Source organism: Erythranthe guttata, chromosome 4 (genome assembly GCF_056151865.1).
Source record: "Erythranthe guttata isolate IM_541 chromosome 4, IM_541, whole genome shotgun sequence".
NCBI lineage: Eukaryota > Viridiplantae > Streptophyta > Magnoliopsida > Lamiales > Phrymaceae > Erythranthe > Erythranthe guttata.
In genome coordinates, this window is record NC_142536.1 from 12685641 (window position 1) to 12757729 (window position 72089).

Sequence of the window (72089 nt, forward strand, 5' to 3'; positions counted from 1 at the left end):
GAGTGCGGAGGAGGAATTGCTTTGATTATCAACAAGTTCGAGTTGTGTGCAAGAACGGCGTATCACATAAAGAGGGAGTCTTTAGTGTTTTATTAAGTCCTATTAATGTACACATAAATCTGAACTAGTTTTGCAAGTCCTCGTGGATGTAGGGTACGTTTGTATCCGAACCACATTAAATTGTTGTGTTCTTTATTCTGCTTTTCGTAGATTTATTACTGTGACAACACAACAATTCTGTTACGTCACCTAATGTCGTAACATGTAGTCTGTCTCAACAGATGAGTGGACTTTGATAGGCATTCAAATTCAACAAAAACTTCTGCCGAACACAACGAGAGATAGAAAACGGTGAAGAGAGAGAGAGAGGGGGAAAACCAAAGTAAGATTGGGCTGACTTAATTAATTTTGAGCTCAAGTTGTGTGGGCTGCTCGTAAGTGGGTTGCAAGATGGATTGATGAATGGGTCATTCACAAAGAATATATTTTGACCACACTCTACAGAACTCTCTTAAAAAATGGTAAGATATGAACTGGGAGATCTTCTCCTATTTATAGAGTTCAGGAGCTTCATGTCCTGCACGAAATAAGCATACTAGGTAAGATAGGGAGTTAGTGGATTAAGGGAATAATTAAACATGGGGTAAAAACATTACCATTAAGTTCAAAATAACCGTCCACTAACTGAAAATAATAAATCCAAATTAATATTATAAATCCTATAATAATAATAATTTCGAAACTAATAAAAGTTGAATTAAGAAAGTCATAAACAAATAAATTATATTTGACTCAAAAGTCATTCAACAAACTTCCTCTTTTTTGACTTTATGATCAAAACAAATTTGTTCATCAACTCATCCTGTATAAAATAATTTGAGCTCCCCCAACATTAATCACTTCGAATCTTCACACTCCCCCTGAATATCAGATCATATATAATATTCAATTTAGTAGCATATAATGAATACATGGAAGTTCCAAAATACCAAAAGAGAGTTCAAAAATAAATACAGCAGTTCAAAAAATTACATCCCATAAAAATACACAAGGTTAAAAAATAACAAGTAATAAGACATATTGCAAAAATAAATGGGGTGATTTAAAACTCAGCACTTCAACCACTGCTGGACCCTGCTCCATCTTTATCTTCTTCCTCTTCCTCATCATCCTCACTTACAAACTTAGAGATGTCAATATCTTCATCATCTTCTCTGGGATCACTGGGATTAGAAGTCCCAGCCTCAAACTCAGCAACCATCTCCCCCAGACTCATCCGCACCATCTCCACCAGACTCATCAGCACCATCATCTTACTTCATTCTCAGAAATTTCTCCGCCTTTTTCTTTATCAAAAAATACTAACTCCAGCATCTCAATCATATGTTGATGATATGCCACTTGTGCTTTTGCATGCATCAATTCATTTCTGGAGTGTTTAAGTTGCGAGAGAATCACTTCTTTTGGAATGAGGATGTTGGCAGCGAAATTGGCAGGAGTATTGGGAACACCTACAGCAACACTTTCAAAACCAGGTCTATTTTGGGCAGTTGGAGCCGAAGTGCCATCAGACCAAGGGAGATCACTGAAATGAGAGTCATTTAGAAACTTAGTAGAAATTGAATGAGACTGGAAGGAGTGATGAGATAAGAAGTGGGGTCTTGAATCATCCCTTGACCCAAAAGAATATTATAGATGAGGGATGGATATGGTAAAGGAGAATTGAAAGTGTTTTGGGCATATTTGGCAATGTAAGAACAAAAGAGACGCCCAAAATCAATTTTCATCCCCACTCACAGCTTATACAGAAGAACTCCTTGTTCCTTAGTGATCTGGTGAAGGGGAGCGATTTGAAACTGTGATCCGGTAAATAACATAATTGAAAGAGGAAAGGGACCCTAATTTGAGTTTTTTAGGATGACGAGGCCAAAAAAGGTTGTGAGGGTTTTGCAAACATCAGATTATTCATTGAAAATAGCCTCATCAGGATGTCAGTGGTTCTAAAACATTTGTTTATTTATGAGGGAGAGAAGTCAAAAATCTTGTTCCTCACAAAAACCTTCCCAAAGTTACAAGAGTTTTTCTTACAAAATGTAGACTAGACATCGCAATAAAACTGTTTTATGATAGAAGGATCACTGGAAGAAGTGGGCACCACCAACCTAAAAATATTTCTCTATTTGAAGAAGGATGTAATATTGTGCCAATCAAAATCATCTAATAATATACACTTTTCCTCAAGGAACCCACGATTGACAAAAACAATGCTCATAGCTGAGTCTGCCTCAAAATAGTAAACTAGATTGAAAGCATTACTTACCTCAGATGGATCTGTGAGATTTTTCCCATCAGGGGCCTCCTCATTATCACCCTCTTCTTCTTCTTTAGGATCTTATTCATCTTCTTCACCCTCATCATCTGGATTGAATGTTGGATCAGGTGATGGAGGAGGCATTTCATCACTGGGCTCACTACTTTCCTTTAATTCAGTTGAAAATTTATTTTCATTCTCATCCCTTTCAATCACACAATTCATCCTTGCAGCAAATTTTGAAAGAGACATATTTATCAGCGTCAGAATCCTCTGTTTTGTCTCCTTTGGAGAGTCAGGGTTGTCTCCTCCACTCAAGGCTGCTTCCGCTAATGTTTCAAATGCATATGGAACAGTTCCTGCATCAACCTCATCTTCTTCATCCACATCCATGGACTCTGGGATGGAGGCACATTCAATTTCCGGAAACCCTAGCTCCCCTGCCTTTTTGATTGGCAGGGCGTTTGGAAAAGCGGCCTCGTTGTGGGGCAGATCCTTCAGCATCGTCATCACGAATTGTATTGAGACACTTAGACCAACGGGAGGAAAATCGACCGGCGATGGGAGAAGGCCCGGAATTGAAGGGAAAATCCTCTGGATCAATGGGGTTTTCTTCTTCCCCAATTAGAATAAAAAAAATTGGTTCAACATCTTCAATAATGTCGGACTCAACGAAAGACAAATTATGGTTTGCCTCTTCAGGTGATGCAACACCTATCTTGACATCGAAAGGGATTTGTGTAGAGCTGGAAGAAGGAGACACTTCCAGAAATTTTGTGCTAAACTTTAAGAAATAAAATGTACTGAAGCTGTTTGTAGAAAGATATCAATGAAACTGTGAAGAATAATGCATGAAGATCTGAAATATGTAGAACAAAGATTCGATAATGGAGATTGTGGAAAAAGTTGAAAAATAGAGTAGTGTGAGAGGGAGAGGTTTAACACGTTTGAATGAGAAAGAGAGAAACCTTTTATTGATATAATCGACACGTGTAAGATAAGAAGAGAGAGGGAATTTAGAGAGCAAAATAAAAATTTCCTAAATTATAATACACTTTAATCAATAACTACGATAGTTAAAGTGCTAAAATAAATATTAAGAAAAATTTAAAATCGTGATATATGTAATATCACTACTTGCAAAAAATATTAGTATATATATATAAAAAAGAAAGAAAAGAAAATAAAGAAAAAAAATGTAGACAAGTTATCACAAATATTGGCAACACTGAGCAATGGCAATTTACGACTTTACTAATTTTTGTACTCTTATTTAGGATCCTTTATTTTTTATTGTGCAACAAGTTTATTTCTCTCTAAATTACTACTCTTATTTACAGTTTAGAATTTTCACATGGAACATGATCTAGGGTCCGCTTGAAAGATTCCTCAGTTACTCTTTTCAACTATCAAAACATAGGACTTTGGCTCATACTTTCGGATTCTTGTGAAAAGATAGAGGAGCCATAGTGAATTTATTTTATTTAAAAAAAAATAAGCTGTTGCACAAGGATCCTCACATGTACAAGAAATATAAGCCCAATATCCAAACTTCTGAGAAACCAATACCGATGATGACTCAAAATGATCATGTTACAGCTTAAAATCTTCTTAAAAGTGTTGTAACATGCAATAGGACACTCTACATAGTGCTCATGCCAAGAGATCTTCTAAGAATAGAAAATCTTTCATAGTCAAGTTCTTTAGTAAAAATATCTGCTAATTGATTTTCTTAGACACATATTTCAGGCAAACAATGTTGTTTTCAACTATATCACGAATAAAATGATGTTTAATATCAATATACTTTGTACGTGTGTGTTGAACAGGGATTTTCCGAAATATCAATCGCACTAGAGTTATCACAATACATGATCAAGGTATCACTAGATAGGCTATAAGCATTTAACATTTACTTCATCCAAATCAATTGACCACAACAACTACCAGCTGCCACATATTCAGATTCAACTGCTGAAAGAGAGACACAATTTTGTTTTATGTTGAACCAAGATACAAGATTGTTACCCAGATAGAAGCATGCCCCAGAGGTACTCTTTCTATCAGTTATATCACCAGCCAATCACAATCACTGATCCTATAAGATTGGTATTTGTCTATTTGAAGTATGTGATTCCTATGTCTAGAGTGCCAGCAACAACCCGATGATTCTCTTAACAGCTTTCATATGGGTTAACTTTGGATTTCCCTGATATCTAGCACATACGCACACAGTATACATGATATCTGGCCTGCTTGCTATGAGATACAGTAGGCTTCGGCTTGCAATCATGCTTCTGTACAGAGTGTTGTCAACACCTTCAACAACATCATCCTTTAAGAGTTTTTGACTTGAACCCATCGGGGTTTTCATATGCTTTGCATCTAAATCAAATATTTTTACAATATTGGTTGCATACTTCTTATGGGAAATAAAAATTCCATCATTTGATTGTTTGACTTGTAAACCAAGGAAATAGTTTAATTCCCCTACCATGCTCATTTCAAAAGTAGTGGCCATAAATTTAACAAAGGCATCTAATAATTTAGAACATGTAGAACCAAAAACAATATTATCCACATAAATTTGAACTATGGTTAATCACTTTTAGCTCATTTTATAAATAAGGTTCTATCAGCTTCTTTTCTCTTGAATTGAATTTCAAGAAGGAAATCAGTAAGAGTCAACTTCGAAAACAACACTTAAGGAAGGTGACGTGGTACAAGCTGTTGATGGACTCGCACTTGTTGTACTTCGAACTCTCCACGTCCAAGCTGAAGAAGATGGTGACGTAATACATCGAGAGAACATCTTCTATAAATGCTGCCACGTTCAAAATCGAGTATGTAGATTGATAGTTGATAAGGAAGTTGCGTGAATGTGGCGAGCAAGCCAATGGTAGACAAGCTAGGGTTGCAAGTCACCAAACATCTGAGACCTTACAAACTTCAGTGGCTGAAAGAAAGTGGCGATTTGAGAGTGACGAAACAAGTCTTGGTTTCCTTTAATATTGGACAGTACAAAGATGAGGTGAGGTGCGATGTTGTGCCCATGCAAGCAAATCATATCTTACCTGGGCGACCTTGGCAATTTGATAGACGAACAGCCCACAATGGTTACAAAAATCGGTACACTTTTACTAAAGATGGTAGGCGAATAACACTTGCACCTTTACCACCTTGTCAGGTGTGTGAGGAGCAAAATCAGATCAAGAAGTCAATTGCTGCAAGTTCAAAACAAAATGAGAATGAACGTGTTAGTAGTAGTGGAGAGGTAAAAACAAGAGAGTTTAGCCGAAGTGAGAAAAGAAAAAGAAGAGAGTTCAAACTTAATAAAGAGAGATGAGAGAAAAGTGAGCTTTTATGCAAAAGAAAGAGAGATTAAGAGTGCATGTAAGGGTGAGAGAACAATGATGTTGTTAGTGTTTAGGGAGTCCTATTTTTCTAATGTTAACCTTAATTCTTCTTTGCCTAGTATTGTTATTTCTCTTTTGCAGGAGTTCGATGATGTCTTTCCGGACGAGATGCCAATGGGGTTGCCACCAATTCGAGGGATCGAGCACCAAATTGATTCTATTCCAGGGTCCCAAATTCCGAATAGACCAGCTTACCGAAGGAGTCCCGATGAGACAAAGGAGTTACAATGGCAAGTGGATGACGTGTTAGCTAATGGACATGTTCGAGAAAGCATGAGTCCTTGTGCAGTGACTGTTTTACTAATACCGAAGAAGAATGTGTGTTGATTGTCGAGCCATCAACAAAATTACGGTAAAATACCGACACCATATTCCTCGATTACATGATATGCTTGATGAACTACATGGTTCCATTATCTTCTCTAAAATCTATTTGAAAAGTGATTATCACCAAATTCGCATGAAAGAGGGAGATGAGTGGAAAACTGCATTTAAAACTAAACATGGATTGTATGAATGGTTAGTAATGCCTTTTGGTTTGACTAATGCACCTAGTACGTTTATGAGTCTTGTGTATCATGTTCTGCGAGCTTATAGAGGAAAATTTGTTGATGTTTGCTTTGATGATAAACTATATAGCAAAAATCTGCATGGCAATATTGAGCATTTGAGGTGTGTATTGGAGTCATTAAGGGGAGAACAATTGTATGCCAATTTGAAGAAGTGTGATTTCTGTCTAGATAGGATTGTTTTCCTTGGTTTTGTTTTGAGTTCTAGGGGCATTGAAGTGGATGAGGAAAAGGTTAAAGCTGTTCGAGAATGTCCAACACCCAAGAACGCATCCGAGGTGCGAAACTTCCATGGCCTAGTTGAATTCTATAGAAGATTTGTGCCAAACTTCAGCACAATTGCAGCACCTTTAACCTAGATTTCAAGCCTAGATGGAAAGCGTAAGGGTGAGTTAGTGAAGAAAATCCACGAAGAAGCACGCGAGCACATTGTGAAGAGGAATGAGCAAATTGCGAACCGAGCTAACAAGGGGCAAAAGAACCTTACATTTGAGCAGGGAGATTGGATTTGTGAACACTTCCGCAAGGAAATAGTCCTAATCAGTGGAGTTCGAAACTTAAGCTGCGAGGAGATGGACCGTTCCAAGTGCTGGAAAAGATCAATGACGATGGCTATAAGATCGACCTTCCAAGTGAGTATCAAGTCAATTCGATCTTTAATGTTTCTGACCTATCTCCGTTTGATATAACGTAGGTTCAGACTCGAGGACGAATCTTTTTCAAGAGGGGGAGAATGATACGAACCAGCCAAGTACGCAAGCTAGTGCCGAGCTGGATGAAGGAGTTGATGACTTATACGAGTTGCATATGCCAAGAGGACCGATTACGCGAACTCGGGCCAAGCGCTTTGAAGCAGCCATGCTTAACTTAGTAGAACACGAGCTCCAAAAGAAAGAATTTACGAAGTCTAGTTCGATCTCAGCTGAGCTGAATTGGAGCGAATTATCAGGCCAGGTTGTGAAGCAAGCCGAGCTCAAGGACTTGAGCCCGTCTAGTCATCTAGCTGAGAAGACGTGACTTGGAAAAGATGATTATTATTTATTTTCGTATTTTATTATTGAACAATTTATTCTTGCTATTTAGAGTCTGATTTGGACTAAATTTAGTTTATTTGGTTTTTTCTTTATAATAGATAAGTTAAGATTTATTTTCCTTGTTAGATTAGGTCTCTTTCATACTTATAAATATGTTGTTTTAGGGTCATTATTATTTGGACATTTTTAAGTATTATTTTGAGAGATTAAAATTCTTATTCGTTGTTCTTCAATAACTCTTCGAGATTTTTGTGAGTGGATTCTCGTGAATTATTCTTAGCAATATAGTATTGGTTTCTGATTCATTATAATCACGGGATCAATACTCCCACCATGATAATATTTGTTTCTAGCTCTCTATAGCTACGGGGTCAATATTCCGAATTCCGCCAATCAAATCCTTTATTTTTTGACGTTCCGTTCTTGCTTCTGCATAAGATTATTGGGTCCCGTAACAAGTTCTACGGGGTTTCGTATCATGAACTGTGCGGGTCGCGGGCGGGTCGGGTTGGGTCGGGGGCAGGTCGGGTTTTGCGGGTATTTGTTCACCCCTAATGGGGGCAAGTCTTTTTCGGATAGCTCATGTGAAAAATCCATGATGGAAAGAAGCAACACCCTTTACAATACGACAAGTCCAAATCAATGAAAATACTCCTTGACACGAGTCTAAAAGGTCTACAAACTCAAATCAAATGAAGTAATCCTTGACATGAGTTTAAAAGATCTATATGTCCAACTTCAAATCTAAATCAAGGTTCATCTGTACGAGCATAAACTATCTACATATCTAAATGAAGTCAGAGCTCCTTGAGACAAGCATAAACTATCTATATGTCCAAATCCAAATTCAAATTAAAGATCCTTGATGTGATCATAAACTATCTATATATAAAAATCAAATCAAAACTCCTCGATACGAGCATAACATACCTACATGTTAAAATCTAAATCCAAATCAAATCAAGGCTCTTTGATATGAGCATAAACTATCTATATATCTAAATCAAGTTAAGGGTCCTTGATACGAGCATAAATTATTAATATATCCAAATTCAGATAAAAAAAAACCCTTGATATAAGTGTTAACTTTCTACAAATTCAAGTCAATTTCAAGTCAAATGCTCAACCCCTCGATGCCATCGTTAAAACTCTGCCACGCAGCCACACACATAATCACACACATACATACACACTTATTATGCAACCACATAGACGCACACAGATACCATTTTGGTTACACTCGTTTCCCTCCGCTGTAACCTAATAATTAGGAAAACCAAAAAGGAAAAATATGAAGAATTGTTTGGTGATGGTTATGGTAATGTTGGTGGTTATATAAGCATTTAAGTTTTTTCCTTCAATTTATTTGAAGTAAGTTGTTGTTCATCAATGTAACTAAATTGTGTAATTAAACAATGCAAATAAGCTTTTTAAATTGTCTAATTAACCAAAAAATCATAGTAAAATAACATGGAAGACATGTTTTTTTTTTTTTTTTGCTAAACTCTTGCTCGTTATTGTAACTATGCTCTGTAAATAAGCAATGCAAATAAGCTTTTTAAGTTGTCTAATTAATCAAAACTTCATAGTAAAATAACATGAAAGACATGTTTTTTTTTTTTGCTAAACGTTTACTCATTATTATAGATTTTTTAAATAATTTTTTTAAGTTGTCTGTGTAAATTGTATGTTGTGGGCCTCTATTCTTATTTTAGATTTTTCTTAAGTTTATTTTAACTAAGTTGTTCTTTATTAATATAATTAAGTTGCGCAATTCTCCATCACCGTTACTGTTAGTTTTTCTAAGCAATTCCGTTAATGAGACTCCAGATCTAACATCAGATCCAGAGCGAGAGAAAGCATAAGATTTTTAACAAAAAGACAAAATCCGCATTTCCTTAAAGCTATAGAACATATTTGTGAGGGGCTTCGAGCTGATTTCCCAAATTTTAATTCTCATTTTGTGGATGAGGTGTTTTGCATCTGTGGCCAAACGAGTAGATTCCCAATGGTATTTAGTGAGATTGGACTTTGAGGGAGCTAATTAGGGGTGGATTCGGTACGGTTGTGATACGCGTAAAACCTACGTATAAATAACCGCAAGTGTACAGTATCGCGTTTTGCAGAATAGTGAATTCCGGATATCGATCCACAGGGAATTAAGTTCCTAAATCTACCAAGTACCGTAATTATACTGTCCTAAACTTTATTTAGACGGACGAAGGGATGGGGGATGACATGAAACTAAAAAGAAACAGTAAATAAAAAACAACGGTTCGCCAGTATAAGCGAGGAATTCTGACGTGTGATGGCTTCTAGGGTAAAATCCACCAGTGTACTATCGATAAAGATCTACAAATCCGAATCTTATGTCAATTCTATGTTCGCTAACCCAGACACTAAAATACCCTAACCCCCGTCTCCAGTGTAGTTAGAGTCTACCCACAGGTCCGACGTCTCCGTTCAGAACCTGATATTAAGAGAGCATTTAGGTCAAGTCCTTAAGGGCTACCCGAGGTGCATCACGTCTCCGTTTCCACAACCCGAGCTATGTTTTCCTAAAATCAAACGAGAAATCCTCTCTCGAGTTCATCCCCATTTACAATCAATTCAACTGTTGGCCAAACAATCGAAAGCATTTAATACAGGAAAACATAAACAGAATCAAAGAACGACAAATAGATCACAGATCTGGAAATCAAAATCAATATATACAAGGTTTCATTTCCCTAAAAGAAAATGCTCAGGTCATTACAAACATAGCATCAAAATGAAGAACACGAGAAATCATAAACTAAACGTAAAGAAAAGCTTATGAAAAACCCGAGTCGAAACCCTCGTCGAAGCTTCCCGCGAAGAACTGGCGAGAACCGAAGAAAAACCGAAGAAGAAGTCGAGAAGATAATCGAGATCTCGAAAAATGAAAAAGAGACCTTCTATTTATAGTGAAAAATCAAAGAAAAATATCTAGACTCGATTTCTGTGCCCAGATCGCGATCTGGGCTTCTTGGATCGCGATCTGACAACCTCGAAAACTGCCCACCGCCTTCCCAGATCGCGATCCAGGAAGTCCGGATCGCGATCTGCCCCAATTTTTCGCTGCTACTGGAATTTGCCACCAGATCGCGATCCGGTGATTCTGGATCGCGATCTGGCCTCTGCATTAACTTCAAACACTTTTTTCACCCTTTTTCAGCCCGAATTCGACAATTGTGCATTTCACAAAAGTTGTAGCCCTTGAAGTTAGCTTTCTAAATCCACTTGAATCAGCCCAATCGGAGGTCGTATGCAAAAGTTATGCTTGAAATACCAAACACTGCCACAATCCGCGAGAATGCACTTTTGCACGTGTTTGGTTTGATTCTCGGCTTCGCTTCCAAAATCGTCTCGAATCGGCAAAAATAGCTTATCTTTACCTAAAAATATAAATAAAACAAAAACAACATAATATATACAAATAAAGCCGAAAACTCGGACGAATGAAGACCAAAACACGAAGATTAGATAAGTAAAAGTTGTGCAAAACGAACACTTATCACACCCTCAAACTTAGATCTTTACTCGTCCCGAGTAAATCAAAACAAAACAACAACAACCCAAAAACAAAAACGACGAAAGCAAAAAAACTAAACCTAGGCCACTAACGTAGGGAAACACGATTGCTTTTAGCGTATGCAACAAGCCTTTGAACCCCTGGGTACCCCCAAAGGACGAGTTGTGTCTCGTGAGGGTTTTCAGACAACACACCCACAAAGTTGCCGGATTGGTCAAAGCATTGCAATTAATTCCAAAGATGAAACGAGCTAGATAACCTAATATCTTAGAATGGCATACGTCTTAAAGTATTCGACTTTCCTACCGACGCAATTAGTTGTTTCTACACCAAAATGAAAGATAGACTCAAGAATCCGTAATTAAACAATAAACACAATCATCGAGGGTTTTGAGTAGAAATGTGGGTGAAAAGTAAGTTTTGATTCTGAAATTCAAAAACTCGAGTTGGGCATAAGTAGGTCTATTTATTCAATATAAGAAATGACAACAACAATATTTTTTTGGTGATTTTCATCACAACTTTTTTTTTTTCCATTTTTTTTTGAAATGGGAATAATCATGACTCGTGCAAGGCTCGATACCACTGTGTTATCTCTCTGACCCATGTATCGAACTTTAGTCCAAGAAACCCCCAAGCTTGACAACTCGAGAGACTTAGGCGACGAGGTGCACCCAACGGGTTAAGCTCGAGTCAAAAAGGCGGGGAAATCAGAGCGTGAATCACAACAATACCACAAATTATTATTTTTCTCTTTTTTTTTTTTTTAATCAACACGATAAATAAAATAAAAACGTAAAGACCATTGGTAGAACTTTTAGCCAACAACTCAAATTGTGAACACATAATTCAATTCTAACTCGCCCCCCAAACCTCAGACTATTATACCCCTCAGAAAAGTGAGCTCATGCTTAATCGGAAAGGATTCGAAAGGCTATCTACACAAGTTGCAAAAACGCAGTCGGAAGGTTCATCTATTCATTGCCGGTTATGCACAATTTTAATTTTAAAATCAACTAGCCAGTCTACTAATTCATTAATTGCTTTGCTTCAATAGAATCCGGAAATGCAACTTACACTCGATCCTAAATGAAATGCATGCGACAAACATAACACAATACGAAAATCGAAATACATAAATGAAACTAAATTATATGATATGCATGCAAAAGACCAAAAAGAAAATAAGCTAAACTCACCCCCAAACTTAAATGATGCATTGCCCTCAATGCGAAAAATAAAAGAGATGAGAAAGAAATACGACCTGAACAGTCGTGCCGCAGATTGATCAGTATTCTGCGGTTGTGAAAGTGTTCTTTGGTTGCACGGGGTGCCATGGATTTTGGCACCGAGGGCGAATTGCCGGAATTGCCTAGACTTCCCGACTTCTTACTCTTCTTTCCTTGGGGACGAGATACCGGCAAAAATCAAGAAAAATGGGTGAAATCTAGCTTTAAACCAAAAAATGCAAAAATAAAAGAAAACTAACAAAATAAATGATGAAAAATAAATAATGGGTTGCCTCCCATCCAGCGCCTGTTTTACTGTCGACGGCTCGACACAATTTGGACGGATTATGTCCAATCCAAAGCTTTGTAGATTGCGCATCCATCCGTCAGTCTTGATACATACTTTGCAATCATATCATGGACTAGATTGCAATCTTGTAATAACCATCCCAACCCATGGTACTTTTTGTTTGCTTGGGAAATCAGTCGGTAGGAGACTAGGATGGGTTGCTTGCCTACCGATCTCTCAAACTCGTATACAAGATATTCGAGCTTTGGAGAAAGCTCTACCTCAAATTTGAAACTCGTCTCCTCGCTCACACTCAAATCCGGAATAGCAATGTGGATAGGATTTTGTTCGTCAAGTTCATCTACCATCATCTTCATCCCACTCTCATCACACGCAAAAGTATCTACAGAACTGGGATGAATAATTCCCTCAAGGTGCTCAACCTCATCGTTCATACGAAAATCTGTAAATACCTCCTTGTCTTCATAAAGGATGGTCGGATGTGGTTTGTGAATGTGACATCTCTGAAAATTTTCGAAAATATTTGCCAGAAAGTGGAGTTCGTCTTGTAAATAGCACAAGTGCTCATTTGTCTGTGCAATTCCATTTTCTGGGTTCACCCTTCGATGTCTTTCAATATCCTCCAACTCTTGTTGAATGTAATCAGCTCTGGATTGAATCTCGCCAAGAGAGAGATCAAAAATCGAGGCCATCAATGTATAGAAATCTGTTCAAAATAATAAAAAAAATCAAAAGAAAAAAAAAAAGTCTAAAGTAAAGTAAGGATAGTTGGTAACGATATTAGTAAATTCAAGATTAACTAATTCCCCGGCAACGGCGCCAAAAACTTGATACGCGTAAAACCTACGTATAAATAACCGCAAGTGTACAGTATCGCGTTTTGCAGAATAGTGAATTCCGGATATCGATCCACAGGGAATTAAGTTCCTAAATCTACCAAGTACCGTAATTATACTGTCCTAAACTTTATTTAGACGGACGAAGGGATGGGGGATGACATGAAACTAAAAAGAAACAGTAAATAAAAAACAACGGTTCGCCAGTATAAGCGAGGAATTCTGACGTGTGATGGCTTCTAGGGTAAAATCCACCAGTGTACTATCGATAAAGATCTACAAATCCGAATCTTATGTCAATTCTATGTTCGCTAACCCAGACACTAAAATACCCTAACCCCCGTCTCCAGTGTAGTTAGAGTCTACCCACAGGTCCGACGTCTCCGTTCAGAACCTGATATTAAGAGAGCATTTAGGTCAAGTCCTTAAGGGCTACCCGAGGTGCATCACGTCTCCGTTTCCACAACCCGAGCTATGTTTTCCTAAAATCAAACGAGAAATCCTCTCTCGAGTTCATCCCCATTTAGAATCAATTCAACTGTTGGCCAAACAATCGAAAGCATTTAATACAGGAAAACATAAACAGAATCAAAGAACGACAAATAGATCACAGATCTGGAAATCAAAATCAATATATACAAGGTTTCATTTCCCTAAAAGAAAATGCTCAGTTCATTACAAACATAGCATCAAAATGAAGAACACGAGAAATCATAAACAAAACGTAAAGAAAAGCTTATGAAAAACCCGAGTCGAAACCCTCGTCGAAGCTTCCCGCGAAGAACTGGCGAGAACCGAAGAGAAAACCGAAGAAGAAGTCGAGAGATAATCGAGATCTCGAAAAATGAAAAAGAGACCTTCTATTTATAGTGAAAAATCAAAGAAAAATATCTAGACTCGATTTCTGTGCCCAGATCGCGATCTGGGCTTCTTGGATCGCGATCTGACAACCTCGAAAACTGCCCACCGCCTTCCCAGATCGCGATCCAGGAAGTCCGGATCGCGATCTGCCCCAATTTTTCGCTGCTACTGGAATTTGCCACCAGATCGCGATCCGGTGATTCTGGATCGCGATCTGGCCTCTGCATTAACTTCAAACACTTTTTTCACCCTTTTTCAGCCCGAATTCGACAATTGTGCATTTCACAAAAGTTGTAGCCCTTGAAGTTAGCTTTCTAAATCCACTTGAATCAGCCCAATCGGAGGTCGTATGCAAAAGTTATGCTTGAAATACCAAACACTGCCACAATCCGCGAGAATGCACTTTTGCACGTGTTTGGTTTGATTCTCGGCTTCGCTTCCAAAATCGTCTCGAATCGGCAAAAATAGCTTATCTTTACCTAAAAATATAAATAAAACAAAAACAACATAATATATACAAATAAAGCCGAAAACTCGGACGAATGAAGACCAAAACACGAAGATTAGATAAGTAAAAGTTGTGCAAAACGAACACTTATCAGGTTGCCAAACATTTAGCTCAATACCGTGTACCTACCGTACATTGCGGTATTGAAAAATTCATACCGTTACCGTACCAAAAAGTTCGGTATACCGTTATTTTCGGTACAGTACAATCGGTACGTGGTACTCTACCGTACTTGGTGATGCATCAAAGATTAAAGAACAAATGAGTTATATATATATATATATATATATATATATATATATATATATATATATATATATATATATATATATATATATATATATCCCAATTGAAAATAGTTCTAGTTACTCTTGATGAGTTATATCTTATTTTCTAAGAAAGTTCGTTGTATAATCAGAATAATTAACATAATTTTCTTCATGGAAACAAGAACATATTTAGGGATGGCAATGGGTACGGGTTTGGCGGGTCTTGGACCCGGAACCGACCAGTTTGGGGCGGGTCTGGGTCAGCTAAATGGTTCTGGGTCGGGTAATGGGTTTAAGTTTCTAGAACCGGATGGTTCAGGGTCGGGTTATGGGTCTTATTGGAACCAACCCGGAACCGACCCGTATATATATATATATATATATATATATATATATATATATATATATATATATATATATATATATATATATATATATATATATATATATATATATATATATATATATATATATATATATATATATATATATATATATATATATATATATATATATATATATATATATATATAATTTCGAGTTTGATTTATTAAATTATCAATTTCCATCTTGTCTATTCTCATTTACCTATTTTCACTATTTTATTTTTCGAATTTTATTTCTCGTGAGTAATATTTATCACTTGTCGACCACCGCTAATTTCTTGCATTTTGAATTTTACTTATTATCGAAGTTAAATATAATTAATTGTAATTTTACTATTCATGTTATGTCACTTGTAGAGATTTTTTAAAATATTTTATTTTAGTATTGAAATTATTTCGTAAAAATATCCAAGCAAAATGTTATAAAAATTAAAAAATATTAAACTTTTTGTATGTTAATGGGTCTAGCGGGTCTGGCGGGTCGGAACCGTTTAGTTAGGGTTTGGGTTGGGGCGGGTCTGGGTCTAAGCTAAAGCGGGTTGGGGCGGGTCTTGGGTTTATTTATTTTTCGTGGGTCGGGTCTTGGGTTTAGGCAAACCCGACCCAAAACCGACCCGTTGCCATCCCTTAACATATTATCATCGTAAATGTTGTTTAATGGAACAACTAGGTATTTGTTAGGAACTTGATTGTACTTAATAATTATTACATACAATAAATACTTTACCAATGCTATAGATACATGTAGGTAAAAGAATAAAATATTCATACATCATATATAATAAACTTAGTTGGCTATAAGGAACATAAAAGACAATTTAGTAGCACATATATGTTCAATTACAAAATTCAACTTTGTAGAAAGAAAAAAAAAAACACTACAGCTAGCTTAAGGCAAAAATAATTGTTGCCATTTATAAGCTTGTAAATAAACAAAATAGAATTAAAAAAAATAATATCGAAAAAAATATATTAATCGGATTAAAATGTAAATTACGGTACAGTACTGTATTACTGTGGTTTAGAAATACAATACCAATACCGTACCATATTGTAATGGTGCGGTACTAATATTGTACCATAGACAATATATGGTAACCGTTCTTTTGGTAATTTTTCGGTAATCCTTGGTTGGTATACCATGGTATATGGTAATCGGTATTTTTTTCCAGCCCTAGAGCTAATTGTCACATTTAAACTTGGAAGTATGCACAAAGCCACAAATATAATAAAATTATATTGTAAGGATCAAGTGGTAAATTACCTTGAAGCTTTTTGGGTTTTGGACAAGATACTTTCCCAAAAAAGAATTCAAAAATAAAGTCCCCCACAGTCGCAAAAATCAACTACTTCATAAATTCAAACAACAAAAAGAAAAGAAAAAAAAAACCAATAAGCTGCTTTCAAAATCTTCAATTCATCGATCTCCATTTCCAAAGATCGATGGAAGGCAGAATGTACGAACACCAACAGCAGCATCTGTTCGATTTGCAGGAGAAGAGTGGTTTCGGGTCGGACCCTAAGTCATGGCTTTCCGGCGGCGGCGACGACGACCTGAGACGCACCCTCTCCTCACTCTCCGCCGCCGCCGCCACCGCCTCCGCCTCCGGCAACGTCGACCGCGTCCTCTTCAATGACCTAGTTGAGATGGTCCCTCTCGTTCAGTCCCTCATTGTAATTCCCGCACACTCAATTTCACTTCTTCTGTTTTCTCCAATTTCTGTTTCTCCTTTATTTTCCCCTTTCTAAAATATGTTGAATGAATACTGTTTTGTTTGTTTTTCCGAATTCAATTTCAGGATCGAAAAGTGAACTCTTCGTTTACGAGACGGGGTTCTATGATCTACACCAAGACGCCTTCTAGAGAATCCCTTTACAAGAAGGTAATTTTATTGTATTATAGCTAAATTTAGCCATTGTGTTACATGAAAATCGACGGCGACAGCTCCATTTAGTGAATGAATTTATGTACTTTATAATAATTTGTCGATTTTTTATTGTGTTAATTATGTGTATGTTATGATTTAATCTGAATATGAAGTAATGGAGACAAGTTTCAGTCCCCAAAGTGACAATCTGCATAAATAAGTCCTTGAACTTGGTTTTTACCATATAGAAGATTGTTTGAGTTGAATAGCTAAGTTAGTTTATGGGTTAACTAGCTAACGGGGAATCTAATCTTAGTTATTCGATGTCAATTAACTAAGCATACTGTGTGGCCTATTCGTCTCTGTGAATTTACTTTTTGTTGCCAAAATAGTTTAATTAAATCCTCACGCATATTCACCATGTGGTGTGAGTTGGTGTCGATCGATCGCCCATTCCTACAGTGTGAATTCGTGAATCCTTATATGTCAGTCTTGTTAAATCCTTACACGGCCTTAAAAAACATACGCAAATGATACGATATACTGGTATTGGAGATTTAATTTAAGAATATTTTTCAGATAACAAAATTTTGTTCGTGCATCCATTCTTGATCAAGAAAGATATAGCCGTTTAGTTGAAGTTAATGTCGACTTTTATTATGTTTGCCATTGCTCATAGATTGTGATAAGAATACTTCTTTTTAGAAAGAAATCTTACTTTATTTGTCTCCGAAACTCGCAACTACGACCTTACAATCTAGCAGCATACATGTGTAGACAAACAAAGGTGGAAAGTGTATCCGTACATCAATATACTTTATGGTGAATGCCTTAGATATAGTGCTGGGAACAAAGAAGCGTTCACGTAATTTGTACGAAGATACTTTTAGGACCGGTGAATGAAAATATATTATTCAGCTAGAACATCAACGTAACTATTGTACAGTCATAGATTAGAGAAATGAACCATGGTCGTAAACATATTTGCACTTGTTGAAGGCTCCGAATGTCACTATAAAAAATTTTAAAAGGATAATAATTAACTGTTTTTATTACCAATCGAGAAAGCTATATGGTAGATTTTGCAGGTTTTCAAACATCGTAATTATTTGAACAAACAGGAAACATGATATTCAGAACTTGAAACGATGGAACGAGACGAAAAAGTGAAGTTAAATAAATAGCATCTTTATACGAGGAACTAAGACAAAACGAAAAAATTGTTTATGATTTCTTCGAATTGATCTGTTAAGATTAGCTGAGCATGTGAATCAATTATCTATTGATTGTTAATTTTCGGAGATTTGTCAAAGTTGTAGTTATCTATGTTAGTACATACTTGCATAAAATTCAATTCTTTATTACAATTCTGCACAGAGGTTTGGTTCAATTTTTCTTATGATGTTTGATATTTGTTTGGTGCAGACAGCTGGCAAAAGTGCGAGTCTTGCAGGGAAAAAGCAAGGAGGCAAAGACGAGAGCTTCTCGATTTTCTCGTCAGGGGCATTCCTCTCTGAAAAGGACAGAGAAGAATTGTTAGCATTGCGTGACCAAGTAGAGGATTTAACTAAGCAATTATCCGAAAAAGACGAACTTTTGAAATCAGCACAACTTTCAAACGATGAGCTGGTTTCCATTCAGACAAAGTTCGAACAGCTTCAAAACGAGGTTGCAGAAAAGGACTCACTCATTAAGTCCACTCAGCTACAGCTTTCGGACACAAAGGTCTGGAATACACACACACACACTCGTTGAGGGAGAGAATATTCCGTACGTTTTATTGATTCTTTTTTTTTTTTTTTTTGCAAAGGTTAAACTTGCAGACAAACAAGCAGCTGTGGAGAAATTACAATGGGAGGCAACGACATCCAACAAAAAAGTGGAGAGGCTCCAAGAAAATCTGGATAAGGTCCAAGGGGAGATTTCATCTTTCATGTTAGCAATTCAAGGCTTGACTAATAACGATTACGCCATTTGTAACGGAGATTATTACGATGAAGTTCCTTATCTTCTTGATCAGAGCCATCAATCAGTAAGTCATTTACTAAAGTGTAAAAAAAATTAATTCTTTTACATAGTAGACGATAGAACGTCGTTATATGCATGAATGGTGATTCTTTATTATTAATATCATTTCGTAGTTTACGATACTCATTCGTGTTATTATTCATTTATTATATTATTATTATTAGTATTATTACATCTCCTGAAAATTGGGCAGGATAATGAGATGGATGTGGAGAAATTGGAAGCAGCGAGAGAAGCGTATGTTTCGGCAGTGGCGGCTGCAAAAGCTAATCAAGATGAATGCTCTATTTCTGCTGCTGCCGCTGCAAGGTTTCAACTCCAATCATTTCTTATCAAATAAACCGATTTTTCGTTTTAAGTAGTTGATTTCTCAGTGTTCATATTTATTTAAATTTAGTAGCTATTGTTAATCTAAATTCTCTACTATGTTGAAGATGGAATCATAATTTAGCAACTTTTCAGACTGATTTGAAATTTTTTGCCTTGCTCAAAACCTTTTTTTGCCCTTGTTATGTTTTCTTGGTTCAACTATACAAAATTGGGGCTTTAATAAATTGCAAATATTTTTTTTCTTTAAGTAAGAATCCGTAGCCAATCATAAGCCAACAAGGTAGTAAGCTTCGATTTTCGTCCAAAATAGTTTGCAAACTACACGAGAGATGTAAATTATATTAGGCATAAGTTATGTGTGACAAACTCGAATTAAAATGTAGAAGGAAATTTGAATTGGCATCAATTGGCTAGGGATGGCAACGGGTCAGTTCTGGGGCGGGTTCGCCTAAACCCGAGACCCGACTCATGTAAATATATAAAACTCGGGGCCCGCCCCAAGCCATACTTGAATTAAACAGTTCTGACTCGCCAGACTTGTTGGACCCGTCGACATCACACAAAAAGTTTAACATTTTTTAAATTTCATAATACTTTGGTTGTATATTTTAACCAAGTAATCTCAAAATTAAACTGCAATATTTTACAAGTGATATAAAATGAATAATACGTATCTAATTAATTATATTTTTAACTTCTACGATAAATGATGTTCAAAAGGCAAGATCTCTAGCGGTGGTCGACAAGTAATAGATATGATCAGCAAGAAACTATATATATATATATATATATACATATAATATCTAATTTAATTGTTAGATATAATATATTTATACGGGTCATTTCCAATAAGATCCGTAACCCGGTCCAAAATCCGATTCTAGAAACTAAAATCCATTACTTGACCCAAAACTATTAACTTACCGAGATCCGCCCCAAACGGATTGGTTTCGGGTCTAAGACCCGACAAACCCATACCCATTGTCATCCCTACAATTGACTTTGCACCATCCTTTATCTTGAGTAATGAATGCCATTGTGAAGTTAGTAACATTGATTTGTTTGATTGAGAGGGTTAAAAGTTTGAGATGATAGGGTGGATAGTTTGCAAAATTACAAATACTTTCTTGTGCTACTACAAATATTTCAATCCTTTTATTTAAAAAACACCCCTTATTCAAGTATGATTTGCAAATTAGTAAGACAATTTCTTTTTGTTTTTTGAAATATACAAATTGAACTTGATATTAGTTGAAAACTAAAGATTTTGGAATATTTATGTATTTCACAATAAGAATATATATATAAAAAATAAAAATAAAAATAAAAAAAAACACTAAATTCTTTAAAAGCCTAAACATCATGAAAGACAATGATCATCAAAATGGTTTTTGGATTGTATGTGAATCGCATAATCCTAAACTAGAAAAATAAAACAATCTCATAAACCCTTCCTCTACACATCTTCCCCTATCGATCGAATGTCCGCTTTAATTAGGCTTGTATAAATTACGACTGCGTGCTCCTTAATTTTCCCACCATATACGAACGGAGAAGAACGATCAATCAAACAATATCTGGATATCTGGGTTATAAAAAGAAAGTAACACGAGCTTTAATTAAGCTCTCTCGGTCGTATCTATCTATATATTTATATGAGAATATAGAAAGTAGAACAATATAATATAATTAGAATCGACAGCAATGAAGGCGCACACTTTGGGGGCCGTCGTGCTTTTCCGATCTGGGCATGTGAACGGGGCTGCCTATCCATTCAATACCCAATCTGCATGCAACAAATAATATTAATGTAACATATATGTATATAATTATTTAAAGTAATTCAAAAAAAAACATGTTACTATTAATTAATGATACATATAATTTATGAAATTATTATTAAGATCAAAACTCACACTGGGAATGCAAAAGAATTTGTGCTTGTATCAGATAGATTAGAATCACAAGACTCAAAAGACTCCATTTTGCTTCCATTTGGTTGCTCTTCATCAACAGTACTACTATTTTTCTTCTTCTTCATCTCTTTTATTTCTTCATTTTCATCTTCATCTTCGTCTTCGTCTTCATTAGGTGGCCACTCACCCTACCCACAAAATTAATTCTTAGTCATCTCCTTCGATTATATATTTGCCTCGTCGAATTTCAAACATTACTCAAAACTCAAACTCAAAGGCAAACTTAATTCTAGTATTAAAAAAAATCGACTTAAACTTAATAAATGAAGTTTTTAATTACCATATTGACAATTTTTCTTTCGATGTGGTAAATAAAATTAATCGACGACCCTCATATTTGGTCTAATTACACTTCAACAACCTCCTTTTAAGTTTCAAAATTTACTCAAAAACTTCCCTCGAGATTTGAATCCGGTTGAAAGTCCAAACTAAATATTTATTTATAAATCATAAACTATATGTTTATAAATTATGAAATACATAAGTGTCTATATTTATTTATAAATCATGTGATTTTATATGTGTTCTTAGAATATTTACTCATGTAAACATTGCTATCATCCATGAATTTGGAATTGATTGCCAAATCATGTAAAGAGTTGAGGAAACAGCAAAATTATTTGGAGATTTTCTATCGAAACATGATTCTGGTTTTTTTGAAAATTACAAAAATGGCCCAACAAGTTCCCGTCGGGTGTCGTGTCGGACACGCAATACGTCAACACATTGAAGTGTCGGGTGTGACGTAGGGAATATATTAAAATAGAAAGTTTATAGACGAAGGAAAATTTAATTGTACTAACCTTCGTAATCATGATAGTCCTCAAGGAATTAGATGCAGCGGTCGTTGTGTTTGCATGTTGATTATCGTCGTCATTATCAAGTGGCGATGACGACGATGACGTGGCAGCATGAGCTTCATTTACCATGTGGATTTCTCCATCATCTCTGAAGCAGAATACAATGTAGTCTTCTTCCGCAAATCGAGGCTCCGCCATCGATCCATCTTCCGATTTAATCGCAATATCGTTTTGCGACGAACTTTGAAGTATTGATTCTCCTCTAATAATTACATCATCATTTTCTTCTTCTTTGCAATTTTTCTTGGCAACAATGGAAATCTCGTCTCGAATAGTACTCTTCTTCTTGTGACGGCCTATAGGCTCGTCAATTATCCTTCCTTTCGTCCCTCTACTGCGCGACGTCTCCGGTTCTTCCTCTGCATTATTATTAATTAATTAGATTTTATATATTTTTATACTAAAAGAAAAAAAAAAAAAGAAAAAAAAAAGAAAATACCTAAAGGTAAGCGGCAAGCGAAGAAACACGATGCTAAGTCTCTTACTCTGCATCGGACAAGCCTCGGTACTGTGCAGGCTGAGCTCATCTTCTCTTTACTTAGTCGGCAGTTGTTTCTGTACTGTATGTAGTTTTTGTGTGTTTTTTAGAGAGAGAGAGAGAGTGTTTTTTTCTAGAGAGAGGAGAGAGAGGGAATAGAGAAAAATTGAAATTTGAAAGAGAGGAAATATTAAGGCATTAAAACACACGGGAGTTACAAGGTATAGCAGTTATTATTTGTGATTTGTGAAGCATAAATGGAATGGGAATAAAACGTGGAGATTTATAAGGAAGGAATCAGACTCTTTTTTTCATGAACGTTGCTCATTTACTTATCTTACTAATTATTTACTAAAATCAACAATTTAATTATTCAAAATTCACTCAATGCATATTTTTTTTTAAATAATATATGGTAGAAAATCCAATTCAGTCTACCTTGTCATAGTTTAAATTGTTATATCCAATACATCTTGTTATCTACTAGCGAAAATTAAATTTTGAATTATGTAAATCAATTTTTTGAATTTTCTGAATTTGTTTGAAATGAAATTTGATTTAGATTTTTCACTTCTAAAGAACATTTGATTTTTTTTTTAAATCAATTTTTTTTAGTGCAACTAATCTCCAAAAAAGTTATCCATAGCATTTCGTTCGTTCCGTTTTACTTTTTACCCTCTTCTATTAAACAACTTTTACACTTTAATTCAATAATTATGTTTTATATCCATGTCAATTCTTTAACCCCATTTGTGAAAAAAACAAAAAAAAAAAAAAAAAAAAAACAGAAAATTTGAATAATTGGCATGTTATATCATAGTATAAATCAACCCTCGTTAGGAGAGATGGTACCTGCTCGACTGGTTCTATTGTGCAAGATTGGAATTTATTCACAGTAAATAAATAAATAAAGATTGGAAGAAACTATAAAGAAAATCTGGATCATGGGATATCTTGAATCAGAAGAGTCATTCATGATAACAGAAGCAGAAAACAATATTTTCCAACAACATTTCATTCAATCGAGGACCAAGTGAAGCCGAATTTATAAAATTCTGTGTTGCTATACGTAATTTATTTTTCTCTTTTTCCTATATTTAAAATAATAGGCAATTTTGCAAATTTGATTTGCAATAAACAATTTGTTTTAAAGAAGAATCAGCAGAAGTCAGCAGGCTTGCCAATTTGTATGCCTTGGTCTGCTAGGAACCCCATAATTGCCACTTTCTGCCAACTTTTGAAACTCCTGTATTTTACAAAACCAACTTTAGTTAACAAATAAATAATTAAATTTGGATGAACGTCTTTAATTAAGGGCAAACTCACGTCTAGAGGTGGCAAACCATGCTTATAAGTTATACCGATCAACTCATTCATAGCCACACAATCTCCGTTTCATATTTGTTAGTCGAAAACTCAGTTAATGCAATAACTATTCCTAATCGTGAAAGGACTTGCTATTTTAACTAGGTAGTTGACTTGGTCGAATGAATCTATCCTTACACGTGTGATGTGAGAGCTAATTTTAACTTTTGGAAGTTTTTAAGTTACTTCACTTTATTTCTTCTATTGATTTTAAGAAAATTCAAGAAAAGTAAATGCATTAGCCTAATTACACTCGTGTTGATTATCTCCCAAACGATCCAAGACTAATAAATCATTGCAAATTTGCAATCGATTCAACTGCACGCGCAGCAATTCGTCGTTGTGTCAACCGAATGACATTCACTACAACTTAGTCGTGAACAAAAGTAATAATTAAGACATGATATTATTGTTGGTTATTAATTTCAATTCTTCGAAAAAATCAAATACTAAGAAGACAAAAAAAAAAAGCAGGACACTAACTTGTGATCAAGATGTGCCAGAACTTGTCCGCCTGGAAAAGCTTCTCTTGTAGTCTCGAACGAAACTTTGATTGCTTCTTTCCAAGTCCCACCAACTTCCTATTTCGATTCTTCGCCTTTTAATTGACTTTGATCCTCCATTGGCAGTGAATATCCAGAAATAAGGTGTCCCACCCACACACCATCTTTTCTGAAAAAATGTATTTAATTTTTTTAATCAAAATCCTAAATTAGTTTCACGTCAAAAACGTTAAGAAACGAGTTAAATAGCAACTTACAGAACTACATCCATATGTCGGGGTACATAATGTCCGCCACCTAATCCTAGGAGAACTTTGTTTTTTCCATTGTTCCTGTGTTGTTATTAGAAGCGAATAATATAAACACGTGTAAAATGAAAATTAACAGTGCTTTCAAATAGAACTATGCCGATTTTAGCATAACAAATATCATGCATTTCAACACCTTGAGTATGTTCATTTACAACAAAATGTTAATAAAACTATGGCTTAAGGATTGAAATAATGCTGTTATGCAATAACGTACTACAGAGTTTACTCGAAGATCTGTATTTTTCGCCAGACCAAGATCGCATGCATCTTTAGAAAAAAAAATAAAAAATTTATTTGACGGAATATTAAAATAGTTTTTAATGATTACCTGCACCAGTCTCCTATAGCAGTTCCTCCTCCAAGCCCTAGGCCTTCCCATACAAGCTTTCATTGCAGGAATATACAAATAAGGGTCAAAAAACTATTTCAAAACATAAGTTAACACAATGTCATATCGTCGTCCGTCGAACATATCTTATTACGTTGCTAGATATAACACTAGAAATTACAGGCGGAAATTGGAATGAAATTTCCTTTTTCCACCAATTCTGATCTAAAAAGATCTCGATTTTAGAACAATATTTTTCATTCCAGACTTTAAAAATTCAGATTTCCCATTTTTCCCCTTTTTTGGATCCAATTGGAATATATATGAGATTCCGACTTTTTATTCTTTTTTTATTTCAGAAAATAATTCAATTTTTAATTTATTTTTGTTTCAAACATTACATTTATAATATTAATATTATGCAATTCATATTATCACTTATCAGTGAATAAAAAATGGAATTTTCAAATTCCTCCAATTCCGACTGAAAATTTCCTATTTTTGAACAAGTATCATTCCAATTTTTTAAATTATGAATTCCTATTCTTTTTTCGATTTTTTTGTAATAGAATTGGAATTAGTTTTCCAAAAGTGTTAATCCCGATCCGATCTATTCAGATTTCCACACCTACTGAAATGTTCTTAAAGGCACATATGTAGTTAATAGATACCCAACTAAGGCAATGGCTTGCGCAGCATCCTGTCTCTTCCAGTATTCTTCTGTACTACCTACAATCGTACAACTAATGTTAAGGTAGAATGAGCAAGCAAACAGTGCCCGAAAATAACAAAGCAAAAAGTATAAATTATATTTATATCTTTTCCGAGCTTGGGAATAAAGAATTATACCAATTTCTACAAACATTGTAGGTGCTTGAGTTATTGGGCCATGATGTGTTGCTTCCAACGTGATCTAGACAAATATAAGTACAACGGGGACTTGATAAATACATCTCATATAATATGACATCATAATATACATCACATGACTGAATAATGATGTCATTATGATTTTATTTTATCATAATTGTTATGCAGGCCTATGACATGATTCAGTTTCGGGTGTTCACGTGATTTACTATGTAATTAATCTCGTCACTTCGTTTCTTTTTGATGTGATAAGGTATGTTATTTATTTAACGGAATTTTTCTGCTGTGGCCAAGTCGCATTCATTGTTTGTCAAATAAAAAAAGTGAAGATCGTGCAGAACTACATGTGTTTAATGAGCTTCGATAACCATTCCGAAAAGAACATACTAATACCATGATAGAAACATCTACTATGTGAAGAATTTAAGAAGAGTCCTTTTTATCTCCTATTTTTTTTAAATAAATGAAAAGGAAAAATAATGCAATCATATAAATACATCACACAGGTTATTGATTAACAATTTAAGTAGTTCCACAAACACGGAGAAAATAAATTCAATCCCCACAAGCAGCATGAATAAAAAGTAAAAACGACATTAATTACCTCAAATTCAGGATTGAGATTATGTGATTGTGCAATATTTTTCAACAGCCTCAGCCACGGTCCTATACGTGGATTAGGCGGTGCAGCCCATCCAGGCTTTCCGCCAGCTGGCGGTACGTCTCCTTCTCGCAGATGGGGTATACCTGAAAATCAAAGGATCCAATAAATTGAAAAAATTAAAACTAATGCACCAATTTGACACTAACAAATAGAACGAAAGTAACAAGAAAAATTGCAAACATACATACCAATGGGATGGATAGTGAGTGCAGGTCGATTGGAAACCGCAACGTGCCTGCTGAGAAAAATAACCTCGTTGACCAACTCACCCGTCGCCTCCTCCCATCTTTTATCCAAGTGATCCTCTAATACTATACGTTTATCGTGCTTCAACAGCCTCGCTTCCTTGTTCACAAAACTCGACATTTCCTAACTCAAAATACCATACACATTTAATTACATATTAATTAGCACATTGGTTATTGTTAATCTTCATCATCTAATAACTAATAATCTCCTCTCCAACAACAACTTCACTTTAAATTATGTATATACAGTTACATAATTCAAAATATATTAATCCCTTCGAATTATGGATTTTGTCTACCATATGAACCAATATATATCACAATTCACAACTAGAGAAAGATAAAAGGCTCCATATAAATTGAATTTGGGACAGAGAATTCATCTAAATAAATTGGAAGATCCAGCCAATTGTCACCGTTTAACCTAGAAAAATAAATAGATGGCCCAATTTTTTTGTATTTTATTGAGTGATGCAACTGCGACTACAACGATAGTGAGAATGAGAGTGTAAACCTGGAGAGGAGGGCCGGGGTGCCAGCCGGGCATTGACAGAAGGGCGGCGGCGGGGCCGATGGAGGCTGGGTCGACGGAGGTGGCGACAATTAAAGTCACCATCTCTCTGAAAATTGTAAATGTTTTTACACAAGTCTGCTCTTCTTCTGCAACCTATCATAATCCTTCTGTCATATCCTGGGAACCGTTAATGGAGCGTTATGGCGAAATGTTGAAGAATTGGGGTGCTAAGAAGAAACGCAGTGCACGGATTCCGGTTAAATTGCCGGAGAAGGAGTCGGATTTGGGTGATTGGGGTGGAAAGGGGCTGAGAAAACCTAGAAACGGTAAAGGTGTGATTTTTAGGTCGGGAGTGATTGGGAATACGATGATGATTGAAGATGAGGAGGGAGACGACGTCGTAGAGGAGAATTAAGGGATTGGGCCATTATTGGAATGGGTATTTCATTAATGGGCCGGAATTATCAGTAGTCTTTTGGGCCATGTTTTATTTACGTTTTAGCAGTCTTTTTATTATGGGCTGAAATTGAAATATGCTTTTATTTTATGTTAGTACTATAAATGTACTGGAACCCTAAATTGGAAAGTAATTCAGATTTGGAAATTATTCTATCCCTCTTTATTTCTTCTGCCTCTCATCCACTTTCTTCTTTCCCAAGCTTACTTTCTTATTATCATATTAATTACTGAATTCAATACAGTGGATGATATATTATATACTAAGGACCTGACAATTGGCTATCAGAGCAAGGCGTTATACTTAATACAACAGAGTAAAATTCACTATGGCAGAGGGTACTAGATCAAAGGATCAAATGGAGACACAAAAGAAATTGGTGGAACAGAGGATTCAGGAGGAAATGGGGAAAAGACAGGCTGTGGAAATGAATTTGCAGGAGCAAATCCATCAAAATCAGCTGAGAGCTGAGAAATCCTTTGAGAATCTGCAGATCCAGCTGGCCAAAATTGCTGAGAGAATGGAAGTGTATCATAGGGATAAGTCCATTATGGGGGAAGGCTCATCTGCAGGTAATGGTTCATTCCCACCTCATATTCAACATGAGAATATGACCAGGAATTTCCAGGATTCCAGATCCAACAGAAACAATGAACAAATGGGGCACTCAGACCCTTTTTCTGGAAATTTCAATCCAAACCCTAGGTTGGAATTTCCTAGGTTTGATGGATCAAACCCCAGGGCCTGGTTATTTAAATGCCAAGGGTATTTTCAGCTGGTTACCTCTCTCACTGAGAAACAAAAGGTAACACTGGCAGGCCTTAATTTTGAAGGGAGGGCAGCAGTTTGGTTTAGCCATCTGCTGCAACAGGGCAGGGATTACACTTGGGATCAGTTTGTGGGGTTGGTGGCTGCAAGGTTTGAAGAATTGAAAGAGGCTAAGGTCCTATCTGAATTGATGAAGTTGAAGGTTACTACATCATTGGAGGATTACATCAGTAGATTTGAGGAACTCAAATCTTATTTAATGATGTTTAACACTAGGGTGTATGATGAGGAGTTCTTTATGACCTGTTTTGAGAGTGGATTACCTGAGGATAACCAACAGTTTTCCTCCCTGTTTGAGGCGAAAAATCTGCAGCAGGCTTTTGATCAAACAAGGAAACAAGAAGCACTGTTAGAAGCTATTGCCAAGAGAGGGAAGTTCCACTCTAAACAGATAACACCCCAGATCTTCCAGCCAAAAAGGGTGCTGCAACACAATCCTCAGAATACACAGACTGCATTAGTCAAGGTTAACTCAACTCCAGCTAATTATCCCCCCAGGAAGAACCTAACTCTATCTGAGATGAGAGCTAGAAGGGAGAAGGGCTTGTGTTTCAATTGTGATGAACAGTACTACCCTAATCATAAGTGTAAGTACACTCAATTGTACATGGTAATGACCAGTGAAGAGGAGGATGCTCATTTGTTGGCCTTGGATGGCAAGGAACAGATTGAGAATGAAGAGCAGATGGAGAAGGTGGAAGTATCCTTGAATGCCATTGCAGGGCATAGTGGGGCAAGGACAATTAAGGTGCAAGGGGAGTTGGGGAGTGGATCTATTAAGATCCTCATTGATACAGGCAGCACTCACAGCTTTATTTGTGAACAGTTGGCACAACAACTCAATTGTATCACTGTTGAGGCAAAACCCATGTTAGTCACAGTTGCTAATGGAGGAAAAATGGTGAGCAAACAGGTGGTTGAAGGGCTTAAGTGGTGGATTCAAGGAGAACCATTCTCTTTTCCTCTGAGGCTTCTGAAGCTTGGAGGATATCATATCATTTTGGGGTGTGATTGGCTATGGGAAAATAGCCCTGTGAAGTTTGACTACAAGAGGAGATTCATTAAAATCAGGAAAGGGGAACAGAAGTTGCTCATCACTGCACAGGAAGAGGTACATGGAACTCAACTGTTATCCATAACTCCTATGGAGAAAATTGGTCCCCACTCAGCCAATTTGCAGCTGTCAGTACCCGTGGAGATCACAGAATTGCTAAAGGAATTTGAGGAGCTATTTGTGGAACCACAAGGTCTGCCTCCTATCAGAGGGACAGAGCATCAGATTATTCTGAAAGCAGATGCTATCCCAAAGCAGTTATGCCCTTATAGATACTCCCATTCTTCTAAGAATGAGATTGAGAGTATAGTGGAGGAGTTACTGAAGAATGGGACAATAAGGAATAGCCAAAGCCCTTTTGCATCCCCAGTTCTGTTAGTCAAGAAAAAGGACATGACCTGGAGGATGTGTGTTGACTATAGATACCTGAATACCATGACTGTCAAACATGACTATCCAATCCCAGTGATAGATGAACTGTTGGATGAGCTTTATGGGGCTAAATGGTTCACCAAGATGGATTTGAGATCAGGGTATTTTCAAATAAGGATGAAGGAAGAGGATGTTTTTAAAACAGCTTTTAAGACTCACCATGGGCATTTTGAATTTTTGGTGATGCCTTTTGGGCTATGTAATGCCCCAGCCACATTTCAGTCCTTAATGAACCAAGTGTTCACTGGACATTTAAGGAAGTTTGTGTTGGTATTTTTTGATGACATTTTGGTTTACAGTCCTACCTTCACTGAACACTTGAAGCACTTGCAAATAGTATTTACTATTCTGAAGACACACCAACTTTATGCCAAAATGTCTAAGTGTCAGTTTGGGCAGTCAAGTATTGAATATTTGGGTCATATTATCAGTGACAAGGGAGTGTCAACTGATCCAAGCAAGGTCCAATGCATGGTGGATTGGCCACAACCATCCACTGTTAAGGGTTTAAGGGGGTTTTTAGGCCTCACTGGTTATTACAGGAAGTTTGTTAGAGGTTATGGGGAGATCAGCAAGCCTTTAACAAACATGCTGAGGAAGGGTGGGTTTACATGGAGCACTGAATCAGTAGCAGCCTTCCAGAAACTGAAGGAAGCTATGAGTACTTCTCCAGTTTTGGCTCTACCTGATTTCAGCAAACCTTTCATTGTGGAGACTGATGCTAGTTCCACAGGGTTAGGGGCAGTTCTGATGCAAGATTCTAGGCCTATTGCTTTCCTTAGCAGAGCTCTAAGCCCTAGAAATCAGAACCTATCTATATATGAAAGGGAGTTTATGGCTGTTTTATTGGCAGTGGCAAAATGGAAACATTACCTGCAGGGGCATCATTTCATATTGAGGACTGATCAGCAGAGCATCAAGTACATCATGGAGCAAAAGGTCACTACTGCATTACAACAGAGATGGATTTCAAAACTGATTGGGCTGGATTATGAGATACAGTATAAAAAGGGGATAGAAAACAGAGTGGCAGATGCCCTTTCAAGGCAGGAAGGGGGACAAACAGAGCTGAATGCTATCACCACTATCCAACCTCAATGGGTGACTGAAGTCATTGCAAGCTATTCAAAAGATTCTGAGATAACTAAGATACTGGGAGCCAAGTCTATTGATGACAAGGCTTATGGGGATTATTCAGTGGTGCAAGGGATTCTCAGATACAAGGGAAGGATTTGTGTTGGTAGAGATGAGGGGTTGAGGCATAAGATACTGGAGAATCTTCATTCCTCAGCCATTGGTGGTCATTCAGGGATACAAGGGACATATCAAAGAGTCAGAAGTTATTTTTATTGGACTGGGATGAAAATAGATGTGACTCAGTGGGTGCAACAATGTGAAGTTTGCCAAAAAGCCAAACACATCAACAGCCCTTATCCAGGACTGTTGGAGCCTTTGGAAGTTCCACAGGGAGCATGGACTCACATTTCAATGGACTTTATAGAGGGACTGCCCAAGTCAGAAGGGAAGACTGTGATCCTAGTGATCATTGACAGGCTGACCAAATATGGTCATTTTCTGGCCCTATCACATCCCTACTCAGCTATGACTGTAGCTAGACTCTTTCTTGACCATATTTTTAAGCTACATGGTCAACCTATCAGCATTGTTACTGATAGGGACAAGGTTTTTACAAGTACTTTCTGGCAGGAATTATTTAAGTTGTTGGGGACTAAGCTCCACATGACTTCAGCTTACCATCCCCAGAGTGATGGGCAAACTGAAAGACTGAACCAGTGTCTTGAAAATTACTTAAGGTGTTGCACCAACCAGCACCCCCATAGGTGGCTTAAGTGGTTGTCACTGGCTGAGTACTGGTATAATACTAACTACCATACCAGTCTCAAGGTAACCCCTTTTCAAGCTCTTTATGGTTACAGCCCTAATCATCTATCACTAGGACCATATCTAGACATATCCAATCCAGAGCTAGCAGATTTTATTGAAGAGAGGGTTCGTGCCCTAGAATTACTAAAAGAAAACCTACACCAAGCCCAAGCTCGCATGAAGTGGTACGCGGATTTGAAAAGAACAGATAGGGAATTTCAAGTGGGGGATTTTGTTTACCTGAAACTGCAACCGTTCCGGCAGAATTCGGTGGTTCTACGCCGCAATTTGAAACTCTCTAACCGCTACTATGGACCCTTCTCGATTGTGGAACGAATTGGCAAGGTGGCGTACAGGCTAGCCCTCCCAGCTGGCTCCAAGATACATGATGTATTCCACGTCTCTCTGCTTAAGAAGCACATCAGCTCTACTGCTACGCGCGCTACTGCCTTACCAGACTTGGATATGGACGGGCACATACAGTCTTATCCCCAGCGCATCTTGGGCACTCGGGTCTTTCAGCTAGTTGGGAAGGACATTCCACAGATCCAAGTTCAGTGGACTGGAGCTCCAGCAGAGGAGGCCACTTGGGAAAACCTTGAAGACTTTATGGCAAAATACCCAACTTTCGATCCTTGGGGACAAGGATCAGCTTCAGAAGGGGGTAATGTCATATCCTGGGAACCGTTAATGGAGCGTTATGGCGAAATGTTGAAGAATTGGGGTGCTAAGAAGAAACGCAGTGCACAGATTCCGGTTAAATTGCCGGAGAAGGAGTCGGATTTGGGTGATTGGGGTGGAAAGGGGCTGAGAAAACCTAGAAACGGTAAAGGTGTGATTTTTAGGTCGGGAGTGATTGGGAATACGATGATGATTGAAGATGAGGAGGGAGACGACGTCGTAGAGGAGAATTAAGGGATTGGGCCATTATTGGAATGGGTATTTCATTAATGGGCCGGAATTATCAGTAGTCTTTTGGGCCATGTTTTATTTACGTTTTAGCAGTCTTTTTATTATGGGCTGAAATTGAAATATGCTTTTATTTTATGTTAGTACTATAAATGTACTGGAACCCTAAATTGGAAAGTAATTCAGATTTGGAAATTATTCTATCCCTCTTTATTTCTTCTGCCTCTCATCCACTTTCTTCTTTCCCAAGCTTACTTTCTTATTATCATATTAATTACTGAATTCAATACAGTGGATGATATATTATATACTAAGGACCTGACACCTTCCTGTCACTGAACCAAGTTGACCAATGAAAGTCATTTTCACAAGTTAAATTAATCGTATACGCAAAAATATCTTATTTAATGTTTGTTTAGTGATATTAGATTCGCAAAAGCCTTTAGGGCACGTTTGGTTGTTTGACGCGATTGACGGGATTATATAAAGCAGTATTCCCATTTTGTTTAGAGGGATGGGATGGGACAGGATTGGGGCTTCATTTTAAAATTATACTGTATGGATTTGGATTTTGGATTATTTAAAGATGGATGAGATCTTCAGTTTGGTTGGTTGGATCCGGATATGTGGGATTGAAACATGATGAGCCAAACTCAGGTGATGGTATAAAATCCACACCCTCAAGATTTCATTCCAAATTCTACTCCTTTAAGACCATCGTAAAGCACATTGGATGTTGGATCTTGGACTGACGATGGTGAAATGACAATTGAAAAATAGTAAATTTGAGAAAGTTTAGAAGAGAGTATAAGTGTATTTTATTGATGTTTTATCGTATTTTTAATCATACTTGTCACAAAATTTTATATAGGAAGACCACTATAATCGCTTCCTAGTTTAACTCACTTAATTACGTCGAGATTTACATTGATTGCTCCAATACTATGCTAATTTATATATTTTCATCACCTATTTAGGAAAAATATCTTTAAGTCTTCTACTTGTAACAACTCTCGTTCACCTCGACACCTACCTTGTTGATTTGTCTCTGGCATGTTCGGATGGGCTGGCGAGCTTGTTAACTGCGAGCTTCTAAGAGAGCTTGTCTTTGACGTCTTTTGGGTCGGTGGATTGTTTCCTTGATAGCTTTGTTGAGGAGGGGCTTGATTTTAAAATAAACCTTGAGGTCTTTGGTACCCTTGGCCTTGTTGATATCCTCCTTATTGCCCTTGAGATCTCCACCCTTGATTGGAATTGGCGAGGCGCATTGTTGGCGTGGTTGAGTGATTCCACATGTTGTTGGCATTGGAGCGTGTAGTGAGTTCTCCCGCATATTTCACAGCATGGAGAATCCACGGGTTGGACTTGTTGTGGTTGGTTTGCCTTGATGTGTTGTAAAATGAGTTGGTTTTGCTGAGCAATTTGAGTCACTTGAGCTTGAAGAGCCGTAATTGCATCTAATTCAAAAACTTCGGGAACCTTCTTGGCTCTGTTAATTGTCCTTTCGCTTGATTTCGCAAACCTGTTATGCGCAATGTGATCCAACATAATAAATGCATCAGGTATAGTTGACTCATAAAATTACCTCATGTGGAGGCATCTAATACGGTTCGCGCATTCTCGTTAATTCATTGGTAGAAGATATGGATTTGCCGTCCTTGCTCCACTTCGTGAGTTGGACATTGCCTTAAAAGAGTTTTGAATCTCTCCCATGCCTCGAATAGTGCTTCCCCTTTATCTTGGACGAAGTTGTGAATTTCTCACCGTATTCTTTCATCCTTCCCTGATGAGCTGTAAACTTTCATGAAAAGGTTTAGGAGTTGAGACCATGATGAGATGGAGTGGGGAGCTTGGGACATCAACCACTGGCAAGCTCATCCTTGCAGGGAATGTTTGAAGAGATCTAATTAGTTGGAGCGCCTCTTGGGAAACGCCGTTTTGACGATGGGAGTTACAGGTATCGAGAAAATTGACAATGTGAAGATATGGATCTTCACCTGCCAATCCACTATATAACCTGTTATTTTGGAGCATCGTCAAGGGGCCTTGCTTGATCTCGAAACTATGTGCCTCGATGGGTGGAAACTGGATGCTTGGGGGCGGAATCCATCAAGAGTAGGGACTATGTAGTCTTGGAGTGCCTGCGGCCTATATACTGGTTGTAGTGGAAGCCGTGGGGATTGGTCTTGGATTCAAATTCCGTTTGCATCAAGTAAATAACCCTCTGCGTCTCTGCGTTCGTCGTCCTCCATTTTATTTACGCATTGAAGTCTCCTAACTGCTCAAAAGGTCCGTTCGATATCAGAATCAAACGGTTCTCTGTCGAGATTGAATCTCCTGCACATAAAACGATACCTAAAATAAAAATAAAAAGATAATAAAAATTAAATTTTAGTGAATCGTGAAAATTGTTCAAATTTAGAGCTAGAATAAAATAAATAATTAAAATATTCCCCGGCAACAATGCCAAAAAACTTGTTGGTTATAATACCTACACGCAAGTGCACGTATCGTATAAGTAATATAGTGGACAATTAAGTCCGAATATCGATTCCACAGAGGATATTTCATTATCTTATCCTAGATGTTAAATTCTACCAATTATGCTCAAGTCCACCCTACACAGTTTAATGTTGATTAATAATTAAACTAAATTAAATTAAAACAAATTAAACAAGCAAAAAACAAGAAAACAATTAAACACGAAGATTAATCAGGATAAACAAGCCTAGGATTTTATTCTCCCCCCTATGTGATTATTAATTCCACGATTCCTTCAATTATGCAAGTTATTAAATCGGATTACTAACATGAGATGCTAAATTAATCATAACATGCTTCCGCGTGTATTACGATTCTAATACTCTAGATTCAATTACTGTATTCCTACGCAATTAATTCTAGATCACAACATGAAGCACAAATCTCAATAATGACTACCTAAGAGATTAACTATATTCTTATGTTAATACTACAAAGGCTCTTCTTCCCAAGTTCTAATTATTAACCCGATCTTCCAATTCATACAATTAACAATAACATAAAAGAACATAAAGTGGCCAGTTTCATGCACTTAATAAAACAAGTAGAAGAAATAACCGGGAATTAAAACTTGCATAAAATCATAGAAAATGGTTCATACATCCCACATAGGGTTCGAAATAAAATCCTAGAAATAAAAGGTTTAGCTACTCATGATCAACGTAAAAACGAAATTAAAATAATTCATCAAAGATTAAACTATGCTTGGAGTCTTTGAATTCTTCGTCTTCGTTATTGCTTCTTTGCTCTTGGAATTGCGTAAAAAGAGGAGGACCTAATTGTGTGCTTGAGCTAGCTTTTATAAGGTGGGAGAAATTGGGGAAAATGTTGTTTCCGTGTAATTTTTGGAAATTTCTTCACTGCGCAGTCTTTCCTTATATTAAACTTCTCCAATTTTGTCCACCTTTTCTTCTAAATTGTAGTTTTGATCCTCAACTTATTTAATTCTTCAATTTGTACCTGAAACACAATAAATCAAAACTTTAAGCACCAATTATCAATAAAATATATCAAAAGATCTAATTAAAAGATATGATTAAGTGTAAAAATATACACTTAACACTACGTAATCCGGCGAACGGGGACCTTAAAAAATATATATGGGCAAGATTAGGCAAATGATATAAATCAACCCAAATTTTGAGAAACAAAGGGGAACGACTAGAAACTGGCGGAACAACAGTGAGCTGCTGAGACGACGGGAAAGATTAGGGCTACATATCTCAATTTGGGGCTGAGTATTCCACATATATACAGGGTACATTGTGTAAATATGAATACATAGTCGGGCATTTAGGTAAATGATGAAAGAATTGGGCTGAGAGAGGCATTGGATTACCCAATCTCACCTCCACAAACTGGATTCCGGATCCGGTAAATGAGGGATGGGAGCCCGGGCCCAAGATCAATCCAGAAATGGGTGGGGCTGAACCAAATTCAAGATCCGAATGGATTGTGAGATCAATCACACTGGATCAACCCAATTAAAAGGGCCCTTTAAGAATACGAAAAATCATATTTGGTTTATAGGGTTGATTATAGGGAAAATTTGCTAAAACACCCTCATATGATACTCTCAATTAGGACGGGCCCATTTTTTCTTCCTCATTTTAAGATAAATTCAATAATTAATATTAAATTAAAATATAACATACTTAACCTATTTTACTCTCTATCAATTTTTTTTAACTTAGCCACCGCTCTCAACCGTTCTCTCTTACATTTTATCCCATCGTTTTCCCTCTCTTTTTATGGCTTCTCTCTCACAGGCGCCTCCAATCCGTTACCAATCCCCAAAATGAGACAAGGTGTTTGGGTTCTTCCTCATCATCGCCAACCAACGGTTCGCCGGAGTTGACTTGTGCATCCACATCAAGAGCTGCGGCTACACTTAGTAGATCTACACTATTCGCCATCCCGCATCCGAAGACCACGTCGCCTTCAACCAACTGTACATTGACGTGCGGTTGGATGGTGGCAACATATAATTAAACAAAGAGATTTTTTTTTTCTTCTTAATCTTCAGTACTGCTACTAAAATTTAAGAGGGCTTTTGATTTTATTTTTTTCATAAACCTACTTTATTTCCTCCTTTGATTTATCTCCTTTTTTTTTTCTTTTTTTTATTTCTGCTGTGATTTGCTTGTCATATAACAATTTGCAAGACCAATTATCAGTGAGTAAGATTTATAAAGAAAGACATGAAGTTAACAGGGACTGTACAAAAAGCAAAGAAGAAAAAAAAACGAGGATAAATTTGGGTAAATAATTGATGTTGATGGCTTCTTATTTGTTTAATTCTAGCATGTCATCTAAGTAGCCGTTTTCCTGTGAGATCATCTAATGAATCTTGACTGTCCCAACGAAATATAATACATTTTAAATGGAACGTATTAACTTTGTCTGTGTATTGTGGTCCTAATGAATTTTAAATAGTCGGGGTTTCTCCCAACTTTTCTAATGTTCGAAGGTTGCAATTTTGGATTTTAAGGGGGCTTGGAATATGCTAACTCCACGGCGAAATTTTGAATGACCAGTGCTACATTCCTTGTTCAACGAATCCTCGGAATCTGAAAATTAATTAACATAGTCCCACATATTAACTTTTTTGCTACATGAAGTGTCGGAAGAAACATTAATGACAGTGGTTTGTGGAAATGGGTTTTGCTGGGTTTGCAATACAAGCATCGACTTCGTTAATGGTAGGTTGCTTTTCGATTTTCGGCATCGCCTCGGCTTCGTCCTCATCCTCGGAAGAGACAACAAGCTCATGGTTCTTTGAGATTTGAACAGGAGGTGCAAAAATTGTGTAACTCCTCCCATAGACTGTTCGTCGTACGTTTTATAAGCGAATGCGAAAGTGTCTTCCTACATCAATTGATGAGTAAATCAATAAAATAATAAGTAGTCAATATGACTTGTGTTAGTATGTATAAAAAGTCCGAAATACCTTCACAATAGCGTGCCACACCGATTCCGAAGTCGATAGAATGTTAGTCGTTGGGTTCACACCGGGGTGATTTAGCATCCAACCAAAGGTCTTGTACCTTGTTTGTAGGATCTCCATTTTCTTCAAACAATACTTCCTAGAAAAAGAACTAGCATGCTTTTTCTCTATGATATTTTGAGCGAACTTCATTGAATTTGTGTTCGTGTTGCCGATTACGAAGTTGCCTAAGCGAGTTTCGTAAGCCAAGACTTGAATAAACGTGTTGTATATTTTCTCATTCCAATTCAATTCGTAAAATAAATCATCTTGGCCGAAAACCAGTTTTTTTTTTTTTTTTTTGGGCCAAAGTGAAGATTAATGAAAGTGTATTTTTTAAGAGGCAATTAAAAACTAACACATGAGTTCACCTTTATATAGGCTGCCACAATTTACAAATAAGCCCATCAATGGGTATTTATTAATAAAAGGTCCAGATAAAAAACTCTTTTACAATTTTTTTTTTATTTCCAAAAAAAAAACACTTTTACAAAAAAATGCACACATTGTCCACAGGTTTGTAAAAGACTAAAATAGCCCCGCAAATTTTAAAATGCTCCAATTTCATCATTTAATTTAATTTAACCTCAATTTGACCCCAAATTTCACAAATAATTCAATTTTGACCCAAAAAATAATTTTATGGATAATTTCGTCCAACGCCGTCATTGACCGTCGGTTTCCGGCGTTGACTTTTTTTTTCTTCCTGATTTTTCGCCGGTTTCCGGCTTTGACTTTTTCGATTTTTTTTTTTGATTTTTTTTTCTTTAACATATTTTTCTCCCCCTTTTAAACATCAATGTTGTTGTAGTTGACAGTAATATTACTGTTAAACACAGTAATATTAACTATACTACAGTTTAACACAATAATATTATTATATTAATCTCTAGCACAGTAATATTAACACAACAAAAGTCATTATTATTTTGTAATAGAGTAATTTTAATATGTTGACCGTTCAACAAAGGTAAACATAGTAAAAAGCCAAAAGAATTAATATTGATGTGGTTGACAGTAATATTACTGTAACAATAGTAATATTACGACAACCACAATAATATTATTGTGTTTACAGTAATATTACAATAGTAGACAGTAATATTATTACGTCACTCTGTCAACAATTCAAACAAAACAAAAAACCCAAAAACATAATAATATTGATGTGGTTGACAGTAATATTATTGTGTTTACAGTTATTTTACTGTTAACGACAGTAATATAATTACGTTGATTTGTCAACGAATAAAGCAAAACTAAAAAAATAAAGCCAAAAACATAATAATATTGTCGTTGACTCTAATTGTATAGTCAACGACAGTACAATTACATAGATGTACTGTCAACGATAGTACAATTACGTTAATGTACTGTCAAAGACAGTATGATTACATTAATGTACTGTTAGTGGCACAATAATTATTGTTAATGACAGTACAATTACGGTCAATGTTTAGCAGCGGGCGTAAAAAAATGGATAAAATTTTTAGGAAAAAAAAAATCACTAAAAAAAGTCAACGTCGGAAACCGGCGGCGTAAAAAACAGACCAGAAAAAAAAAAAGTTAAAAAACAATTAAAATTGGATTTTTGTGGTCATAATTGATTAAATTGGGATTACAACTAAGAATTGAGTGTAAAAGGTTGGGGGTAATTTTGACATATACATTAATGTTTATTTTATTTATAATATATAGTAAATGGATGTGTTTATTGGTGAGAGATATATAACCCCTAAACCTAGAATAATAAAGATGGTTGATCAGTAACTTAAGCGCAAAAAAACCTATATTTATTAGTCCGCTTCTAATAATAATAATAATAATAATAATAATAATAATAATAATAATAATAATAATAATAATAATAATAATAATAATAATAATAATAATAATAATAATAATAATAATAATAATAATAATAATAATAATAATAATAATAATAATAATCACCATCATCATTATATTATACTTTTGCACGTACTTTCGTAGAGAAAACACACCACAACCAAACATATTCTCATTTCTACACCTATATAAAACTAAAAATATCACTTCATCCAAACATATTCCCATTTTCTACACAAAAACCAATACCTCTACTTTTTCCATCAGAAATTTTGAAAACTAGAAAATCCCGTTAGAAACATAACCAAACATCCCCTAGACTTTCATGTTTTTTCCCAAAAGTAAAAAAAAAAAAAAAAAAAAAAAAAAAAAAAAACCTCTTTCCCCTCAAACTGAAACTTCAAGCCTCTCCCAACTCCAAATTTTCGATTTTGACAAGTAATCGACAAGTTTGTTCCGATTAAGTTGGGCTGAAACAAAAGATTATCAACATGGATTATAAAAAATCATCTCCTAAGATATAAATTTCGTCAAAGCTCGTTTTTTGTTTTCGGTCATAAGTTCAACATGGATCTATCCGAACTCGAAGATGGATCCATGTTGAACTCTTTTTTTTTTTTTAATTTATTTATTTATAATTTTCGCACTTTATGACTGAATTTTTGAGAGTTCAACCTGTTATGGTGAAACTGTTTATTAGTTACATTTTTCTTTTATATATATGTCTTGTATATTTATGTGTATTTGTTATATTCCTAATCGAGGCCGGTTTTGATGATAGAGTTTAGATGTTCGAGCTTCGTGATTCAAGGAGTACTTTCAGATATCTACTATGATCGAGTGTTCTTTTTTTTTTTTTTTTTTTTTTTTTTTTTTTGAGAAATTCAAATCTTGTTACAAATTGGGGAAGTAGGGGGAGAGGGGCATGATTCGAATCCTAGACATATACTATAATAGTAGAGGCTAGGTACCAACTCTCCTAGTGAAGATTAGTTCTATGATCGAGTAATCTCAAGAATTAGTTGATTGGGCGAAAGAAACTGGTCTTAGTCATAACTAGGGATGGGCATTTGGATCGGGATTCGGGATCCCGTCCCGTCCCGTACCGATGGAATTTTACTATTTTGGACTAAAACTTCGGGAATTTTGGATTACATAATTCGGGATCGGGATTAGAACAAATACGGGATCGGGATATGGGAATTGGTTCAATCCCGATCGAGATATATTAATCCCGAATTAGGAAAAAAAGGAAAAAGAAACTAATAAAAATAAACACACACACACACACACACACACACACACATATATATATATATATATATATATATATATATATATATAATTTAGACAATCATTTTATTTTTTCTATTTTTCTATTTTTTTGGTGTGTGGTGTGCCTGTGAGTGTTCTAACTTTTGTGTGTGAAAGAAAAGAAAATGGCTGTTTAATTTTTTTTGTAGATTGCATCTGTAATTTATATATTGTGTCAAGAAGATGAGAAATACAATATAATATATCGTTTCAACTTATTTTTAAATTTTATTTGTTCCAAGTTTTGTGGTAAAAATAAATAGTGCAAGAACAATAGTATGTATATAATATATTCAAGTTGGTTTAGTGTATAAAATAATATTAATGGAAAAAAAATGCAATATTCTTACTTTTTAGGCAAAATATGGGATTTCTCGATCCCAATCCCGAATTCCCGAAATATTTAGGGATACCGATATACCGGGATTTAATAGTATGGGACGAGATTGGAATTTAAAATTTCTATCCTCAATCCCAAAATCCCAATTCCAAAAATCCCAAATTCTCGAAATCCCGTCCCGAACTCACCCCTAGTCATAACCATATATTGGTAATTAGTTATCACCACAAGACGGAGAGTATATATATTACGCGTTCAAGGTCTTATGGGAGCCGATCAAAAAATAAATTAGATTTAGAAAATTGTCTAAGGTCTAGTACTAAGAAGTATAATTGTCCTTTTCATATACTACGTGCAATAAACCCGAATACAAAAATATCAATATTCCTTAATAAAAAAAATCGACAAAATATCAACGTTCAATTAGTTAATTTCTTTGCTTTTTTAATATTTTGAATAACCGAACAATTACTTTCTAAATTAATTTATCTTTTTTTGAATAACCAAATTATTAATTTCAAGGAGACGAGTTCTATTTTTTTTTAAGTTATACAATATCCCGAACAATTAATTACTAAATTTTAGAAACAATTAAAAAATAAATATAACAGATCATTTTCACATTTCGAATTTTAACAAAACAAAAACAATAACCGAAACTAATTAATTGCTAGGCTTTCTTTTTAATATTTCAAATAACCAAACAATTAATTTCAAGGGGAACGAGTTCGAATATTTTTTTAAGTTATACAATATCCCATAAAATTCATTAGTTAATTTTAGAAACAATTAAAAAAATAAATATAACGGGTCATTTTCACATTTCAAATTATAATAAGAAAACAAGAAAAAAAAAAAAACCAAAACTAATTAATTTCTAGGTTTTTTTTTTTTTTTTTTTTTTTTTTGATATTTCAAATAACCAAACTATTAATTTCTAGTGGACGAGTTCAATTTTTTTTAAGTTATACAATATCCCGAACAGTTAACTACTAAATTTTAGAAACAATTAAAAAAAAAATATAACGGATCATTTTCACATTTCGCATTTTAACAAAAGAAAAAAATGAACCCGAAACTAATTAATTTCTAGGCTTTTTAATCGAATAACTGAACTATTAAATACTCTAATAACCGAACTATTAATTTTAAGGGGATGAGTTCAATTTTTTTTGTTTAAGTTATACAACATCCCTAACAATTAATTACTAAATTTTAGAAAAAATTAAAAAAATATAACCTATCATTTTCACATTTTGAATTTTAACAAAAGAAAAAAAAAATAAAAACCGAAACTAATTTGTTTATAGGCTTTTTTAATATTTTGAATAACCGAACTATTAATTTCTAAGTTTATTTCTTTTTTTCGAGTAACCCAACTATTAATTTCAAGGGGACGAGTTCAATTAATTTCTCGAACAATTAATTACTAAACTTTAGAAAAAAATTATAAAAATAAATATAACGGATCAGTTGAACCGAAGCAAGTCGAACTCGAAGAGTTGAATTCAACTTTCTATAGACGAACTGAAGTTCAATTTTTCTTCATATTTCAATTTTAAAAAGAAAATACCTTGGTCTCAATTAAATCTAGCCGAATTAAATACACTAAGTTCGGCTAGACCTAGCTGAACTCCAAAAAAATAGTTATCTCATAAATATTAAAATAATATAGTAAAGCCCCATCCCACCTCGAAGAGTGATGACAATTAAAGCCAAATATTTATTATACTATATTCAAATAACTAAATAATAATAAACTGGTAAAATATAGATCATTTCCTTGGAGAATGTGATAAAAATAAGCTTGCTAAAATACTATTAAAAAATTAAACAAATGCAATAAATGTATAAAAAAAAATAAATTAAACAAATGCAATAAATGTATAAAAAAAAATTGGTGCCCACGTGATGAGGAGTCATACTTTGGTAGGTGAGACTTTTAAGCTAATTGTTAGCTCAAATTCCTGCTAAACAAATGGATTATTTGATATATAATGCTAATTATAAATTATTATATAGATTAATTGTCCACAGATGACCAGCTGCTCATTAGTTATCTACACTCAGAGATGGCGGCTTATGTTGCTATGTGTTCTCTTAGACAAACAATTAAATGCATCATCGACTCTTGGGTTATTTGGGCTAGTGATTCGTCTAGACCAATCATGAGTGTTTTGGAAGACGTGGTTCATTCATTATTCATGGAGAGGGAGAATGGTTTGTCCAGACAAATACAAATCAGAGATGCAATATTTGAATTTGAAGACGTACTCGAATCCCAATCTCGAATCGATATATTTCATCACAATCTGAAGATATTAATCTGGTGGAAATAAAGCAAGATGTTGATTCATTTGCCGAAACGATAAACAAGTTACTTGTGGTGGATTTACGTAGATCCAACGATGCTGATCAAGATGATCAAGATGTGCCTTCAAGAGTTGATATTGGCGGATCTTTCAACGATCGCTACATCGAACTATCAGGTCAATTTTCGGAAATAAAAAGTCGGCTGCTTACAGACAACTTGCCATCAAATGAAGCCACCGTTTTTTCGCTCTTAGGGATGGCAGGCATTGGTAAGACAACTCTTGCCAAAAAACTCTTTCACGATCCATCAATTTCGAGTTTTTACAGCAAACGGGCTTTCGTGACCGTAGGCCAGAAATATCAACTCAGGCAGCTCGTGCGAGATATTCTAAAACAATTGACAGGTCCTCAAGTTAATGACGGAAAAATTCTAGTCGTGCTAGATGATTTATGGAACAAGAATCTTCCTTCTTTGTTGTCTACCCTGAGAAATATTTCGCCAAACCATGCATTTGTAATATTGTTGACAAGTAGGCTACAAGAAGTGCAAGTATCGGCTGCTACTACGTATACCATACGCTTCATGGATAAGAAAGAAAGCTGGGATCTTCTTTGTCACAAGGTGTTTGGTAAAATGTCTTGCCCACCTCAACTTGAGAAAGTTGGCAAGATGATTGCAGAGAAATGTGAAGGTCTTCCTCTTACAATCGTAACCGTTGCTGATATCATGTCTAAGGCCAATGATGATGAGAAGACAAGCGAGGAGTACTGGAACAAGGTTGCTACTGAGAAAAGAAATTCGGTTTTCATGGATGCTTATGATCAAATGTTTGAGGTACTATATCGAAGCTACAACTACTTAAAACATGATTGTAGACCGTGTTTACTCTACTTGGCAGTTTTCCCTAAAAAACATGAGATCTCGTGCTCCAAGCTCATCAAACTGTTCCTTACCGAGGGTTTTTTACTTGATTCGGTTTTTGAGGAATTTTTTTCCAATAATGTTGTCATTGCCCACAAGCAGAGCCTTGCCATGAAAACTTGTAGCCTCCATTCTTCTTTTTGGCACATGTGCAACAAAGAAGCTGGTAAAATCAAACTTTTCCATAGCTTAAATAGTCCCGAAGAAGGTTTAGATGAAGAAGATCTGAAAAGCATACGACGATTGTGCATTCGCGATAATGTTTTACTTGCCAACAAAGATGTGTACGACTCAATGGCGTCCGCTTCAAAGGTACGTTCTCTCTTGTGTACTGGTCCGTACCACGAATATCCTGTACCAATATGTTTGGAATATTTGAGATTGCTCAAGATACTCCATGCCCTTACAATCCGTTTCTATGAGTTCCCAATAGAAGCACTGATGAAACTAGTTCAGCTAAGGTACCTTGCGCTAACTTATGATGGAAACCTCCCTCGTTCCATATTCGAACTTTCTAAGCTTCACTATTTGATTGTCCATCGACACTTGTGCATCGTAGAATCTGTTGAGAACACTTCATACTTGCCTAGAGGGTTTTGGTTAATGAAAGAATTGAAGTATCTTCATATCGTTGGAACAAACATACCGGAACCTCCTTTCCGACAGGTTCGCTTACCAAACCTCCAAACACTTTTAGATAATGATGAACCCTTATGTTTCTTTGATCATATTTCTCATCTGGAAGAACTAAGAAAACTTAAATGCGTCATCGTGAATCCTGAAATCATGTCTGACGACTCTCTGATTGTTCCTCCTCCTCCAACTCCTCCACCTCTTCCAATATTCACAGAATATCTTAAAAAGTTAACATTGAGTGGGTTTGGATATAAGTGGGAAGATATTATGTACAAGATTGCTTCGTTGCCAAATCTTCAAGTGCTCAAGTTGCAATGCTATGATGCCTTTCGAGGCCCAAAGTGGGAAGTTAATCAAAATGACTTCCCGTGCCTTTTATATCTTCTGATCGAAGACTCTGATCTGGTGCACTTGACATCCGGAGATAGTTTGTGCCTTCCTCAGCTTCGACGTCTTAGCATAAAGCACTGCTACAAATTACGAGAGATTCCTCTGAATTTTGGTGAATATCTCACAAACATAGAGCTGGTCGAATGCAACACACTGACTCTGGCTTGTGCAAACAAGCTAAAAGCGGACCGGGACACACACAATTACAGCCCTTTGGATATTAGTGTCCATTCTTCATGGGATGTATGATTGGAGAGTCTTTACATTTTGAGGAGCTGAAGACATTTAATTTGGGGTATTTATTTTCTATGATTTGGGAATTTTGCTTTAGTTGTCAGGACTTTTGATTTGTTTTGTAATCACTTGTTTGAGATACATGTATTTTCTGATAAATCGTCTTAAACATTATAGCACTTTAATTTTTGTTGACGAGAAAATTACTGCTCTTTGTTTTTAGTTTCAGCTTCTACGATGTCTTCTTTTTGGCAGTTGTGTTGAGAGTGAGTTCTTGTTTTTTTTTTTGTTCCTGTCAATGGAGATTTCTATGCTTTCTTGAAATCTACATTAGAATATACTCCCTGCTTCCCTTAATACTTATCACTTTTGCCATTTTTTCATATTTCAAATTACTTGTCATTTTACTATTCCAATGAATAATTAATTGCAATTTTTTCAATTTTGCCATTTCTCACTCATAATTAATTGAAATATAATTATTTAAAAATAAATTAATGGCATGGACATTTTAGTAATTTACCATACTTTTGTTACTATTTATACATATTTATTGAATTTCTTAATATGTGTGCAACTAACAAAAGTGACAACTATTGAGGGAAGGAGGGATTAACATACATAATTGCTGACCTGGACCAACAGTGATTGGTTCAGGTCCCAACAATACATCCTTCTATTATAATCTTAATTCCTAAGAAATATTATGAGCTTTTAGCATCGACCACGCGTGTGAAATCTCTAATTACTACAAAGGATTCCTATGTTAAAATAATTAGCGAGAACCCCCTATAAAACATAATCAAAGTCAATAAGATCCAAGTGAGTCGCTCGCCCCCAAACACTCGCCTAATATGTAATTGGGGGTTGGTTTTTGGATATGAAAAGCCCCGAATGCCCTTTAAAATAAAAATTTAGAAAATAAACCCAAAAATTAAGTTTTCAACATTTTCAATTCAGCCCCTTCCAGTTTCAGAAAAGCCCTTTTCTCCCTCAACTCAAGGGACTAAATTGCAATTTTCTTATTCAGACAAAACTCCGGCGACCCTTCAATTTCAGTCGCGGCTCCTCCACTACGAATGTCAAACAACCCATGAAAATCCCAGAAAATATATGCGCCTGTCGAAAATTTTCAGAAATAATCTCCAATCTTTCAGAAACACAAAAATCCACTATAAAAATACAGGTTTAAGTGTTTTTCTGGCGTTCTTGGCTGCTGCTTCTTCGACTTAAGTGCTTTCATTGTTAGTGTGACGTACGATTGCAGAGATGACCATGGCGGATGGCGGAGGAGATGAACAAGGAAGAAGATTGGTGTTGGGGGAATTGCAGAAGATGACATTTTATTATTATTTTTTCATTTTGGTTTTTTTTTTCTTCTTTTTTTGTGTTGGGAATTGGGGTGGTAAACGAGCCGTGCCGGCTCACGAACTAGACGAGCTGGCTGGACAAAAGCTCGAGTTTTTTGAGCTCGAGCTCGAGCCCAGTTTTAGTTGTTCGACAGCTTGCGAGCCGGCTCGCAAGCTGTTTTTTTTTTTTTTTTAAATAATATATTATTATTATTATTATTATTATTATTATTATTATTATTATTATTATTATTATTATTATTATTATTATTATTATTATTATTATTATTATTATTATTATTATTATTATTATTATTATTATTATTATTATTATTATTATTATTATTATTATTATTATTATTATTATTATTATTATTATTATTATTATTATTATTATTATTATTATTATTATTATTATTATTATTATTATTATTATTATTATTATTATTATTATTATTATTATTATTATTATTATTATTATTATTATTATTATTATTATTATTATTATTATTATTATTATTATTATTATTATTATTATTATTATTTATTATTATTATTATTATTATTATTATTATTATTATTATTATTATTATTATTATTATTATTATTATTATTATTATTATGATTATTATTATGATTATTATTATGATTATTATTATTATTATTATTATTATTATTATTATTATTATTATTATTATTATTATTATTATTATTATTATTATTATTATTATTATTATTATTATTATTATTATTATTATTATTATTATTATTATTATTATTATTATTATTATTATTATTATTATTATTATTATTATTATTATTATTATTATTATTATTATTATTATTATTATTATTATTATTATTATTATTATTATTATTATTATTATTATTATTATTATTATTATTATTATTATTATTATTATTATTATTATTATTATTATTATTATTATTATTATTATTATTATTATTATTATTATTATTATTATTATTATTATTATTATTATTATTATTATTATTATTATTATTATTATTATTATTATTATTATTATTGATGAAGCTAAAAATAGATCACCTTAGATAGTCGAAGTAGGATGAGCTGGAAGAGCAGAGTGGATCACTGGCTCACGAGCTTGATGACCTTGAGATACCTGCGATCATAGAACACGTGAACTACGCCGGGGGTTGATCCGGCGGAAACCCCTCAGACGCTCAAGTCAGACGTGCTGATCATAGAAAATAGTCCAGAGAATACAGTTAATAGTATTGCTCAGTTAATAGGACGTACCTTAAGGAATGAGTTCAAACCTTTATTTATAGTTTAGTTGAGATTGTCGGGCCAAAACCTTACTTGAAGGTGATTGGGCCTCGGTGATAATGGTCTTTGATATTGGGCTCGTGGCCCAGTAGGTAAAGAAATTGTAGGCCCATTGGGTTGGCCCAATTAGGCATATCATTTATTATTATTATTATTATTATTATTATTATTATTATTATTATTATTATTATTATTATTATTATTATTATTATTATTATTATTATTATTATTATTTTTATTATTATTATTATTATTATTATTATTATTATTATTATTATTATTATTATTATTATTATTATTATTATTATTATTATTATTATTATTATTATTATTATTATTATTATTATTATTATTATTATTATTATTATTATTATTATTATTATTATTATTATTATTATTATTATTATTATTATTATTATTATTATTATTATTATTATTATTATTATTATTATTATTATTATTATTATTATTATTATTATTATTATTATTATTATTATTATTATTATTATTATTATTATTATTATTATTATTATTATTATTATTATTATTATTATTATTATTATTATTATTATTATTATTATTATTATTATTATTATTATTATTATTATTATTATTATTATTATTATTATTATTATTATTATTATTATTATTATTATTATTATTATTATTATTATTATTATTATTATTATTATTATTATTATTATTATTATTATTATTATTATTATTATTATTATTATTATTATTATTATTATTATTATTATTATTATTATTATTATTATTATTATTATTATTATTATTATTATTATTATTATTATTATTATTATTATTATTATTATTATTATTATTATTATTATTATTATTATTATTATTATTATTATTATTATTATTATTATTATTATTATTATTATTATTATTATTATTATTATTATTATTATTATTATTATTATTATTATTATTATTATTATTATTATTATTATTATTATTATTATTATTATTATTATTATTATTATTATTATTATTATTATTATTATTATTATTATTATTATTATTATTATTATTATTATTATTATTATTATTATTATTATTATTATTATTATTATTATTATTATTAGGGGAAACTACAGTTTGCACCCCTGAACTATGGGGTCTGTCGCAAACACCCCCTGGACTACAAAACGTGACAAAATGGCCCCTCCGTTTTTTGGTCAAACGTTAGAAAATTAACACCGTTAATTTAAGAGTGTTATTACTTATGTACCCTTGTAACTCTAACATGGTCTGTATTGTGTGCAGACTTCTCATTCCTCTCACTTAGACAAAAAAAAACGTTTCTCCTTCACTCTAAGAACGTAAGATCGAAATTTTCCCAAAATCTGATTTCTTTGCTGAAATTCTTCCATGGTTTGAATCATCTGAAAGCGTTGATGTCTGAAGACGTCTGAAGAAATTTGGAGGCAAAAAATCAAGAAATCTAAAGAGAGACAAAGGTTAGTATTGTTTTTAGGGCTTTCAATTCCACTCCTTTTTTTTCGTAGTTATGTCATGGGTTTGTTTTAGAAACAAATTTCTTGTGTTTATGGTGTTTATTTTGTCCATTTCGATGTTAAATTGGGGTTTTCACTAAATTAATGCACGATTTTGAGAAAATTAGGGTTTTGCAAAAATCTTTTTCGAATTTTTGGGGAATTAATTTGATTTGGTCTTAAGATTTATTTTTTAGATTTTTGTTGGTAATTTACTATTTTCCAGAACAATTTCCATAAATATTGTGACTTTTCTTGAGGATTTCTTTCTTTGGGTATTAAGATTTAATTTTGGGGTTTTTTTTGTTTATGCATCTTATGTGCATTTGATTAATTGATTATTTTTTCTTTTGTTTAGGAAAACATGTTGGCTGATCAGCTGTATACACTTAGGATTAACTACGGGGGGAGTTTTGGTGGTGAAGGGGGTAGGTATATCAGAGGCCAGGTACACATCGTTAAAGATGTTGACCCTGATTTGATGTCATATTTCGAGATAATTGACTTAGTTAAAGAAATGGGATACCCTGTCACTACTGTTGTTTGGTTTATAATGCCTGCTGAAGTTGAATTGAAGCTGCTTGATAGTGATATTGTTGTGATGGAAATGTTTAGATTGTATGCTTCTGCATGTGTGCATGAGATTGATTTATTTCTAGATGTCGACACCGTAGAAATTGATCCTGAAATCACAGAGGCTGATAATGAGGATAACTCAGAGAGAGATGAGCTTGAGAGTGAAACTGATCCTGATTATGATGCAAGTACTGATAGTGAAAGTGAAGATGGTTTGTCTGATTTTGAGTTCTTTGCTGAGGGTGACACATTGAGTGATAGTTGTGATCCTATAGGAGACCATGATGCAGAAACAAACATTTCACATCCAGTATCATATGCTGAAGTTGAAAAAGCATTTGTTACAGGAGAAAAATATATTCAAAGTGATCCAGAAATCCTTACAGAACCTAGTGACTCAGATTGTGAGAACACAGGCTTAAAATTTCCAGAGTTTGATGAGGGGTCTGAAATGAAAAATCCAGAACTTGCAATGGGCCTTGTGTTTGCCAATTCTTCTATATTTAGAACAACTTTGAGGCAGTTTTCAACTGTGAGAGGATTTGAACTGAAATTTGAAAAAAATGAGAGAAAAAGGGTGACTGCATCTTGTAAGAATAAATGTGGGTGGAGGATACATGCTAGCTTACAGGGTAAGTCCACAGCATTTCAGGTGAAGACAATTAAAGGTGAACCTCATAGGTGTCCTAGAGCATTTAGGAACAAGAGTGCCAACTCCACTTACCTTGCAGAGCAATACTTGGAACATTTTCTTGAAGACCCCTCTATTTCTATTAAATCATTCAGAAAGCTGGTGAGAAAAGAAGTGAAGGTGTATGCACATAGGCAAAAGCTATACAAAGCCAAACAAAAAGCCATTGAGAAAGCTCATGGCAATGTGTATGAGCAATACTCTAGAGTGAGGCAGTATTGCCATGAAATTCTAAGAACCAATCCTGGTTCTACTGCAGTAGTTAAGGTTCAGGGCCCTCCAATATATAAAGATCCTAGATTTCAGAGGATTTTTGTATTTTTTGATGCAATGAAAAGAGGTTTTATAGAGGGTTGTAGACCAATTATAGGATTGGATGCTTGCTTCCTCAAGACTCCTTATGGTGGGCAGTTGATGGCTGCTATAGCTAGAGATGGGAATAATCAGATGTTCCCTTTAGCTATTGCAGTAGTTGAAAGTGAGTGTAGAGAGAGCTGGACTTGGTTTTTAAATATGTTGATTCATTATGTAACTGGTTTTGATCTAACCCCATGCACCTTCATTTCTGATAGACAGAAGGGATTAGTTGAGACTTTTCAATCCATTATGCCAAACACAGATCACATATTTTGTGTAAGGCACTTGTATGCAAACTTCAAGCTGAAGTTTAAGGATAAGGCATTGAAAGATCTGATGTGGAGTGCAGCAATGGCTTATTTGGAGGAAGAATTCAATAAGAAAATGGATGAGATCAAAGCCTTATCAAATGAGGCTTATGTTTGGTAAAAGGAAATCCCAACCAACTTGTGGTGCAAGCATGCTATCTCAGCAAGGCCAAAGTGTGACCTGTTGAGCAACAACTTGTGTGAATCCTTTAACAGCTACATAAAGGAAGCTAGAGAAATGCCCATTCTTACAATGATGGAGGCTTTGAGGAGACAATTTATGTGCAGAATTTAGAGTAAAAGACAGTGGATAGAAAAATGCACTACCAAAATTTGTCCTAGGATACAAGATAAATTGAACAGTATCAAAGACAAGGCACTTGAGTTTGAATGTCATATGGCAAATGAGGGGCTGTGGGAAGTGACATTAGGAAATAAGGGTTGGGTTGTGGACTTTAGAAAAACGTCATGCAGTTGTAAGGAATGGGACATGACAGGAATACCATGTACACATGCCACTTGTGCACTTATGTCTGAGCACAAAGATGTAGAGGATTATGTGAGCCCTTATTTCTCTGTTGACAAATACAAGAAGGCTTACAGTTATACTTTGACTCCTCTGGCAGACCATTCACAATTGTCAATTCCATCAACACAAGCTGAATCACTGCCAATCTTGCCACCTCCATTCAAGAAACAGACTGGCAGACCAAGAAAAATGAGAAAGAAAAGATATGATGAAATCAGTGTTGGAGGAAAAATGACAAGACAAGGAACTGTGCAAACATGCTCAAACTGTGGTGATATCACTTACAACAAAAGAAGGTGCAAGAAGCCTCTTTCACAAAAATCAAGAAGTGCTGAAAGACCAAAGAATGTAGAAAGGCCAAGAAAAAGAACTAAGGTTATGTGTTTATATTATTATTGATTAATTCATTTAGTACATTTGATGTAGTTAACTAAAGTCAATAATTTTGCATTTGCAGGCACCTTTATCTTCTGTTAGTGCAACCACTTCAACCCCACATCAGAATACAAGAACAAATGTTGCAGGACAATTTTCTACACCAATACAATCCTCTACACCAACTGGTCCTTCAACACAGTCCTCTACACCAGTTGGTCCTTCTACACAACCTGTTAGAGGACAAAGTAGCAAAAGACATGGACAAAAAAACAAGAAACCTGGCAAAAAAGGTGGTCCCCATGTTGGAATTGGTAATTGGAATGGGGTGGGAATGTTCAGACCTCCTATGCAGGTATTTTTCTCTCTATCATAAATAATCTGTCTTTTCAATTTTGAATAAAATATTATTCATTTAAATGCTATGGTGGCAGAGTGGTGCAAGCCAGAGTGGTGCAAATAATGGGTCTCAAGTTCAAGTAAACAATTTTTCAGATGGGGGAAATATACTGGTAACTTATTTATTAAAATGTAACTGATCTTTTATTATACAGTGAATTAATGGTTCATTTTCTTCTCAATAAATGTAGATGCAAGTGCACAATACTAGATTTGGCAATGTGTTCTTCTCCAGCCAGCCAAGATCAAACAGATTTGCTGCCACTTCTGATAATGGAGAAACATGAAATTAAGTGGTATTTTCTGATGTTTCTTAAGATATTGTGTTAATTGAACAAGTTGCTTCTTATGTTAGGTTGTTATTTTGATATTTGGAAGCCTGCAAACTAGTATTTTGATATTTTGGCATGGTTGCATCATTAGCATTTACATTTTGGTGGCTGTGAAGCCTTTATATTTTGGGGCTTGTTATTTAGAACAGACATGGTATTTTGGTATGGCTGTTTAGCCTTTATATTCAAGTATGAAATGACATTTATTATCTTCCTAATTTCATTGGAAATAGTCTTATTGTAGATACAATGAGTTTCCCTTGTGATATTCTGAGTTCTTTGCAATCAATTTACATAGGAATATGAAGATGCTAAACATTGAGAATATCTTCACATATCTCCCTATCTTATTTTTCTTGGAAACTGCACATTCTAGTGTTTGGACTTTTTCTTCCAAGTTCTTGTTTGCTCTTGTCATGTTTAGAATAATTTCATGAAGTTTCTTATTGTACAGTTGCATCTTTTTATTAGCAGCATCCGTTGACTTTATCTTTTCATTCTTCTCATCCAAAAATTTCAACAAGCCTTGCCCAATCTCCAGCCCCTTTGGACAAATCTCAGGCTCCAACCACTGAAATTACTTGCAACCACTTGATTTATGTTCAGAAATTAATATGTATATTTATACAATTAAAAATACTATTTGTAAATGATGATTGCAATGAATATGAAATATTATCTTACATCCCAGTTTTGACAGCCAACAAATCTTCTTCCTGGATTGAGAGGAGTCCAAGCTGTTCGAGTTACAGCATTTTTATGGCACTTGCATGTTGTGCCTAATAAATTAGACAAATAGTGTCGTGATTTGTGACATGAATGACAATAATCTTGTGAATTTGAACTATTACTCGACATTTTTCAATATTTAACAAAAAAAAAGGGATATTAACGTGCTTTATAAGAAGGAAAAAAGAAGGAAAAAATGGAAAATGAAGAAATTTAGTGAAAAAATGATGAAGAAAAAAGTTGTTGAAAACCTCTATAACCCACACAAACATATATATACTAGTATGAGGGGCAAAAGGGTCAAAAAATGTTCCAACTGGTATAAAAACGGCTAGTAACAGTAAAGTCAATGCGCCACGTCATCATCCACTAACAGATTCGAAACGGAGGGGCCATTTTGTTACGTTTTGTAGTCCAGGGGGGTGTTTGCGACAGACCCCATAGTTCAGGGGTGCAAACTGTAGTTTCCCCTTTTAAGAATAAAACGTATCAAAAGTACCTTAAGAAACATTATAGTACTTGCCCTATAAATCTTGATGCCCTTAAAGATTTCTAAAATGGTGCACCAAATAATCTTAATACTTATAATTAGAACGATCATATTCTTTAAGTCCTTTTAATCTTAACCTTACAGAAACTTTTAATTTTGAGAAAAAACTAGTTGGTCATTCTATTTAAAAGGTAAAATCAAGATCTATGCACCCTAAATAATAAGTAAATTGTGCTATAAAGCACAAGAACCAAAATTAACATTGACAGATAATACAGAAGCGGAAGCATGAACTAAATAGAGAACATAAACAAGAAGACATGCTCACAACTACTATTATGTCATAAAAATATCAAATAAAATCTATGTATGTATGACATAATTAAACGGGATTGGGTTCATTTATCATAAAATACCTATCCCAATGTTAACATGACGTTATGGACTACTCGTTAACTTTTAAGCGGCAGCTTTTTATAAATAAATATTGACGGTAAACTATGACGTTATGGACTACCTTAGGGCAAATTTACAGTTCACATGAAATTCTAATAACCGTCACATATTTATTATATATCAACCATAAATTCAAATAAAGGTATATTCCATCTCAAGGTATCGGGCACTCCATTAATAACTTATCTTTGGACAATGATACCAACTTGTAAGTCATATCTTGGTGTAGTAATCAAACACTGACAATAAGAGCACATCAAATAATAATTCTACCTTAAGGCCGAACTACTATTCACATGCAAAAAAACCGAATAATCGCCACGCGTTTACCACAACAATGTGCACATGCAATTCTGCTAAGTATTGACCTTCCTTAGGCCGACACAATACCCACATTATTACATGCACAAAACCTTTTGTATTTCAAAATAAATTAAGTTTCACAGGAGAGTTTACTTAGGCAAGATGCTGCTTCTCTTAATTCATATCAAAATACATAAACCAAACCAATATTTGAATTTTAACTAAATTTAAGCCTAAAGACTCTCTAAAAAATTCTTTAGACAAAAAGCCTAATTAAATTACCTTATGAATCCAAATCCCGCGTTACTTAGATTTAAAGTCAAAATAAAGTCGACTAGAAATCTTCACTTTATTTCTCAACGATGAGCCTTAAATCATAAATCGTTAAATTCATATTTATTTGAATTTAAGCTTAAAATAAAATGAGCTCACAAATTCAACCTTATCATATTTAAAGCCGACAATAAATTTCGGAGAAATAAATCCAAATTCTTATGAATTTTCACAAAGCAATGAAAACTCAAATTTATAACAAAGTCACGAGTCTACGTGTCAAATATCGATTGGGTCAAAGCTTATTGAGTTATACATGATAACTCACACATATATTGACAAACAAACGATTAAACTTTAATGAGTCAAAACCTATTGAATTATAATAATTCATATTCAAATTTTACTAATTAATCCAAATTTCAATCCTAAAAGACCCGAACTTTAGAAATCTGAAATTTCCTAAAATAAAATGCCTCAGGAAACTAAATTGAAATTCAAACTGAATCGCACTTTGTTGACCAAACAAGTTCTTAAAGAGAATTAAAAAATAATTCACTTATTCGTTTGATTCTTCATAATAACTTAAATTTCAAGTGGCCCCAAAACTTTTAGTAAAAACTTAAAATCAATTTTTCATTCCTTAAAAAGTTGCCTTTGACCCAAATTCAGAAAATCTAAAAACTTGAAGGGCTGAATTTATCATAATATTTGGGGACTAAATTGCAAAATTTCGAAAACTATATTAACTTCAAATCAGATTTTCAATACTTCAAATGGTCCCTCTCTAAATCAGAACTGACCAAAATTAGGGGACCAAATTAAAATTTCTGAGAATTTCAATTATTGCCTGAGGGGGGCAAATTTTAATTTCATAAACCATAAATTTGGGGGTTAAATAGCAATTTCCGAAAACTTTAATTAAAACCTGAGTTTCCTTCTTCAAGTTTATCAATGGTGTAAAATTGGATCAAGTATCTTTGAGAGCGACTGTTTAAATGCTATATCGTTCATCAATGATCATTAACTTCATCCATCATTGGTCAGCCAAGGTGGTCATTGAAGATATCAAGAAATATTGGGTCATTTAGCCTAAAGTGGAAATTTCGCTTTTCTTCATGAAACTATAAAGTTGCATTCATAATCTTGCGAAATTGGGTTTATCTGCCCATCATCAAATTGTATATTTATCACATAACTTAGGTGTGTTTAGTCTCCCAACCTAAATCTCTAAATCATCATTACAGCTAAAATTATAGTGATTTAGTTTAGTCACCCACTCTGGTCAAACTTTATATTACTATATTCTTAAATCCTATATTTTCACCAAATTTTTTGGTGAAGAAGTTTTCATCTCCCTCCCTTCCACCACTTTACCATTTTTTCCACAAAATCCTAATTTTTCTATCAAACATAGAAGTGAAAATAGGATTTTGTGTAATTAACCCCATTCTATAGTTAGCATACAAAATCGATTTTCATTCATGTTTCAATAAATTTTTGATATTTATCATAAATTTTAAGTTATATACTTAATAAAATAATTGCTTAAGATTAAATTCATAATCAATATTTTGGTAATAAAATAGACTCAATTTACAATTAACATTAAACTTAAAATTTTGTAATATATTTGGTGAAATGCCATTGGAGACCAAACGAAATCCTATTCTCTATAAAATGGTAAAATGGTGAAATATTAATATTTTATTATTTCGTGTAAAATTTGATGAAATTGGTAGGAGACCAAATACACTATTTTATCACTAAAAATAAAAAAAATTATAGAATGACATGCTACGGGTGAGAGATAACACCATTTTTTCACCATAAAAAATATGATTTGGTGAAAAAATGGTATTAAGGGTAGGAGATGCTCGAAGAGCAACTCCAAGTGCATAATCAGAAGGAGCATCAAAGGTTTTTTTTTTTGGCCTTCCAACAGGATAATCAAATAGAAGGGCCATTTTGATTCCAATTTCGGTGGGTGCATTTTTGGCCTCCACAAATTCAGTAATAATTTTTTTTTTCCAATGATAATATCACACCAACGATCATTTTTTTATGAACAAGAATGATGGTTTAAAAAATAAGATCTAACTGCTAAAAGAATGAGCTCACCTCTTCAAATTTCTACAATCCCAACCAAATATTTTTCTCATTTCTTCAATTTGACTCACATTAAAAATAGACTGTTTTTGTTGGTGAGGCAAAAAAGGAGAGATCGAGGGAGGTAGAGCGGTTGCAGAGACTAGAGAGTGAGTGACGCTGAGAAGATAGAAAAAATATTTTAGCAATAATCAAAAGGGCCTTTTATGCCTTATTTTACATTATAGTCTTGAAGTTGCTCTATGATGGAGACTTCTCGTGTAGACTCAGTACATTTTCTTTCTGGTTCGTAGTGTGCAGAGTTTTCTGAAGAAATCAATTCTCTCTCCTTGTGTGTAGAGATTCCTCATGGTAGGAAGCTTTTCTTGACTTTTCCTCTTCTTCTTCCTTGTATCCCCCACCCCCGCTCTCCCTTTTCTATTATCTCATCCTCTATCTTTTTTCTTTATGTTGCTTGCCCTTGTTTGCTCATCTTTGTTCCTCATATGGACCAACCCTCACTTATAAATGACCTCGTTAATCACATTGCTCGTCTTGAATGCTCAAAGGACATTAATGGCATCCAACCCCCTTCATCGAACAAATTCACTCTCCTGGCTAAAGTCCTTCACAACAAACCTATAAATACCACTGCCTTCAAACAAACTGTCCTCAAATCCTGGAACCCAAAACACAAAGTCTTCACAAACGAACTCCTACCCAACACCATGTCATTCATCTTTAAAGTGTTGAATCTCTCATGGACCTTTCGAGGATCTCAAATCGTTCTGCAACACTGCCCCCCCCGACAAATCTCTCCCTGAGATTAGCCTTAACTCCACAACCCTTTGGATCCAAGTCTCAAATCTCCCTGTTTGCTACATCAATCACAAAAATTCTACGACCATTGGAAACTCCATTGGTACTTTCATGCATACTGAACTCCCATCCCCCTCCCATAAATGGAGAAAAGCCCTTCGTATCAAAGTCCAGATTGACATCACAAAACCTCTCCGAGGACATGTTTTCTTTCCCTGCCAAGAGCGTCGCAACATCCTCCTCGAGATCAGGTATGAACGACTTTGTGATTTTTGTTTTTTCTGTGAAATTATTGGCCATAAGTTCCAGACATGCTCTTCTCTTCATGTTAATGGTATCGTGGATAATCCGCTCTGTTGCTATGGTCATTGGTTAAAAACAGAAAGTACCCTCTCCACAAACCCTAACACAACCCACAACCCTTCAAACCTTTCCCAAGACCTTAACCATTTCTTTCCTACCTCATTGATCAAAACTTCATCCTTGATGGAGCAAAACTCCGGCGAAAATGTGACCGGACAAATTTCCCGCCAAAAAGAAACCCACCCTCATAAAACCCTACTTTACAGACCACTTACGTGTCTTTCCTTGATAGGTCTGCCCAACAACCAATAAAAAATATTCCAATTGGAGTTGAATATTCCGAAGACAAAAAGGAACTTTCCTTACTTTCATTTGAATCCAAATCTTTGGTTTTAATGCAGAGATCCGCTTTCAATGCAGCCGCATCTTCGAAAAAGAAAACCTCAAAAAATCTCGCTTTACCTCTGGGATTATCTGAAACCACCATGGTTTCCGCTGCTCTCTTAAATGCTGCTCTCTGTATTAAAAACAGACTCTCCCCCTTACTTCTTCCTTGGGCCAATCTTAAAGGATCTTAATTGGGCCTCTCACCCACTAAATGCCCATTATAGTCCAAACCCGATTCAGCCCATCTCACTTTTCTCCAACCTTCAATTCCCTCCAAAAACATGGGTCTTTGAAATGTGTATCCTCTCACCTTCCAAAAAACCTGAACACCTTATTCCTGACATGGGGACACTAAATATAAACACACTCTCAGATTCACCATCTCCGCCCTCCTCATCTGACACTCCCCAAGAGGACATTAATGGCAACACACCGGATCATTCACTGTTATCTAACATGAATTTTACAGCATGCAGGAGTATCTTCTCCATCAAAAGAGATACAAATGGCCATCCTTATCTTCACAGAGAAATCAAATTCGGTCATCATCGAAGAAATCGTTGAGGATCCCACGACTTTCAGCCTTAAGCCCATTTTCCATTCTCTCTCAAATCTGCCTCCCAATGCTCGGGGGGGGGGGGGGGGGGGGGGGGGGGGGGGGTGGGCAGAAGGAATAATCCCCCATGAAAATTATCTCATGGAATTGCCAAGGGCTTGGAAAGCCCAAGGCAATTCGTGCTCTCAAACTCCTTTTGAGAGAATCTCGTCCTGACCTCCTCTTTATCTCTGAAGTTAAAACTTCTTCTCCTAGTTTCATCACTCAAGCTCTCACTGCCGCCTCCCTACCCCACTTAACCATTGTCCCACCCATTGGCTTGGCCGGTGAAATTCTTCTTGCATAGAACTCATCCATCTCTGTCCAAATTCTAGCCCAAAACAACACCCTTATCAATGCCATCATCTCCTCTGACCCAAACCTGCCATCTTGGCAATTCACTGGCATTTATTGCCCTTGCATACCCACTGGCAAAACCTTCTTCTGGAATTGTATCAACCACCACTACAAGAAAATTAGGTTTTAATAGCATAGTTTGATAGCGCTTTTTCAATAAATGCTATTATTAGCTTACAATAATTAAACAAACGCTATAACATGAATTATCAAAAAAAAAAAAAAAGCGCTATAACATGGCTGCAATTTTTTTTATATAGGCGGTACTTTAAATACGAGAGATTTTAAGAAAATAAAGTCCAACTCCCACTCGCCTATTCCATTTACTTTTCATTCTTCAAGAAAAAAACCTTCAGTTTTAAGAATGACATCTCTCCGTTTTCCAACATCGATCGTCGATCTGCCGGCACGCACTCTCTTGTTCCAGTCATAATACGTCAAGCAAAATCCATTCATTTTCAGCGTTGTGGAACCATCTATCCGACTTCTCCAAACAGTTCTCTTATGTAATTCCGACTCTCTATCTCTATCTCCCTGCACGGTTGATTTTCCAGGCATAGTATGTAATTCCGACTCTCTTTATTTCTATATCTCTTAATTCCAATTAATTTGGAAAAAGCCCTAATTCCAATCGGGCTTTGTTTTGCCACCACAAGTTTAGATTAAGATTGCTATGAGTTTTTTTTGAAAGAAAATAACATTTCAATATAACCTAAGTAAAATCCCCAAAATCCCTATTTCACTGGAAACAAATATTGGTTAACAATCTGTTATGAAATTAGGAGTTGTACATTTTCCTTAAGTTATTCATCTTCAAATTATTTGTGCATACATCTATCTATTTAGCTAATTGCCCTATGTTCTGTATTTCGTAAATGTGCTTGACATTTTTGAACTGTTAATAAGTGTAACCTTTTAGGTTTTATGATCAATGTCAAATTAGTTTTTTGTTAAACTCATAGGTATAACTCAGAGACATGGAATTTTTTTTTTTGGTGGGAATGGTGTTGTATGTGATAATGCCATGTTATCTTTTGTTAACAATTTAATCATGTATCTACATGACTTGAAATAAGCTCCATACAAATTACAGACTAAACTTTGTATGCTCTTTTTGCTTTTTCATGTTTTTCTTGTTTTTGGGAGTGTAAGTGGATAACATTATAGGAATTTAATCTCTTCAAGTGGCAAAATTGACAGTTGATTCTATGCTTTCCATGATATTTATGATCTTCCACTATGCCTTTTCGTTTAACATCTTTAATACAGTCTTATAAAATATAAGTTCCTCTTCAATGCTATTAACCACTATTTTTCTTTATATGCTTTACGGAATTGGTTTCATTGATTAGAGGATTCTAATGGTGTGGTTGATATGAGATATTTCGTAGTTCTTTTCTGAACAGATAAGAAAGTTAGATACCCGAGCTTGAAGGAGTTTTTATCTCTAAAGGCTTCTATTAAATAAAAGTAGGTTCTTTGTTTATTACCTTTTCATTTTTCATGTGTTAATTAATTTTCTATTATATGGACTCCTTTTAGTGTTCTTTTTTCGTTTAGTTTCTATATAGTTTGTTTATATGCAGGAAAAGTCGAACTAAGTTTAGTTTTTCATTAGCTCCTTCATCATAATAACTCTTTGCATTTCAGTTTGCTCATTTTTTTCTTAACTTATGCAGTCAATAGACTTTTTAATGCTGCTAAACTCGTTACAAGCTGTGCGTCGAGGCTTTATTGAGGAAATAAATATGGCATTGCAATACAATAAGATGTGAGTTTATAATTTCTTAATATTGTTTTCTACCTTATTCAACTATCTATTTATGAGTTTGTAGATAATAACTCCAACTAAAAAGTCGTTAAAACAAGATGGGGATTTATAATTTGCTACTATTATTCTTTATATTTTCCATTATCCTGCATCAACTTATAGATATACGCCTAATGTAGTTGTTGACTCGTTTCAAGTCCTACATGTCGTAAGAACTGATATTTTATTACTAGGAACCAAATATTTGCTATTTCTTTGTCTGAAGTTTATTCTGGATGACTTATTCTATGATTTATTTGGTCCAATTTTTCAATATCAACAGACAATAGTTGCATAATTGGGAAGCTTATGACAATTTATGTTGAATTTTCTCTATTACTATGTACTAAAATTTATATTTTTCCTTAACAGGTACTATAGAACATGAGTGGAAATTGGGGTCGTTGCATTGTCTCAACTGGATGAGCTGATCTAGTTCATTTGGGGTTATTCTTATGGTGAAAGTTGTAATTTTCTCTTCTTAAGTAACAATCTCTGTTTAGGCCTTTTGTAACCTTATGAATCCTACTGTATCAAATAAATTGAATATGTTTTGTGAATTCTTTTTCTTTATCATGTTAATAAAAATAATTATTTTAATTTTTTTGTTATGGGGTTGCATTAAATTATTTTAATATTTTGCAGTATCAAATAAATATTGCAAACAAATTAAAAATGGTTTCCATGGTAAGTAATCATTGGTTGAATAATTACACAAATGGAGTGCTACCACTAATTTTAATATAGCGTTATAAGATTGCAATGACCGGCTAATAAATGGCACAAGAAAATAGCTATAAAATGCAATAACATAGCATTTATCATATGCTATAATTATGTAACATAGCGATTATACACAGCTACAATATGGGGTCTAATAGCGCGACACAAACGCTACCAAAATATGTGAAATAATAGCGGTCAGAAAACGCTATAGAAACATCCGGGTCTATTATAGCTCCGGCAGACATAGCGTTTGTAAAAGCGCTATAATAGCCTAAGATAGCGCTATTTGAGCGCTATTGATGACGTTTTATGTTGTAGTGCACATTACTTCTGAATATGAGGGACCGTGGTTGTTAATGGGAGATTTCAACTCGATTACTTCTCAAACCAAAAAACGAGGCGGCAACCCCTTTGCCTCTTCTTCTAGACACTCTTTACCTTCTAATCTTAATAACCTAGGCTTGATCGACCTAGGATTTCATGGCTACTCGTTTACCTGGAAAAACAAAAGATATGGCCCTGCCAATATCCAACAAAGACTTGACCGTGGGGTTGCAAATTCCCTTTGGATCACCCTTTTTCCTCATTCCAGTATCCTTCACCTCCCAGCCATTGCTTCTGACCACTCTCCAATTTTCCTAAACTCTTCCACTGACAATCACACTACCCCCAAGCCCTTTCGTTTTGAAGTCATGTGCCTTGATGATCCCTCTTGTGAAGACACTGTCCATATTGGATGGAATAAAATAGTCAATGGCTCTCCCCATTTTCAATTCCACAGTCGAACCAAAATGTCAAGAAGGCCCTCAAAGAATGGAAGTCTACACACTTTGGAAACTGCCACACCCAAATTGCATCTATCAAAAAGCAGATTACTGAAATTCAGAAGAATCCTCTGCCAACATTGCCCTTGATGAGGCTCTTCAGGTTAACCTTGATGAATGGTACAAACGTCTTGAAACTTTTTGGAAACAAAAAGCTAAGGATAAATGGTTGACTCATGGTAATGCAAACTCTAATTACTTTCACCTTACTGCCATTATTCACTCTAGATCCAACAGAATTTTATCTATTAGAGATTTGAATAACAACTTGGTGTTTGAATTGTCTTCTATTGGTGATTGTTTTCTCAACTTCTACTCTTGTCTTTTTAAAACTGATCTCACCTCTTCCAATCTTCCATTTTCCCCTAATCTGGATAACTTTTTTACCCCTTCCATTTCTGATCTGGATAACAATCTTTTGTGCTCTACTCCTAACATCTCTACTATCAAGCAAACCCTATTTAATTTCTCTTCAAACAAGAGTCCTGGCCCTGATGGACTCCCCCCTCTCTTTTACAAAAAAATCTGGAAAATCACTAGCAATGCTCTTACTAAAGTTGTTCAACATTTCGTTAAAACTGGCCACCTGCTTAATGCTTTGAACCATACCTTTGTTGCCCTCATTCCCAAAAAATCTAATGTTTCTCAAGTGGACCACTTCAGGCCCATTAGTCTATGCAATGTTTCCTACAAAATAATTTCCAAAATTCTTGCAGATAGATTAAAGAATCACCGTCACTCTCTTATCTCTCCTTCACAGCTTGCCTTTGTTAGTGGAAGGAATATTCAGGATAATTATATCATTTCCCATGAGATAATGCACTACCTTCATAACAAGAAAGGAAATAACGCTTTTATGGCCATCAGGGTCGATCTTGCAAAAGCCTTTGACCGAGTTGAATGGCATTTACTTCACTGTATTCTGGCTAACTTTGGATTTTGCAGCAAGTTCACCAATTGGATTTTGGAGTGTATCTCAACATCTAGCTTCTTATTCCTCATCAATGGAGCCCCATATGGTTATCTTACCCCATCTAGAGGCATTAGACAGGGAGATCCTCTCTCCCCCTCTCTTTTTGTAATTTATATGGAGCTTCTTCCAAAACTCATTTTCATGGAGGAAAACCTTTCTCATTTTAAAGGCATTAAAATCTCTAGAACTTCCCCTTCTATCTCCCATCTTCTTTTTGCTGATGATCTTGTGATTTATTGCAGGGCTACAAAGGAGGATGCTCTATGCATCAAACTCATTCTTGACAAATTCTCCCTTTGGTCTAGCCAAGTGGCAAACAATTCCAAATCCATGATCCATTTCAGTGCCAACACTCCTCCCCAAACCAAAACTGAGCTCCTTAATATACTTGTGTTCTCTGAATGCAACCACAAAATCACCCATCTTGGTCTTCCCTTCTGTAAACAGAAATCCAGAACCAAAGCTTTCCATTCCCTTTCTGACAAGATTAATGACAAGCTATGTGGCTGGAGAGGAAAAAATCTTTCTCAAGCTGGGAGAACTATTCTCATCAAAGCTGTTGCACTAACAATTCCTTCATATGCTATGTCTGTCACTCTTCTTACCAAATCTGTTTGTCTTAAAATGGATTCAGCCATGAGAAAATTTTGGTGGGGTGAAAATAGTAATGGAAATGCTTTAATGCTTAAAACTTGGGATTCCATTTGTACTCCTAAATCTCTTGGTGGTTTGGGCTTTATAAGGATGGAAGACTTCAACAATGCTCTCCTTTCAAAACTTGCCTGGAGCCTTGCCTCTGCCAAAGACTCTCCTTGGACCAATCTCCTTAAACACAAGTAGTTCCACCTGCAACACTTCCTCCACTTTGAGCTCAATTCTAATCCTCTTCATGGATTTGGAAAGATATCACTAAATCCAAATCTCTTATCCTTAAAGGAGCTTGCTATTCTATCTCTTCTAACTCCAATGTTCTCATTTGGCAAGACCCTTGGATCCCCACCATTCCTGGATTTATCCCCCCTCCATCGTTCTCTCCTCACATCTTTAGCCTTGTCAAAAACCTTTTCTGTATTGGGAGCCCCTCTTGGATAAAGGACATTCTTGACTATCTCTTTCCCCCTGAGATTGTTAATGAAATCCTAAAGATCCAAATCTCCCCAGATGTGAAGCCTCAAACTCTTTTTTGAAGCCCCTCCAAGTCAGGGATTTTCTCCACAAAGAGCGCTTACATCACTGACCAATCAAACCGCTTCTCATATACCCATTCCAAACTTTCGTTTAATTGGAAAGACCTGTGGAACTCTTGTATGCACAATAGGCATAAACTCCTCATCTGGAAAATCATTCTTGGTCTCCTTCCCACTTCATCCAGACTCAATAAACTTTTCCCAGTCTCAAACACGTCTTGCCACTTCTGTTCCTCCCATGATGATAGTGTTGATCACACCTTTATCAAATGCCCATTTATTGAGCAACTTTGGTTTACTTCTAAATGGTGCTTTTGTATTTCTGCTTTGAATCACCTCTCTATTAAAGCTTGGCTCTCTCTTCTCTTTGACAAAAATTCAAATCTTTTTAATTCTCTTGAAACTAGGGTTGAGTTTATCATTTTTGCTGTTGTGTTACTTGATTTTGTCTGGATGAATAGAAATAAAATTGCTTATAACTCTCCCTCCTTTTCTGTTCAGGACCTTTCAAAGAAAATCAAAACGAGTGCGATGGAGCATTGGGAAAGCCAAAAATTTTCCATTACGAAAGCCGACACTGCACTACATCAGGTTTGGTGCAAACCCTCCGATATCCCATGGATGGACCAAAGTCGATACTGATGCCACTTTTTCTTATGGTGTCTCCAAAACTGGCATCGTCTTCCGTAATTCCAATGGTTCGATTTTCTTTGCTCACTCCACAAAAAACCTTTGCATGGATCCCACTGTTGCGGAGGCCCTTGCTCTACGTAACGCATGCATGTTTCTTAACCATGCAAAGATTGACGAAGCTATTATTGAATCCGACTGCCTTAACGCAATGTTCTTCATCATCAACATCTCAGTAACGGTGTTCTGGAATTGTCGTTGCATCATTGAAGAAATTCGAAAATTTTGGGCTCTTTGGCCAAAGTGGCGCTTCAAATTTATTCCTCGTTCTTCAAACTTTGCGGCTCATAATTTAGCTCATCGTCGGTCGCTTTCTGTTAATTGGGATGGTGCTGTTCCTCTCAATTCTTTTCCCTCTTTTTGCTTCTGTGATGGGGGATACCCCTGTATTGACGTTTGTAATTTTGACTTTTCTTTGGTTTAAATGTATTTACTTATCAAAAAAAAAAAGTTCATTTTCTTTCTAAGGGCATCTCCAACTTTAAAAATTACAAAGGGACATGTTATAATTTTTTTAGCATGTGAATAGTGGTTTAACAAACTATTTTTACCACCACCTTTAACCACATCATTTATAATTTACCTTTCTATTATATTTTATTAATTTTGTTATTTGAATATAATAGATATTTGTACTTGTCTTTCATCCTAACCACTTTATGGGCAGTGGTGGTACGTTTAGTTTATTATTATAATATATTGGTAGATAGCTTTCGTAAACAGTAACTGGTATATATACCAGTTAAGTCTTCCATTTTTGCAGGTCATGTAAATTATACCACATCCGTTGGAGCAAATTTTTTTGTTTGAAAATGGTAAGAATATTCAAGTATAACTTTTAGCATCCCAAAACCATCAAGGTTGGAGATGCCCTAATTCATCTTCATGTTCACTGATAAATAAATAAATAAATAAATTAAATAAATAACTACGAATATAACTAACTATGATTCTTCTAAGGGGTTTGTACAAATAAATCCTCAAATCCAAGCTAAAAACGCGGTTCAGTCTCCGTTCAAGTTTCACATGCGTGTTAGTCCCTAAGGTAAACTATAAAGCGCACTTATATCAAACAGTGTAGATGTCAAAGGTGCGAAAACTAACGCGATGGCCACATTGAGACAATTTTTCAAGTACAGGGGGGCAAATCGATGCAATTGAATGTACATGGGGGTAAAGTGATATCGAGCTAAAGTACAAGGGGGCAAATCGATGCAATTGAGAGTAGAAGGGGGTAAAGTGATATCGAACCAGAGTACAAGGGGGCAAATCAATGCTATTGAGAGTAAAATGAGGTAAAGTGATATCGAGCCAAAGTACAAAGGGGGAAGTGGAATTTACTCTTTAAAATATACCATAAATACGTACCAAACAACAAATTAATAATTGTATTTTATTTACCATGTGTACTTTTATAGATAATACATTTTGTATTAATAGCAATGTTGTCAGAATCGGACCGGACAGAAAACCGGATAACCATTTGGGTCACGGTTGGACCGGTTCAACCGGGTTCAACCCGGGTTTTTTAGTTTTTTAAAATTTTAATTATTTTATTATTTTTAATATTGTAAATTATAATTTCTATAAATTATTTTTATCTTTCACACTTTCTTCTCCTTTATTAATTTTTTGTAGCCTCTTATGTTTATTATTAGGGGGTCACTAAAACAAATCCCAAAATTTCCTCAGTTCAATACTACCAAGTTTAAAACCACAATTCAGTACATATATATAATTTTTTTCTTACTTTAATACTAAAAAGAAATTAAAAGTACAAAAATACCCTTTCTTACAAAATATCAATTATATCAAAAAAAATTTGAAATTTCTTATTTTAAAACCAATTAAAAGAAGAAAAAAAAAACCTCCCCCCACTTTGAACCCACCGGCGCCGCCTCCTCCACCGTCGCTCACCGGCGAGATTCAAACTATGCTCACGCCTCGCCGCCGCGGCCGCCGTCGCCGAGGACGCCTGTAGGCCAACAAACTGCCGTCGTTATCCCAAGTAAGAATTAGTTTCAATTTTTTTTCCTTAAATATTGAGTTAGGATTTGATTATTTGATATGGGTATTTAGGATTTGATTGTTTTAGGTAGGAATCATCGTTATTTAGTAATGGGTGCATCTAAATTCAGTCGATTTGAGCATTGATTTGAAATTTCTGTGGTTGTTTTTCGTTTCACAAAAATCGACCTGAAAGTGTCGATTTTGTCAAAATTTTCGACATATTGCCATCGAAAATTATGCATAAATCGACACCTTCTAGTCGATTTTTGTGAAATCGTCAAAATTTATTGAAGTACTATTTCGACAAAAACCTGTCGAAAATTATGGCAAAATCGACAAGTTACTGACGATTTTGCCAACATTTTCGACAGGTTGCTGTCGAAAATGAACTGTTATTAATCTTTTTTTTCTTTTCTATTTTTATTTGTTTGTTTTTTATATTATGTATATTTATTTATTTGTGTGTTATTTTCGGTTTCTTGCAGTGGGAGAACCACGTGAACCTTGTATACCCCCGTCTGTCTCGAACCGTAAGAAGAGGAAGGAATTATTCGATAAGAGCAAGGGCAAAACAACCACGATCAAGAAAAAAACCACGACCAAGACTAGGTCTGGAGAGGGTTCTTCCTCAACGAATCCGGTGCCAGCTCTACCTCTCCCATCGACTGTAGAAGTTGGTGATTCGAGCAACGAACCGGTCCGAGGTCCCGATATATCGGAATTGTACATAAACTTTGATAAGAATATTTCTTATCATATTGTGAATGGAGGTCTAGAGTGCCCGGAGCGCGGCTCATAATTTCAATTTCGGAATCACACACAGACTTTGAATGGCTGGGCGCCGACGCCATTTATTATGGAGGCCGTACAAAGAGCACGATTAATGTCAGTTGTACACGCCTCGTACAACACTGTGGACGGCCATCTATTTAGAGCCTTCATAGAGAGATGGCAGCCACTACCAACACATTTCATTTACCTGTTATAGAGATAACCATCACACTTGATGATGTGAGTACATTGGTCGGTTTGCCAGTTGTTGGGCGTACTGTATCTTGCGAACGTTTGATCTGTGATTCCAAAACGCAGGCCAGTAATTTGATGCTCAAATTGCTAGGTGAGTACCCGGAAGATGTAGACAAGAGGAAAGCGGTGAAGTTGGAATGGTTGAACGCCAAATTTAGTAAGGTGACCATGAGAGACAGTGCGGAGAAAAGGACATACACCATTCGGGCGTATTTGTTATTTTTGTTGGGGTGTACTATATTGTGCGACAAGACCGGCAACATGGTAAGTGTGGAGTATCTAAATCTCGTCTCTGATTTGGATCGGATCGGCGAGTATGCTTGGGGCATTGCATGTCTTTGCCGGTTGTACGATGAACTATCGTCAGCCTCACAAAATTCAACGAACTCGATGGCTGACTGGCTGGCTGACGCTCTTCCAATAATGGATTTACGGGCACTTTCTTTTTTTGGCGTGTGGCACATTAAAGACGGAATTCGAGGGGCCATTAGCCAGTCGAATCAAATACTACTTCGATGCCTGAACGAGCCATGTACTTGCGATCTCAATTAGATGATTTGATACCCGATCAGGTAAAATATAAGATTAATAATTTGTTATTACTACTTAAGTAGGTTTCTAAATCTATTTTTTTATATTTTATTAGGTTTTATGGTCACCATACACGGCTATTTGTGTCCCGATGCCAGATTATGTTTGGTTTAGTGGGATGATATGCTGCATGGACCACTTCGAGGCATATCATCCGGACAAAGTGTTGAGGCGGTTCAACCGGATCCAGATTATTCCAGGTCATGTATACATGTCAAAGGCTATGTACAAAGCTTTGGTTAACAAAGGTCGACCAGTCCAGAACTCGGTATTCACCGCCTATGGCGAATGATTCTATGATCGGTGGGAGGAGTATTGTTTGGACGAGGAGTCAAGGTCCGTTGAAGTTGAACTCGGGGAGGCGGACACTTCGCCGGATTACATGGATTGGTTCCGGCCGCAATGCATGTTACAACTCAGTAGGCATGGAGCCCATCTACCTCGACCCCAGGCGGATCGACCTCGACCACGTGAAGATCGTCCAGGGGGTGGTTAATACGATCCTCTCGAGATCGAAGACTAAGAATTGGAATATTTGTACGGATTCGAGGACGAATCCATTTAAAGAGGGGGAGAATGATACGATCCGCACAAGCTCCAAGACAAAGAATTGGAAGAAGAGAAAGCGAATGAGATTAATGGAGCCGTTCGTGTTGGAGTTGAAGATTAAAGGCTTAAATCAGGCTTTTGAGGAGTCCGTGGTTTGGAATTGGAAGAAAAGAAAGAGAAGAAGTCGTTGGACAAGTCGAATTCCATGCTTCCGAGATTCTCGCCTATTCTGGCAGAGTTTACCATTCGGGTTATAACTCTCGCATCCGAAGTCCAATTGAGCTGATTCAAAATGATTCGGAAAGCTAACTGAAAGATCTACAACTTTCATGTTTTGAGCGAAGAGATATTCGAAGTGGAACAGTGTCGAAATTGAGCTTTAATTGCATGCACGTGCACAGCCCAATGTCGCGAGTTAAGAAGGGTGATCGAGAAG

General features: G+C 35.1%; 4 protein-coding genes across 4 annotated transcripts; 2 read left to right on the forward strand and 2 right to left on the reverse strand.

Moving 5' to 3' along the window:
- Positions 1-16575: 16575 nt before the first annotated feature.
- Positions 16576-19671, forward strand: MPB2C (movement protein binding protein 2C). Its single transcript, XM_012998586.2, has 5 exons — positions 16576-16956; positions 17082-17165; positions 18576-18875; positions 18961-19182; positions 19372-19671. Exons 1-5 carry the CDS (start codon positions 16726-16728, stop codon positions 19516-19518), a joined length of 984 nt encoding a protein of 327 aa, XP_012854040.2. The 5' UTR covers positions 16576-16725; the 3' UTR covers positions 19519-19671.
- A 1164-nt stretch (positions 19672-20835) lies between these two features.
- Positions 20836-23050, reverse strand: BASL (breaking of asymmetry in the stomatal lineage). The gene is made up of 4 exons (XM_012998429.2): positions 22784-23050; positions 22288-22703; positions 21425-21612; positions 20836-21294 (listed from the first exon to the last, which is right to left on the reverse strand). Exons 1-4 carry the CDS (start codon positions 22869-22871, stop codon positions 21198-21200), a joined length of 789 nt encoding a protein of 262 aa, XP_012853883.2. The 5' UTR covers positions 22872-23050; the 3' UTR covers positions 20836-21197.
- Positions 23051-23749: 699 nt separating this feature from the next.
- Positions 23750-27785, reverse strand: LOC105973545 (D-aminoacyl-tRNA deacylase). Its single transcript, XM_088816880.1, has 9 exons — positions 27626-27785; positions 27052-27232; positions 26804-26946; positions 26179-26242; positions 26006-26058; positions 25330-25385; positions 24948-25022; positions 24671-24859; positions 23750-24068 (listed from the first exon to the last, which is right to left on the reverse strand). The coding sequence occupies exons 1-8, from the start codon at positions 27725-27727 to the stop codon at positions 24769-24771; spliced, it is 765 nt and encodes a 254-aa protein (XP_088673006.1). The 5' UTR covers positions 27728-27785; the 3' UTR covers positions 23750-24068; positions 24671-24768.
- Positions 27786-44290: 16505 nt separating this feature from the next.
- On the forward strand, positions 44291-46728 carry LOC148771156 (putative late blight resistance protein homolog R1A-10). Its single transcript, XM_088817513.1, has 2 exons — positions 44291-44438; positions 44537-46728. The coding sequence occupies exons 1-2, from the start codon at positions 44291-44293 to the stop codon at positions 46726-46728; spliced, it is 2340 nt and encodes a 779-aa protein (XP_088673639.1).
- Positions 46729-72089: the final 25361 nt, after the last annotated feature.

Coding starts and splice junctions, on each gene's coding strand:
- MPB2C (XM_012998586.2), top strand. CDS start 16,726: ATGGAAGGCAGAATGTACGAACACCAACAGCAGCATCTGTTCGATTTG. Junction 18,876..18,960: donor TACAGCTTTCGGACACAAAG/GTCTGGAATACA, acceptor TTTTTTGCAAAG/GTTAAACTTGCAGACAAACA. Junction 19,183..19,371: donor TTGATCAGAGCCATCAATCA/GTAAGTCATTTA, acceptor AAAATTGGGCAG/GATAATGAGATGGATGTGGA.
- BASL (XM_012998429.2), bottom strand. CDS start 22,871: ATGAGCTCAGCCTGCACAGTACCGAGGCTTGTCCGATGCAGAGTAAGA. Junction 22,704..22,783: donor CGCTTGCCGCTTACCTTTAG/GTATTTTCTTTT, acceptor ATAATAATGCAG/AGGAAGAACCGGAGACGTCG. Junction 21,295..21,424: donor AATTCTTTTGCATTCCCAGT/GTGAGTTTTGAT, acceptor TGTTGCATGCAG/ATTGGGTATTGAATGGATAG.
- LOC105973545 (XM_088816880.1), bottom strand. CDS start 27,727: ATGGTGACTTTAATTGTCGCCACCTCCGTCGACCCAGCCTCCATCGGC. Junction 27,233..27,625: donor ACCCCGGCCCTCCTCTCCAG/GTTTACACTCTC, acceptor ATTTTGAGTTAG/GAAATGTCGAGTTTTGTGAA. Junction 26,059..26,178: donor TACAATGTTTGTAGAAATTG/GTATAATTCTTT, acceptor GTACGATTGTAG/GTAGTACAGAAGAATACTGG.
- LOC148771156 (XM_088817513.1), top strand. CDS start 44,291: ATGGCGGCTTATGTTGCTATGTGTTCTCTTAGACAAACAATTAAATGC. Junction 44,439..44,536: donor ATTCATGGAGAGGGAGAATG/GTTTGTCCAGAC, acceptor CACAATCTGAAG/ATATTAATCTGGTGGAAATA.